A 60,948-nucleotide genomic window follows, 5' to 3' on the forward strand; every position below is an offset into this window, starting at 1 on the left:
GAAAGGAATGCAAGGAACTTGGGCTCCGGTCTGAAGACCTACAGTCTGTCTGGCATTCCATTGGAATAGGGGTGGCAGCCTGGGGTACTTTCTTTAGCATAGACTTAAACTGGGCAATGTTCTGGGGGTTGAGGTTTCTCAGGTCACTACAGTGAAATGGCCCTGAGACAAGTACTAGGGGAGTTCAGTAGGTCACCGCTGAGGCTTTGAAATACTGTAGCCCATCTAGCCCAGTATCCTGTCTTCTAACAGTGGCCAATGCCAGGTGCTTCAGACGGGATGAACAGAACAGGAAATCATCAAGGAGAAGCTGCTCACTGCTACCCCCAGAAATAGCTCTAAAAGCTAGACTTAGAAAAGACAAGAGGCAGGAGCATGGAGCCACTGCTCTGTTCCACTGGCTGGAGATAGAAAATCTGGAGAGGGACTGTTTGGAATGTGGACAAGTGGGATGTACCCTGCATGTGCATACACACACTCTCTCTCTGGGGGCAGCAATCCTCCTTTTGTTCTCTGTTTGTACAGCTCATTTGTTCAGCTGTGCAAAAGAAGCAAATGCAATTTTAGGTTACGTTACCAGAGTCATAGCATGCAAGTCATGGGAGGTGATAGTACTGCTCTTCTCGGTGCTGGTTAGGTCTCAGCTGCAGGACTGTGTCCAATTTTGGTCACCGCTGTATAAAAAGGATGTAGAGAAACTGGAAAGGATTCAGAGGCGAGCAACAAAGATGATCAAAGGGATGGAACGCAAACCACATGAGCAAAGGCTGAAGGAACTGGATATGTTCAGTTTGGAAAAGGGGAGATTAAAGAGGGGACACGATAGTCTTCAAATACTTGAAAGGCTGCCATAAAAAAGATGGAGAAAAGTTGGTCTCTCTTGCCACAGTGGGCAGGACAAGAGGCAATGGGTTCAAACTAGCAGATTTAGATTAAATCTCAGGAATAATTTGCTACCGGTAAGCACAGTAGGACAATGCAACAGATGCCTAGGGAGGTTGTGGAAGCTCCTTCACTGGAGGTTGTCAAAAGGAGGCTGGATAGCTATCTGTCATGGATGGGTTAGACACAACAAATCCTGCATCTTGGCAGGGGATTAGATTAGATGATTGATAGGCGACATGTTGGGAGGGCGGGGGGAAAATGTGCGGTCAAGTGCCCCCCCACAGATTTCTGCTTGGTTTGCGGTGGAAGGAGGGGAGCAGCAAAATTCGGCCACCCCAGCTGGGATCTCTCAGGCTGCTGCAGCGCTGCAGAGTCAGCGACCCGGAGCTGCCACCATCAGTTGGTGTGAGAAGCGGCTCCCTCCCACTCCCCGCCCGGGCCCAGCTGCTGGGAGAGTGGCCGAGTGTGCTGTGGGGGGCAGGGGAGGCGCAGCGGGAGAAGGACAGAGCCCCCTCCCCCCTGCAGGTAACTGGTGCAATAGGGAGAGCACAGTGGTCCCCGGGCTGGGCGTCGCTGGGGAAGGCGCCAGGGGCAGGATCCCTGGTCTCTGCTCAGCTGGAGATAGGGGCATTGCCCGTGCCCCGCACCTCCCCTGCTGAGGTGTCCGTGAGCTCTGGGGAGACACTGGTGTTGTGAGTTGCCTTGGGCTGGGAGTGGCCTCAGAGGCATGTGCTCCCCACTCCTGTGGGGCTGGGCCCAGCCCCACAGGAGCTGGTGGGATTGGTGCCCTGGCCCAGGGAGGTGGGGCTGGAAGTTCCTCCCAGAGGCGACAGGTGGGGGGGGTCACGTGTTCCCCCCTTTAAATTATGCCCCTCGGTATCAGGAGAAACCAGTCATCTATGGCCCTTGTGGTCCCTTCTAACTCTATGGTTCTATGAGCTCCTGGCACATCCCGTCGGCCACTCTCAGCTTCTGGAAATCAGAGGCTAGGGACACCCAGAGCATCGGTGTGCATCCCTGATAATCTTGGCTAACAGCCATTGATGGACTTACCCTCCATGAAATCAGATTATTCTTTTTTGTATTCTATTATAGTTTTGGCCTTCACAACATCTCCTGGCAATGAGTTCCACAGGTTAACTGTGCATTCTTGGAGGAAGTATTTAAGAATGGCCCTACTGGATCAGACCAAAGGTCCACTTAGCCCAGTATCCTGTCTTCCGACAGTGGCCAGTGCCAGGTGCCCCAAAGGGAATGAACAGAATAGGTAATCATCAAATGATCCATCCCCTGTCACTCATTCCCAGCTTCTGGCAAACAGAGGCTAGGGACACCATTCCTGCCTATCCTAGCTAATAGCCATTGATGGACCTATCCTCCACGAATTTATCTAGTTCTTTTTTGAACCCTGTTATGGTCTTGGCCTTTACAACATCCTCTGGCAAGGAGTTCCACAGGTTGACTGTGCGTTGTGTGAAGAAATACTTCCTTTTATTTATTTTAAACCCGCTGCCTTTTAATTTCACTTGATGACCCCTAGTTCTTGTATTATGTGAAGGAGTAAATAACCCCTAATCATTTTTGTTGCCCTTTTCTGAACCTTTTCCAATTCCAATATATCTTGTTTTATATTGGAATTGAAATCCCCCTCATCCAATACTTCCTTATATTTGTTTTAAACCTGCTGTCTATTAATTTCATCAGGTGACCCCTGGTTCATGTATTATGTGAAGGAGTAAATAACACTTCCTTATCCACTTTCTCCACACCAGTCATGACTTTTATAGACCTCTATCATATCCTCCCCATCATCTCTTTTCCAAGCTGAAAAGTCCCAGTCTTATTAATCTCTCCTCATACGGAAGCTGTTCCATATCCTTAATCATTGCCCTTCTCTGTACTTTTTCCAATTCTAATATACCTTTTTTGAGATGGGCTGATCAGAACTGCACAGTATTCAAGTTGTGGGTGTATCATGGCTTTACATAGTGGCATTATGATATTTTCTGACTTATCTATCCCTGTCCTAATGTTTCCTAACATTGTTAACTTTTTTGACTGCTGCTGCACCCTGAGCAGATGTTTTTAGAGCATTATCCACAATGACTTCAAGACCACTTTTTTGAGTGGTAACAGATAAATTTAGATCCCATCATATTGGATGGGTAATTGGGATTATATTTTCCAATGTGCATTACTTTGCATTTATCAACATTGAATTTCATCTGCCATTTCATTGCCCAGTCACCCAGTTTTGTGAGATCCTTTTGTAACTCTTCTCCAGTCTGCTTTGGACTTAATTATCTTAAGTAATTTTGTATCATCTGCAAATTGTGCCACCTCACTCTTTACCCCATTTCTAGATCATTTATGAACATGTTGAACAGCACAGGTCCTAGTACAGATCCCCTGGGGGACACTGCTGTTTACCTTTCACCATTGTGAAAAGTGACCATTTATTCCTACCATTTGTTTCCTGTCTTTTAACCCAGTTATAGATCCATGAGAGGACCTTCCCCTTTATCCCATGACAGCTTACTTTGCTTATGAGTCATTGGTGAGGGACCTTGTCAAAACGCTTTCTGAAAGTCCAAGTACCGTATATCCCCTGCATCACCCTTGTCCACAAGTTTGTTGACCCCCTCAAAGAATTCTAATAGATTAGTGAGGCATGATCTTCCTTTATAAAAGCCATGTTGACTCTTCCCCAACAAATCATATTCATCTAGTATCTGATAATTCTATTCTTTACTATAGTTTCAACCACTTTGCCTGGTACTGAAGTTAGGCTTACTGGCCTATAATTGCCACGTTCGCCTCTGGAGCCTGTTTTTAAAAATTGGTGTCACATTAGTCCTCTGGTAGAGAGGCTGATTTAAGCGATAGGTAACATACCACAGTTAGTAGTTCTGCAATTTCATATTAGAGTTCCTTCAGAACTCAGGTGAATACCAGCTGGTCCTGGTGATTTCTTACTGTGTAATTTATCAATTTGTTCTAAAATCTGCTCTATTGAGACCTCAGGCTGAGAGACAGTTCCTCAGATTTGTCACCTAAAACCAGTGGCTTACATCCTCACATGGCTCATGTGGGAATCTCCTTCACATCCTCTGCGGTGAAGACCGATGCAAAATATTCATGTAACTTCTCTGCAATGGTCTTGTTTCCCTTGAGTACTCCTTTAGCACCTCAGTCATCAGTGGTGCTACTGATCTGAAGCAGGAAGACTGGCTAACAACATACTTAAATTTTTTGCTGTTAGTTTCTGACGAGTTGCTCTTCAAATTCTTTTTTGACCTAATTGTACTTTTACACTCGACTTGCCAGAGATTATGCTCCTTTCTATTTTCCTCACTAGGATTTGACTGCCAATTTTAAAGGATGCCTTTTTTTTTTTTTGCCTCTAACCACTTCTTTTACTTTGTTGTTTAGCCACGGTGGCACCTTTATAATCTTCTTACTATGTTTCTTTTGATTTGGGGTATATATTTAATTTGAGCCTCTGTTTTGGTATCTTAAAGTTTCCAAGCAGCTTGCAGCCATTTCACCTTTGTGACTGTACCTTTTAATTTCTGTTTAACTAGCTTCCTCTTTTTTCTGTAGTTCCCCCTTTCTGAAGTTAAATGCTACTGTGGTGGGCTTCTTTGGGATTTTCCTCCCCAAAGGGTGTTAAATTGCATTACATTATAGTCGTTATTACAGAGTGCTCAGCTATATATTCATCTGTTGGACCAGATCCTGTGCTCCACTTAGGACTAAATTAAGAATTGCCTCTTCCTTTGTGGGTTCCAGGCCTAGCTGCTCCAAGAAGCAGTCATTGGTGGTGTCTATAAACTTTATCTCTGCATCCCATCCTTAGGTGACATGTACCGTGTCAATATGGGGATATTTGAATTCCCCCAATATTACTGAGTTTTCCATTTTTGTAGCCACTCCGATATCCCAGAGCATTTCACAATCACTGTCACCATCCTGGTCAGGTGGGTGGTAGTATATTCCTACTGCTCAACTCTTATTAGTGAAGGATGAAATTTCTGTCCATAGACATTCTATTGTACAGTTTGATTCATTTAAGATTTTTACTAATATTTGATTCTATGCTTTCTTTCACATATAGTGCACACCCCGCTCCCCCAGCACAACCTACACTGTCATTCCGATATATTTTGTACCTTGGTATTACCATGTCCCATTGATTATATCACTCCACCAGGTTTCTGTGATGCCTATTATATCAATATCCTCATTTAATTCTAGGCACTCAAGTTCACCCATCTTACAATTTAGACTTCTGGCATTTGTATACAAGCACCTATAAAATTTGTCACATTTTAGCTATCTGTTATGTGATGTAAGTGCATGGACTCTTTTGTTGGACTGTCTCTCCAGTCCCTACCTGTACTTTATCAATTTCTGCCTAGGGAGGTTGTGGAATCTTCGTCACTGGAGATTTTAAAGAGCAGGTTAGACAAACAGCTGTCAGGGAAGGTCTAGATAATACTTAGTCCTGTCATGAGTGCAAGGGACAGGATTAGAGGACCTCTCGAGGACCCCTCCAGTCCTACGATTCTATCCTCTCCTCTTTACTAAGATGTAGATCAGGGGTCAGCAACCTTTCAGAAGTGGTGTGCCGAGTCTTCATTTATTCACTCTAATTTAAGGTTTCGCGTGCCAGTCATACATTTTAACCTTTTTTGAAGGTCTCTAAGTCTATAATATATAACTAAACTATTGCTGTATCTAAAGTAAATAAGGGTTTTAAAATGTTCAAGAAGCTTCATTTAAAATTAAATTGAATGCAGAGCCCCCTGGACCGGTGGCCAGGACCCAGGCAGTGAGAGCGCCACTGAAAATCAGTTCTCGTGCCACAGATTGCCTACCCCGAGGTAGGTGTTCTCTTGGGGTTTCTCATGACATCATCTGGAAGGAGGATCCCAACTATAGGATTGTTTCCCTCTGCTCCAATTTTATGTTCTCCTTCCCTGAGACTTTCACCCTCCTCAGCAGCACCCCGGGTGTGGGACCAAAAAACCCCCCAAAACCTCTCATATCTATGTATCTCTGTCTCCATTATCTCCTCCAGTTCAGCCACTCTGGTCTCAAGAGCCCATGCTCTGTCTCTGAGGGCCATGAGCTGCTTGCACTGAATGCACACGGCACCTGCCCACAAGGTAGATAACACTGGTCTACAATTTTTGAGAAGTCGTCTGCTTCAGAGATAAAATGTGCTATTTATTATGTATTTTGATGTGCTGAATTCAAATATGACAATTAAAACAACTGATTGGCTACTGTTTCTAAGATATTTAAGTTTTTACATGTTATGTCTATGTATATTGTGTAGATAGAGTTTTAATTATAAATTGTAAACCTAGGTCTTTTCATGTGTTTATGGTTGCTTTACATGATAATATTTCACCTGTCCTGTTTATGTAACACTTTAAAAATCAGCAAAAGGGTTATAGAAATAAAATTTATTATGTACATAGTTTAGTCCTATTCAGTGTCTACTCGGCGCTTCTTGGCTTGTCTCTTGTATTCATTAAATGGAGCATCTCTTGTCACTGTCCAGCAATAGTCTGCAAGCATTGATGGGCTCCATTTGCCCTGATAGCGTTTCTCCATTGTTGCAATGTCCTGGTGAAATCGCTCGCCGTGCTCATCGCTCACTGCTCCGCAGTTCGGTGGAAAAAAATCTAGATGAGAGTGCAAAAAATGTATCTTTAGTGACATGTTGCAACCAAGGCTTTTGTATGCCTTGAGGAGGTTTTCCACCAACAACCTGTAGTTGTCTGCCTTGTTGTTTCCGAGAAAAATTTATTGCCACTAACTGGAAGGCTTTCCATGCCGTCTTTTCCTTGCCACGCAGTGCATGGTCAAATGCATCATCTCGAAGAAGTTCACCAATCTGAGGACCAACAAAGACACCTTCCTTTATCTTAGCTTCACTTAACCTTGGAAATTTTCCACAGAGGTACTTGAAAGCTGCTTGTGTTTTGTCAATGGCCTTGACAGAGTTCTTCATCAGACCCAGCTTGATGTGTAAGGGTGGTAACAAAATCTTCCTTGATTCAACAAGTGGTGGATGCTGAACACTTTTCCTCCCAGGCTCCAATGACTGTCGGAGTGGCCAATCTTTCTTGATGTAGTGGGAATCTCTTGCACGACTATCCCATTCGCAGAGAAAACAGCAGTACTTTGTGTATCCAGTCTGCAGACCAAGCAAGAGAGCAACAACCTTCAAATCGCCACAAAGCTGCCACTGATGTTGGTCATAGTTTATGCACCTCAAAAGTTGTTTCATGTTGTCATAGGTTTCCTTCATATGGACTGCATGACCAACTGGAATTGATGGCAAAACATTGCCATTATGCAGTAAAACAGCTTTAAGACTCGTCTTCGATGAATCAGTGAACAGTCTCCACTCATCTGGATCGTGAACGATGTTGAGGGCTGCCATCACACCATCGATGTTGTTGCAGGCTACAAGATCACCTTCCATGAAGAAGAATGGGACAAGATCCTTTTGACGGTCACGGAACATGGAAACCCTAACATCACCTGCCAGGAGATTCCACTGCTGTAGTCTGGAGCCCAACAGCTCTGCCTTACTCTTGGGTAGTTCCAAATCCCTGACAAGGTCATTCAGTTCACCTTGTGTTATGAGGTGTGGTTCAGAGGAGGAGGATGGGAGAAAATGTGGGTCCTGTGACATTGATGGTTCAGGACCAGAAGTTTCATCCTCTTCCTCTTCCTCGTCTGACTCAAGTGAGAATGATTCTGGTGCATCAGGAACCGGCAGTCCTTCTCCGTGGGGTACTGGGCGTATAGCTGATGGAATGTTTGGATAATGCACAGTCCACTTTTTCTTCTTTGACACACCTTTCCCAACTGGAGGCACCATGCAGAAGTAACAATTGCTGGTATGATCTGTTGGCTCTCTCCAAATCATTGGCACTGCAAAAGGCATAGATTTCCTTTTCCTGTTCAACCACTGGCGAAGATTTGTTGCACAAGTGTTGCAGCATATGTGTGGGGCCCACCTCTTGTCCTGATCTCCAATTTTGCAGCCAAAATAAAGGTGATAGGCTTTCTTAACCATAGTGGTTATACTGCGCTTTTGTGATGCAAAAGTCACTTCACCACAAACATAGCAGAAGTTATCTGCACTGTTCACACAAGTACGAGGCATCTCTGCTCACTTTGGCTAAACAGAAATGTGTCCCTTTGCAAAATCAAACACTGACAAATAAGAGAGCACGACACTGTATGATTTCTAGAGCTGATATAGGGCAATTTGTTCAGCAGAGTGATGTAAGCTTCGTTATGATTGCATCATCCATGACTTCTAGGAATAACATGATGCAATTCATATCACGTATGACGCAATACCAGCTTCAGATTGCATCATTCATTGTTTTACCTAAAAAGCAAGTACTGTCCAAACCCAGTCATAGATTTATTCATAGATCCAGTCAAAGATGTATTTTAGTCATTTCTGGTTTTAAATTGAGATCCCTTCCCTTTATAACTCACTTATCCTCCGCCATTCCCAAGTCAAGGGTCGTATATACTGACCCAATAGCATATCTTGAAAACTAGAGCCAATCAACAATTTTAAGCATCATTTTCGTTCTCAGTGACCCAGAATTAGTAAAGTTTGACTACATTTATTTCAGAAGCATTTTGGCTGTAGAGCAGTGTAATGGTACATGCTGCACTCAGTGCAATAAATTGGATAGCCCCCACTCTGCTTGCATGCTTTTTACTCCTGTAGCTTTTTTGTTGTTTTTTTTTTATTGCTTTTTTGGGGGGGGTGGAAGGGGGAGGAGATATTTCTTGGCCTAAGTTTAGAGCAGGTTAATCAGGTGCATTGGGCTCTCACACTAGCTCGCAAAACTCCCGTTAGTTGCTCCTGTTCGCTAGCTCCTCTGGTTGCTTAGGAGTGGGCTTTTTAACCCCTGGTTCTCCCTGAGTAGCCCCACCCCGTGGTGAAGGGCTAACAGGTGCTCAAGGGATTAGGGATCAAAGCCTCGTTAAGAAGCTCTCAGCCATGCCTAGCAGGCTGCTAGGCTCAGCACACGGCCCCCGACACAAATGGACCACACAGTAAACTTCAGTCAAGCAGCAAGCACACAAACAGGCGACAAACTCACCCCAGGTGTCAGGTAGTCGCTCCTCCTTCACCTGGAGAACTCCGTTGCACAACTTCCCTGTTAGATGCTCCTGTTTGCTAGAGGAAAGCACAGCGCCAATCTATCAGCCTTGGCGAGAGGTCACAATTCAGAATGCTTGTGAACATTGGAGATATAACATCTGGAAACTCCGGCTCAGCAGCTGTGATAACCATTAACTTTTAACGTCTGCCTAATGTTTAGTCATCAGGTTTATTATTGCTTTAATGAATTTTAATGACAATACTTCATTATTTGATTTCCACAAGATAAACCAGAACAACGTCAAGTGCAGTTCTGCTCTAAAAGTGACTCTGGCCAAAGGTCCTGGTGGGTATGTCAACGCTGCAGCGACGAGCAAGCTCAACCTGGGCAGACAGACTCCCTCTACCTGTGGTTCAAGCTAGCGTGCTAAAAACAGCAGTGTGGTCACTGTGGTTCAGGAAGCAGCTCAGACTCTCAAGCCCACCTGTGCCTGAAAATGTTAAATAGCATTTTAAACAAGAGGTTGTCCTGCTTGCACAAAGTGCAAAGGAGAGCATGAAACGTTCACTACACAGGAACACTTTTTCAAAATGCTTATTTTCCTAGTGCAGGCACGCTCTCAGGCCTAGTCTAGATTACAGTGTTAGATCATAGAATCATAAAATAGAATATCAGGATTAAAAGGGACCTCAGGAGGTCATCTAGTCCAACCCCCTGCTCAAAGCAGGACCAAGATCAATGGAAGGCAGCTTACATCGACCTCGGTCAGTGTCTACGCTAAAATGTAGCTCCCACCAATGTAACTCGCCCACTGCACTGACTTAACTCCACCTCCGCGAGAGGTGTAGTGCTTAGGTTGAGGTAGTTAGGTCGACGTAATGTCAGGGGTGAACACTGCATTGCTTACGTTGACTGGTGCTGCCTTTCAGAAGCCGTCGCACAATGCCCCATGCTCACAGTTTAAATCAGTGCAAGCTCTCTGGTGAGGGCACGCACCTCTGACACTAGGAGCGTAGTGTGGACATGCAAAAGCAATTTAATTACTGCAGTGGCTGTACGTCCGTATAACTTAGATTGACAATTTTGTAGTGTAGACTTGCCCTCAGTGAGAGCAGCATTACTGCAACATGCTCTAGAGGTCATCTTGGACCTCAGGGGAGGAGGTACAGAGATGCCTGCAAGGCTATCACCCGTTTATATACGCACAGATCCATTCAGACCTCCTACTGGAGACCAGGGTGAGCCAATCTTTACGCTATTAGAACTCAGTCCAGGATCACGTCTTTGTGCAGGTGCTTCTTCAGTAACGGAGTAACACAGCCGTTAGGATGCAGTCCCCGACATCAGAGGCCACTCCATTCAACAAGACTGTTGGCTTGATGAGCTATGCATATGTTGTCAACATCTAGAAGAGACAGACACCTCTGGTAGCTGGCAGAAGGGGGTATAAATAACTCAGGGGAGCAGGCAGTGGAGAGCTTTTGCCTTCTTAAGTAGGATGCAGATCCTTCATTTTGTCTACAGCACCTAGAAATTGAAGTGATCTGCTAGAATCTAATATAGCAAATATGGATTATGGTTTCAAAGAATGTGAGGGCCTTAGGTGTGCTTAGGACTCATATTCCAAACAGGGCCTCAGGAGTTTGGATGCTCTACAGGTCTGTCAGTTTCCTAGATCCTGTTACACCATCAGGATTAGCTGATCCAAGCTGGTGAGCTATGAAATCATTGCCTCTGCAGCGTTCCTTGTTCCTCTCCCATCACCCGGTGATGAGTTTGTTGTAGGAGGCTATTAATTTGTCAGTATAGGCCCTTCCGCAGCTGGGAAGTCCCCCACCTCCCTCTGTACAGGTTCCCTGCATACCTTCTAGCTGAGGACACCCTGCCTATAATGGAACTGTTCTGACAAGAACAGGAGCTGAAGTAGAGACACAGGGCATACATATATATGACCCTGGGCATCCAGGAGATTGCTCAAGATCCATGGGGTGAAGGGATCAGATCCCCTGCTCTTCCATGTGATGGTAGCAGCTGGGGGAGGTTAAGGGGTGGAGAGAGACATGCACATGTTGCCCCCTCATAGAAAATTTGGAAGCAACTCCAGGGGCTTCAGTTTTCTTCCGCTCTAGGAGGGAGCAACCATATGAAACAGAGCCTGTTCCATCAGAAGATTGTACCTTAGTCTTATTTGCAGTGCTGTGTAGCCATTTATTTTCCTGATAAGCTGATTTCAGTTTCATGCAGCCCGGCCGAACACAAACCCGCTAAGCGTCACTCAGCGGCAGCAATAATCACATTCATCCCTGCTGTCACTCATAAGCAGGGCTACAGGTAGTGTGCATTGTTTTGCCTGCAGCACCTCCTCTTGGCTACTAGAAGCAGCTCCTAGGGCTTCTGAGCAGGCAACCAATGCTTCCCCCCTTTACCTCTGCTCCCATTTCACTACTGCTGCTCCTGGGCCCTGAGCAGTAACACATTCCACATGCAGGAGGCAGCCACGGTGGGGAGACAGGAGCAGAGAGATTTAGGGAAAGGCTGTGGGAGGAGACTAGACTATTGCAGAGAGAGGCAGGGAGAAAGACAGGTGGGAGCAAAGACCATGCTTAAGAAGAAAAGATAGGAGAGAGCCTGGGACCAAGAGAGGGAACAAAACAATCCAGGAACTAACGGGGAAGGACAGCCTTGTGGCTAATATACAGGCCCAGGACGAAGGAGAGTTGGACTCTTTCCCCAGCTCTGTCCGTGACTCTCTGTGCCTTGGTTTAGTCATTTGTAGACAAGGGAGAATGATACTGACCTACATTTCAAGTAGCTGCAAGCATATTAAGATTCTGTACGTCAATCTGTGGAAGAGACAGGCCCCTCACAACAAGCTGCTCGCTACACCTGCTCCCCTCCTGCCAGGCGACACAGGAGAAGCTACTGAGTGCTTGGCAGCCATGTGAAGAGCTAATTGGGGATTAGCCAGTCCATCAATGGGGAATACGGTGAGGCCTCAAAGCAAAACTAGAAATTGATGCAGGTTTCATTACATCATATGAGAGAGAGAGTTACTTAACATGTCTTATGAGTGAGTATGATTAGCTAGCCAATGGAACAAGCAGGAAATTATAGACAGTAGAGTGTTGGTACGTGGAGGTATGGGAGGGAGCTAGAGGAGGACGACACAGACACAGAGACACAGTCCTTGTGCCTCTTCAAAGGAGCTGGTCAAATTCTTCTGGGGAGACCAGTCCCTGCTCCCTCCTAACCACCCAGAAGTAAAGGGGGGAGGAGGTGTGTGATGGCTTCTCCCCAGTGGCAGAGGGACCACTCCCCAGAGGGAATTCTGGCTCCCTCAAACAGAATTCCTCCTGGGAAGTCCACTTTGCACCACTCCTCGCCAGCATGCAGGACAGGAACTCTGACAGTGTCCACAGCACGTGGAATCCAAACTCACCCTATTGCTGGTTCTTTTTACACACCACAGAGAACAGCCCAGTTCAAATCGCCTCCCACCCAGCTTCTTCCCTCCTGACCAAGCCTGTGGCCTCTCTAAAGTGCCAGAGAACAAGGCAACTGCCCCAGTGAGAGTCAGCAGACACCCCCTAACCTTCCCTGGAAGTAGGGCATCTTCAAAGCAAATACTACCAGACTGCAACATATGCCTACAGGAAGAGGAGGGTTTCTGACCCTGCTTTATAAATGGACTAAATCCAAGGAGAGGATGCACCAGTGTCTCCTCTTGCCAACACACAGGGTTGAGTATAGGAATATTCTGCTACTTGATGGAGCCATTTGCAAACAGCGGAATGAGAATGCACAGTATACACGTGGATAGGCAGCCTGGGACCTCTTTATTGCCAGGATCTAATAAGAGAAAAACCTCAGTGCTCTGTACCTTGCAGAGAGGAGAATATGGGATTGACAACACAAGAGAACTGGGTGGTTTGTTTTAACAAACATCTCACCGCCTCCTTCTCTTTGGACTTCAACTGGAGAAGCCTTAAAGTTTTTCTCTCATGAGGCAAAAGCTGAAGATGTTGCAGATTTGTCTCTCTTTTCTGAGCAGTTCGTTTTATAAATGAAAAGCTGCAAAAAAGCCTTCTGGGCAGACACACTAACAGAACATGGATTGTTGAGATGGTGGAGCAGGGAGGGAGGGAAACCCAATCATAGCCAGGCTATCCCCCACTCCCCTCCCCGGTTTAGAGACTCGGACAACGTGAAAGCATGCACAACTACAGCCACAGAAGAATCCTGCACAGATGCTTTGAACTTGGAAGGGTTTATTCTGCAGTTGAATAGACAGAAATTTGGATTTATGCTTCAAACAAACAAAAATCCCTCATCAATGTTAACCATCCCATGGTATCCCTTTACATTAGATCCCTGCATTACTGATCAGTGGTAGCAGCAGGGCTAATTCTGGGCCTTTGGAGTACTCACCTTCCGTAGTGTATATGGATCACACATGATGAAAGGAGTCAGAGGTACAATTTAACCCTGAATGTGAATATTAGTCAAAACAAACCTAGTGTCTCTCTAGATAAGGGCTAACAAATGAAGAAGAGAGTGAATGCTCTGGGACAGAAAACTGCTCCGGGGAACAATCGTCTGCCCTGTGCCCGGGCCAGCTGTCTGCTGAACATTCGTAAAAGCTGATTCCAGGGCGACCTTTCATGGATTCTTCACAGAAGGTGCATGTACTGAAGCTAAGTTATGGATTGCAAGTCGTGTGGTTGAATTCCCATCCGAAAGGTCACATGATGAGATGACCGACTGCAACGCTCGAGCATAAGCTGAAAAATCAGAAAGTGTTAAGTGACTGTAGCCTGAGCCAGCTTTCCCGCAGAGCCCTGGGGCTTACTTCTGGAGTCATTTGCTAACTTGGGAATTAAACAAAAAATGCAGTTGTGCCTCTTGACAAAAATAGAGAGGGACATTTTCCCAAGGGCCTCATCTCTGAAGGGGGAAAATTCATAGGATCTACGGGTATTGAGCAATCATGTGCTCCTGTTGCTGCAAAACTGAGCAAGATAAGCTTCTGCATGGCTGTGGGGGCAGGCGTAGGTGCTTAGCAGATTACCACATGGGAAACTGAGACTCTGGGGGAACTGGAGACACAAAACGAGCAAAGGCAGGATTGGGCACCAAATGGGAGACTAGACATGAAAAATCCCAACTCTGTAAGAGAGCCTTGCATGTATTCTGCACACAAGCATTTAAAGGGTAAAGAGTTTGAACAGCAATTCCTCACTCACTCACCAGCCAGCTCAGATATTCAGGGCCCTTTCTGTAGGCCACAAGCAGCACTTGAAATAGGGTAGGGAAATGCTCCCAAAACCATTGCATGTGTCTGAGATGTATTAGTGGGTACAGGGCAAATAAAGAACCTTGAACCTAGGAGCCAGAAGGTAAGTGCTGGAGAAGCTGATTTTTAAGTAGCTGGCATTCTACAACATACACGTACATGGCTGGACTGGGGATGTAAATATTGGTTAAAAAAGTTAACTGGTTAAACTATTAGAACTACAACTGGTTAACCGAGGTAGTGCTGGGGCCCCGCCAGCCCGATGTGGCTGCTCTGGCCAGCACGGCTGGGGTCCCTCCTGCCAGTGCAGGGCAGTCAGGCTTACCGGTTAATGTTGGTTAACCGATAAGCCTAATGCTTACCGGTTAACCTTTTACATCCCTAGCCTGGGCGCTGTAAAATAGCGATAGCAGCACCCGCATGCGCCATTACTGACTTTAGGCTTGTGTATTTATTTATTTTTTCTACAAACTGTTGCATTTCCCATTTACGTCTCATGACATTGTATTTTTGAAAGCAATTTACGAGGATTGCCCCAAATGTCTGTACAACCAAATACCCTAATTGTTCTGCAGGATAATTTAAAGCACAAGACTGCTTTGTTACAGGTGATTGATAACCTCTCCCTCCCATCCACCTTCCAATAAAGACCTTGGCATCAAAGTGGAGCGCGGATTTTCCAAGAGCCAGGCATTTTCTGTTCCGTTTACATGTTTGCTTTGCAGTATTTTTCCCCATAACGTGTCCCCATCAGTTCTTTCAAATATAATTTCATTATTAATTCAAACAGAAACAGGCGCATCCCTGGAAAGTTGCCAGCCCAGCTCTTGGTGGGACAGTTGCAGTTTCTCCAAAGCAAGGGTTACAAAGGGTGTCGGGTGTCTGCAGAATGCCCAGGCTTTTCTAGTTCCTGGATTTGGACTCCCCCTTGGCTTTGCATTAGCGAGAGCAGCAGCTGGTGCTTAGCAAGCTCCCTTTAACATCTGTATAAAAGTTACAAAATATCTGTGCTACAAGAAAATCTAGTTCAACAGACCACTGAGGCTATCAAATGTGGGGATTGGTCCTGCTTTGAGCAGGGGGTTGGACTAGATGACCTCCTGAGGTCCCTTCCAACCCTGAGATTCTATGTTCTATTCTATGTTAATGAAATACTACCCAAGTGGTCTATAGTCCCCTGGGAGTGTGCATGGGGGATGTGTGCACACGTACATAAGTGCAGAGCCCACATTAGAGTAAGTTAATGGAAATGGCGCTATGAAACTATGGGGACTCCTAGCCAGGCTTTACATTTGCCTGTACGGCAGGACTCAGACATCTGATCTCAGTTACTGGGTCTACACGGATTCCTTACTAGGAAGCAAGAGCTCATACCTTTGTGGTTTTTGTAGAACACGCAGTTGTTGGCACAGGTGTCAGGATGAGAGTCCCAGAAATCAGACCCACAGCAGCACAGTGGAGGCAAGTCAATGTTATACAGTTTTATCTTCTCCCTCATTTGAGCTCTTAAAGCTTCCATGTATCTGCAAAAATAAAACAGTTTCCCTGTGACAGGATAATACCATTGCCTTCTCTAATCCCACTGGCAAAGCCAGGATTTTGAGAACAAGACGAAGGAGCCCTCAATCGTTCACCAGCTCACCTCATGTATTCCTTATTTCTCTGTTGCTTTTCCTTACTCTTCCTCACTCTTCTCTCCTCCAGTCTGAGTTGAGCCAGTATTTCACATGCTTTCTCCCCAGAACAGGCGTCTTGCTGGTAGGCCATCTCCTGGATCCTCTGCTCCTCTGCATGACGCTGGTGCTCCTTCTCACTCTTAATTCTGTGGACAGAAGTGCTGTTTAACTGGATCTTTCAGAGAGAAGGAAGATGGTCCCATGGTCAGAGGACAGGACTAAGTCAGGAGCACTAGGTTCTGTTTTCTACTGCCTGTGGGACCTAGGGTATGTCTTTCCCCCCACAACTGTAAGATACTGACAATACCCTCTTTCTAGAAGCATTGGATCTACAGCAAGGAGTTGGATTCTGGCCCCAACTAGTCACCTACCTGCAGCGTAAAACAATTCTGCGCTGTGTTTAAATGCAGCATCAGCTTTCTACGTGATAAACTTTAACATACCGTAACTGTTCCCTGTAATTTGTCAAAGCTAATTTTCCCTCCTGGCTTCCTCACTGGAGAGTTTTGTGCCTTGTGTGTGCCTTCTCCTTTCCTCCATCCCTTTGTAGCTTTTCCTGTCCTCCTCCCCCCCCCCATTGTCTTTTGTTCTGCCCCCCATGTTTTCAGTCTCACATTTATTCTCTCCAGAGAGCTCTGCCCCCTCCACCCACAGGCTTGCTTCTGGCTCGGAGGATTTGCACACAGTTCCAATAGTCAGTTTGTGAGGCCAGAAGGTACCATTGTGATCATCTAGTCTGAGCTTGTGTACAGCCCAGGCCAGAGAACTGCCCAGAAAGGATTCCTGTTTGAACAACAGCTGAAAAACATCCAACCTCGACTTAAAAATGGTCAGTGACAGATTCTATCACAACACTTGGTAAATTGTTCCAGTGGTTAATTATCTTCAGTATAAAAACGTACGCCTTATTTCCAGTCTGGATGGGTCTACCTTTAACTTCCACCCTTTGGATTTTGTTAGCTTTGTTTGCTGGACTTAAGAGCCAAATATTTGTTCCCCGTGTCAGTACATAAAAACGGATCAAGTTGCCCCTTTACCTTCTCTTTGTTAACCTGAAGGAACTCAAGCTATCACTACAAGGCAACTTTTCCACTCATTTAATCTCTCTCATGGGTCTTCTCTGAACCTCTTCAATTTATCAACATCCTTCCCCAGTTGTGGGCACCAGAACTGGATACCGTATTCCAGCAGCGGCCAAACCAGTTCCAAATGTAGAAGTAATATAACCTCTTTAGACCTACTTGAGATTCCCCTGTTTATGCATCCAAAGATCACACTAGCCCGGAGGGCCACAGGATGACACTCGGACCTCATGTTCAAATAATTATCCCCCATGTCCCTCAAGTCTTTGTCAGAGTCCCTGCTTCTCGGGATAGGAATCCTCCAACCTGCAAGTATGGCCTACATTCTTTGTCAGGAGGCTCCTGGGCTGCTCTGCTCTACAGCTCCTCTTCTCCACCTTAGAAAGTAGCAACAATGCCTCTGCCACTGCTGCTTCTTCCCTTCCATCCTCTTAAAGGAGCAGCAGCCCAAAGGGCAGGAACCAGCCATTCTGTTTCCTGGTCCCACTCAGCCCACTGCAGACTTCAAAGGGCCCTGGTAAGTGGGTTTCCGCCCCAAGCACTGGGGATGATCTTCATGCCTCTCACCACTCCAGGCTGAGGACAGGACTCCATCAGCCAAAGCAGAGGGCTGTAGCTCTAATCTGGGCTTCCCTTCCTCTCCCCGTTGCATTCTCAGAGCAGGGAGAGCGAAGGAAGCCTGAATCTAGGGAGAAATTCGGTGTAGACTCCATCCAAATGCTGATGGGGAAGGAATACAGAAAGGCTCACAGCTGCTTGCCTTCAGTGCAAGTGTTGGGCTGACCAGCTCTGGGGAATTAATCCTTGTTAGTGGACTTTAAAAAACAAACACACGTATGTGGTGTCTGGAGTTTGGGGCAGAGACTGGCAACAAGAGTGAGAGGGCTGAGGTGGGAGTCATGGGAGCCAAGTGTTAGAGCTTTGCATGGGAGTTGGCTGGGGAGCAACTTGCTCCAGCCAACACATGGGGCAGACTGCATCCATGCAATCACCATCCTAGGGGACATGCTGAGGACAAAGCTGGGGGAAGACTTTAGTACAAGTGCTATGGACATTCTGGGCTGTAACACAGGACACACTGCTCTAACGTATGCCAGAGGCCATTTCAGCCCTTAGAACAGCCCAGAATCCAGAGGGCACAAAGGTAATTTACAGCCACCTTTGCCCTCAACCCCAGGAGGGCCCTGACCTCTGGCTGAGGTATGCCATGCTGTGCTTAGTGCTTTAATGGACCAGAACATTCTTTATATTTACTTTTTGGTTTTATAATAAAGGTCTTCACATCTAGGTGGTGTTTAATACCTTGATGTAGAATCTGGGTTATTGTGTAAATAACTATATAAGCTTTTACTAAAAATGTTAAGGACATTTTCCCTGGAACAAGTTATTACCATAGGCAGAAATGGACTTTAAACAGAGACATGTACCATGTTATTCATAAGGAGGAGGGAGAAAACTTGTTCATCTTAGCCTCTAAGGATAGAACAAGAAGCAATGGGCTTAAACTGCAGCAAGGGAGGTTTAGGTTGGACATTAGGAAAAAGTTCCTAACTGTCAGGGTGGTTAAACACTGGAATAAACTGCCTAGGGAGGTTGTGGAATCTCCACCTCTGGAGATTTAAGAGTAGGTTAGATAAATGTCTATCAGGGATGGTCTAGACAGTATTTGGTCCTGCCATGAGGGCAGGGGACTGGACTCGATGACCTCTCGAGGTCCTTTCCAGCCCTAGAATCTATGAATTCTTTTCCATGAATACCAAATGCAACAACTAATCACTGTGAAAATTCAATCTGAAATCTAAACTGGGTTGAGCTGAGATTGGAAGAGTACCAGAAATTAAATAAAGGGTGTTTGCCCAACGGACCAGAAAAAACACACACCAAGGAGGAGAGTGCCTAAGCCAAAGCTTCTCTAGTCAAGTTATAACGCCCAAAGATGTCTTTACAATGAAGTGCTAATACAGATTTAAATACATCATAAGTGTGCTCCTATAAAACTCAGAACAAGGACAGCTTAGCTTTACATCAAGTAACCATAGGAACAACTCACTTCCATATATAGAAAGGCTGGGCAGCTAGTAAATCTAGCAAACTTATAAGACTGCATCAACCTGAAACAAGAAAATCCTTCAGATGGTCTCCACATACACAGCAGCCTCTTGGTGTTCATTCCCGGGGCAGAATCAGTTCTGTACTAAAGGCTCTTTCATTGCCACATTTTATTTAAGGAAATGTAACCAACAAAGAAATGTTTCTTTAAAAGGTGCAGTTCTACTCTGAAAAGCGACATTCTTTAACAGGTCTGCTCCCCGTGGGTATCCAGAGTCAGACATGCTGACTTTAAAGCCCAACGACTGTCACTACTTCAACTCCAGTTAGCTCTGCAGAATCAACCCAGCTGTGGTCAAGTGAACTGCATCCAGTTTCTTCTCTTTCAATGAAATTGACAGCCCAGATCCAATTGGAAGGCCAAATTCTGCCTGTCAACATACTTGTGAATCAATTAGTTACACCTCCACAAGCCCATTTCAGACACTAGAACTGGACAGGCGTACTGAGGGCAGTTTGGCTGGCATAAATTTAATCATTACATACAAATTATTTTAATTTTTATTTAATGATTATGTAACTCATCTCCCAAGGCTAGTTTGCAGGACAGGTACTTAGCAAAAACATTGTTCTCCTCGTAGAGTCAACACATTTGATCAGGAAGTTAGCAACTGAAACTAAAATGGAGCCCCACAATGCACATTTGCAGTCACTAATCAAACCTAGGGATGGAAGCCAAGAGATATGTACAGATACATAGGTTAAGACCAGAAGGGACCATTATGATAATCTAGTCTGGCCTCCTGCATAAAACACACCAGAGAACCTCACCCAATAATTTCTGAACATGGAAGCTTGTTCTCAACGCATGCCATGAAGATTTTGTTTATCATCTATAGTGCAACTGTCCAAATCATATCTACTGTCACCTCAAACCATCTCTCCGACCAAGTCTTCTTAGGAACCTAAAACTGTAGCAAGGAAAATCCATATTCTAGCAAATGAAACAACTGCCCAGTTTACACAGTGTGGGGCAATTAAATAGCAGATAAGTTAACCATATAAGTAGACTTAACAGTTTTGGTTGCCCGTGAAACTGTTTGAGACTCCCTTCAGTAGGTTCATGGCTTCTCTCCTCAACCCTACAAGAGGCGCTAACTCTCTTTTCTACCCTCCATGACTGTGCAGTTGGTCCCTCCTCCTTACAATTACTGCCAAACCCCATCTTTGAAGAACCCTTTAGCCCTGGCAGTCACTGTACTAGATTTGGAGATGTGCAAAAGGCAGGGTGAATAAAAATAGATTTAAAAAATAGCTTATTTAAATGGGGGGGAAAAAAGTTATTTTTAAAAAGAAACCTATTTAAAATTACTACAATTTACATGAAGGCTTAAATGCACTATAATTTATTAAAGTTATTTAAACTGAATTAAAGCAATATCAAGCAGTACTTGTTTGCTGCCAAAGTTTTAAAGAAAGTCAGATTATTGCAGAGTGGATAAAAAAAAAAATCAAAAATCCGATTTTTTAAATTTAAATTGGATTTTTTTGATAAAATGCTTTTTGAGGAAAAAACCCTATCTAAATAATTTCACCTTTAAAGTAGTACTGAGTGTCAGTGAATGCAATGAGTAATACTAAATGAGCAGTATGGTGGTAATAATTAAATGACTGCATTGACTTATTTTGTTTAGCAGAATCCATCCTCAACATACAGGATTCTGAAGACTATCCACCTTCAAGATCACCATAATTTTTTACAGTTTCAGAGTTATCTGCCAATGCTAGTGTTTCAGTCACATCATGTATGTCACATAGCCACAGTATATCACCTGTAGCAAAAAGAAAAGAAAATCTCCACCATCCAGAAACAACCATAGATAAATTTGTGAGAAGAACCAGCAGATTACAAGAAGAGGTAAACGATGAAAAAAATTGCCCAGTTTGTTTATGCAACAAACTCTCCTTTCCGTATAATTGAGAACCCACACTTCATTAACATGGTTCAGTCATTAAGACCAGGATACAGTCCACCCAACAGAGCAGATGTCGCAGGCAAATTGCTGGATAAAGTGTATGAAAGAGAAATTGAGCAGTGGGCAAAAGGTCTAGAAGGTAAAATTGTTAACCTGAGTCTTGATGGGTGGAGCAATGTCCACAATGATCCTGATGTATGTGCTTGTGTGACAACCGAAGAAGGGAATGTCTTCCTTACAGAAACAATTGATACATCAGGAAATGCACACACAGCAGAATACTTACAAGAAGTAGCAGTAAAAACTATAACAAACTGAAAAAAAAAATTGCAAATGTCTAGTAAGCAGCTTGGTCACAGACAATGCTGCAAATGTATCCAAGATGAGAAGAAATTTAGATCAGAGTGAAAAGAGTCCCAAGCTAAGAACATACAGTTGCAGTGCTTATTTGATGCACCTCCTAGCCGAAGACTTCAGTGTTCCAGGCTAATATTGTTGATATTGCAAAATACTTCCGTAACAACCACTTTGCAACAGCTGCTCTGAAAAAAGGGGGAGGAACCAAGCTAACTCTCCCACAAGACGCGAGATGGAACTCAGTAGTGGACTGTTTTGAGCACTATATCAAGAACTGGCCTAATCTGATGACAGTTTGAGAACAAAATCATGAAAAAAATAGATAGCACTGTGTAGTGAGCTGGTGTGGCACCCCTCCATCTCTGACAGGGCCGAGCTTCCTCCAACCCCAGCGTGGGCGGAGCCACCGGGTCCAAGGCCCGCCCCTCCGAGGTCACGGCCCCAACCCGGAAGTACAAAAGCCCGCCAGCAGAGCTCAGTGAGAGCCAGACCGCCAGAGAGAGCAGACGTCCCGGGCCGAGCTCCCGCTTGGGAGACAGCCGCAGGCCGCCTGCTAACGCCCAGCGCCGGTCAAGCCTCCCTCTCGCCAGCTGCCCCGAGGAGGACTGGCCCAGCTTGCCCCGTGCCAGCTGCCCCGAGGAGGACTGGCCCAGCTTGCCCCGTGCCAGCTGCCCCGAGGAGGACTGGCCCAGCTTGCCCCGTGCCAGCTGCCCCGAGGAGGAGTCAAGCCTGCCCCGTGCCAGCTACCCTGGGGGAGAGCTGCCGGACCGGCCCCCAAGCCCCGCACCCGAGGAACCGATGCTCCTGGACTGGCCCGAACCCAGCATCGCCGCCGAGGTAAGCCCCGAGGGGGAACAAGGAAGTAGCCCGGGGATAGCCGACCCCGGTCAGGCTGCAGAGGCCTGTGAGCCGATGTCAGTGTGTTTCGGTCAGGATACCCCACTGACCGGCAGCGACAGTAACCGCTGCTAGGGCCCCGGGCTGGAACGCAGTGGAGTGGGTGGGCCTGTGTTCCCCCCTGCCACCCCGCACGGGTGGCAGGCTTCCCCCTCACCCGACGCTCAGGTAGGAGCCTGGGCTTACCTTAACCGCTTGTCTGCTCAGCCCCTGCACCAGAGGGCCTGAGTTCCTTAACTGCTGGATTGCTCAACCCCTGCCCCAAAGGGCTTGAGCTGTGACTGTTTGTGCCCTGCCCTGACTCAGGGCCTGGGCCCCTTAACTGCAGGTTTGCTCAACCCCCGCCCCAAAGGGCTTGAGCTGTGACTGTTTGTGCCCCGCCCTGGCCCAGGGCCTGGGCCTGCTTAGACGGTTAGTTAGCGCTCAGCCCCTACCTAAGGGCCTGAGCTCCTGAACTGTGAGCCGCTCAGCCCTTGCGTAAAGGGACCTGAGGTTGGACTGTCTGCACTTTAGTGAGCCGGTGTGGCACCCCTCCATCTCGGAGGGTAGAGCCCCGGCTCAACCCTACTACACACTGTCACAGCCAAAGTTCTCAACATTGGGCTCAAGAGAAATGTTAAACACATGCTGAGTACCCTGAAGCCTATTTCTGTAGCCTTGAAAAAAAATGCAGGGAAATAGCTGTTTTATTGCTGACGCTGTTGAAATTTGGAAGGAAAGTGAGATCTTAAAAAGAGAAATATGCAATGACAGAGTTAACTTACAAGCATTAAAACAGCAAATGGGACAAGCACTATCTCCAGCTCATTTTCTTGCAAATATTCTCAATACTCGGTACCCGTGTCAAACCTTAACTGCTGAAGGAGAGGAGTTTGCTGGATGTCCATGTCATAGCCATCATCTCTCCATAATGCCAACTATAATAAACTTCAGAGCTAAGGGTGAACCATTCAAGAAACATATGTTTGCTGATGATGTTTTAAAGAAAGTCACACCAGTAAACTGGTGAAAGTCACACCAGTAAACTGGTGAAAGTCGCTTAAGCACTTGGATTCAGAGACTGTTGAAGTGATAATCTCACTTTTAACAGCAGTAGCTTCTTCTACCGGTGTAGAAAGAATATTTTCTTCCTTTGGACTAATTCATTCCAAACTGAGAAATCATTTGGGACCTGAAAAAGCAGGAAAGCTTGTTTTTCTTTTCCAGATTATGAACAAAACAGGAAAATGAAGGTGAAGACAATGGAGTTAGCTGCAGAAGCCAATATTTTAAATTTCTCATGTTGACCTGGCTGACATGGTCGATTAAATATTTAGAAAAACAAAAATTAAACTATTTTAGTTAAACAATTTTAACAAAAACAAACCTGATTTTTAAAAACTTGAATGTTTAACTAAATTCAAAGAGTCATATGCTTGTTTTGTTAAAATATTATAAGTTTGCTGTTGAAGAAAAAAATCCAGAATATATAATGTTGTTGTTTTAGTTAAAACAAACAATTTTAATGTCTGTCTGGTGATGTTCTCCTCCTAATACAGCCTGGCAAGAAAATCCTCCAAATATTAATGATTAACCTGCTGAATTGGAGATATTGATGAAGTCATTGGGAGGTGAACTATCTGCTTCAATTACCTTTGGTAAATGAAATAACCAATCATTCATTTTCTGATATAGCTGTAAAACTAATCTGAAAAGTTTCCAAAAATAAATCACTTTAAAAATGTATAGTGTGTACCTTCTAAAAATGAAACCTACATCTATCTCTGAGTTGTGAAGAATACATAGTAAGGCTATTACAACCAACAAGAATGCACTTTTATGTAAAAAGAACAGGAGTACATCCGAAGAAGTGGGTTGTAGCCCACGAAAGCTTATGCTCTAATAAATTTGTTAGTCTCTAAGGTGCCACAAGTACTCCTGTTCTTTTTGCGGATACAGACTAACACGGCTGCTACTCTGAAACCTGTCACTTTTATGTAGAAATCCATGATTAAATAGAGTCTTCCTGACTAGTGATTTAAATCAAATCCACCCTGGATTATTGAACTAGTGGAAGTCACTGACTAAGCACCTGGAACCAGAGTTTGCAGGAGTGCTAAACCAGCTTTTGACAGCAGTAACCTCAGATGCAGAGAGAATATTTTCATTTCAGTTTGAAATAATGACTAGTTCATTCCCATTTAAGAAGCCACCTGGGAGTTAAAGTTTGTTTTCCTCTTCCAATCTATAAATAAAAACAGGTGTGAGAGGATATAAGCTCTATTAGTTCTAAAATCTTCAAGGAGAGTGGTGACCAGAAGCAATCAATTAAATTCACTAACTACATATAATACTTAGTTTTAAATGCAAAACATCTGGATAAACATTAGAATTTTTTTCTTATGTATCCAGCATATCTGAGGTAGTTTTATTTAACTAGTAAAAAACAAATATTAAAATACCTTTTTTGGTATTTAACTGAATTTGAATTTCCAAATAGAGCATGACAAATCGCAAGTAAAAAAAATCATCTAGTAAGAAAATGGTGAACGATTCATTTCTAACATCATAAAAATGTAATAATTGAGAACCTGAAAAAGTGTAAGATAATTGCTTAAATAAATGTATTAATATAGCATAGCCTCCTGGTGAATAAAAAAGCACCACATTTAGAGTAAAGGCTATATTTAATTGCAAATCAACATTTTTTAATGGTTAGAATTCTCTCATTAAAGGGTGAAACAAACATGTGGACAAGGGGGATCCAGTGGATATAATGAACTTTCAGAAAGCCTTTGACAAGATCCATCACCAAAGGCTCTTAAGCAAACTAAGCAGTCATGGGATAATAGGGAAGGTCCTCCCATGGATCAGTAACTGGTTAAAAGACAGGAAACAAAAAGGGTAGGAATAAATGGTCAGTTTTCAGAATGGAGAGAGGTAAACAGAGGGGTCCCCCCCAGGGATCTGTACTGGGACCAATACCGTTCAATGTATTCATAAGTGATCTGGGAAAAGGGTGATTTAGATCACATTAAGTCAGTGATCTAAATCAATCCAGTGAGGTGGCAAAGTTTGCAGATAATACAAAGTTACTCAAGATCATTAAATCCAAAGCAGACTGCAAAGAGATCTCACAAAACAGGATGACTGAGCAACAGAATAGCAGATGAAATTCAATATTGATAAATGCACATTGGAAAACATAATCCCAGCTATACATATAAAATAATGGGGTCTAAATTAGCTGATACTACTCAAGAAAGGATCTTGGAGTCACTGGGGATAGTTCTCTGAAAACATTGACTCAACCTGCAGTGGCAGTCTAAAAAGTTAACAGAATAGTAGGAACTTTAGGTAAATATCATAAATGCCACTATATGAATCCATGGTATGCCCGCACCTTGAATATTGTGTGCAGTTCTGGTCACCCCATCTCAAAAAAGATATTATGGAACTCGTTGCCAGGGGATGTTGTGAAGGCCAAAACTATAACCAGGTTAAAAAAAGAATTAGATAAATTCATGGAGGACAGGTCCATCAGTGGCTATTCATAATGGTATGATTCTTCTCACGGAAGTCACAGATTCCGTGACTTTCTGGGACCTCCGTGACTTATTCCAGGGCTCCTGGACCAGCAGCTCCCAGGGCTGCCGGAGCAGTGCCCTGGGTTAGTTTATCCCCCCTGGGGCTGGAGCAGACACGGTCAGCCCCTTCTGCAAGAGCAGCAGCTGAGCTGGAGCAGCTGCTGGAGGTCAGCCACTGGCAGCACTCTGACTGTTAGCCCCCGCCTCCCCCAGAGTATTTTTAGTAAAAAACAGGGACAGATTGCAGGGTTCCATTAATTTTTGTTTATTGCCCATGACCTGTCCCTGACTTTTACTAAAAATACCTGTGACAATCTTAACCTTAGCTAATAGCCAAGATAGTCAGGGATGCAACCCCATGCTCTGGGTGTCCCTAAGCCTCTGACTGCCAGATGCTAGGGCTGGACAACAATAGATAATAATTTGATAATTGCCCTGCTCTGTTCATTCCCTCTGAAGCATCTGGAATTGACCACTGTCAGAAGACAGGATACTGGGGCAGATGGACCATTGGTTTGACCCAGTATGGCTATTCTTATGAACCAATGTGAATCATCCTTTCTTTAGGAAAATTGCTAAAAAGTACAAATGCAAGATATTAAAAACAAAACAAAACATGATTTAAATCAAGGTTTCCGGCTTATTGATTTAAATCTTGATTTAAATCAATGATTTAAGTCAGTGATCTAAATCAATCCATCCTGGGCAGGGGTCAGGGAACAGGAAAAGAAAAACAGTATGTCAGAGGGGTACAGAATCCTGAGGTTCATAGATTTTTCTAGTCCCCTCCCCTTCTGAAGAATGCAGAAAGGATTTTTATTCACTTTAAAATCAACTGTCCTTCATTTGCATGTTGCAGAAAAAAAGTTTTTATTAAGAACTTTCATGTGTACTATTTAACATGGTTCTCAATTCGTTCAACCCTTAGTCTTTAGATTAGCACCAGGTTAAACTGTATAAAAAAGTAAGTGCATTAATTCCTGGTTAAAATGGTCATTTGGAAGTAGCATTTCCTCTTTTAAAGCACAGAGATCATCCTTGCACATCTGTAGGCTCCAATCCTACAAATGCTTATGCATGAGTCATTCTCAGCATGTGAGTAGTGCCTCTGCAGTCAATGCGGCTACGCACCTGCATAATAGTCACATGCACATGTGTGCAGATCAGAGCCAGTGTGTATTATCTGAAAGTTAAATCATGCTGCAGTTTGTGTCACGTAGAGACACAAGAAGTCAGTTGACATTTCTTGATCTATTTGTGTCATGATACAGTGACATAATAACTGAACAAAAATTTTCTGCAGTTACTGAGTTGAAGAGAACTGAAAACAGAAGATTAAAATGCAATTTATGCAATGCAAAAATAAATCAAGATGCTAATATGAGCATGTTAAATGTTCATATGAATTTAGGAGCAAGGATTTAGACTGTAAGACACTTGGACAGGGCCCCTATCATTTGGGAGTGTCTGTTAAATGCCATGCACATGTATGGCATATTAGGAGCTGATTCCGTCCGACGAGGCACACAAAAAATGGAAGGGTTCAGCTGTAATAGGTGATGCAGTTACATTTACTATAGAGGCCCTTCCTACACATTTAATGGGTCAAAGTTAAGAAACGGATAAGACCTATTACCATTATCTAGTCCACCCCAATGGTCAGAGAGGGGAGTTCCCCACACAGCTCTCCAATTGTTTTGTCCAGTACAGTTTTAAGCGACTTGCTATCTCACTGGGACAGCTTTCCTCAATGAACAGATTATACGGTCAGGAAAGTTTTGCTGATTTTTACCCAACTCTTTCTTGGATCAGCTTCACCCCTTAGTGGTAGTCCCTTAAACTGTGCCACACCAACTCCTCCTCCCTGCCTTGGGTTTACATTCTTCAAATACTTCTATATGGTTCGTCTACTCTTAGGCTATGTCTACACTACAGCTTATGTCGGCATAACTCATGTCAGCTAGGGGTGTGATAAACCATCCTCCTGAGTGACATAAGTTCTGCCGACATAGTGCTGTGCCAACACCAACACAGCTACCGCCGCTCAAAGATGGTTTTATTATGCTGACAGGAGAATTCACCAGATGTGCTGCAGCAGTGCAGTGGCTGGGCTGTATATACAGACAAGCCCTTAGATCATTATACCATATATACAGGATATCTCCTATGTGTTTGATGACAAAGGCGCTGCAGTACATGGCAGCTCTTGAGTGAATTAAGCACATAAAGCTTCCCTCATACTACAGCAGTTCTCCTGTTAACCACACACCAATTTGGGGCAAAACAAAGGAACTGATGCAAGGGGAAAAAAAGAAATTCAATCAGAGGACTAAAAGGATAGTAATAGAATTCATACCAATCAATATGGTTTTATGGAAAATACATCTTCTAATCTAATAAAAAACACAAAAAGTGATAAGTTTGACAAGTTCGGTTGATAAGAGTAACTTGCATAGAAACACACTTAAAACTCCAGTACAGCATTTGTCTTAATACTGCATGACACCCTAAGATGCCAGTTCCTTTAAGCACAAAGTGAATGAGGAACATATTAAGTTATTAGAAACTGGCTAACAGATTTCAATAGATAATTGAGAATGGAAGATCCTCATAAATGGGGGCATTTCTAGAGGGATTGGTTCTCAGCCAGACAATTTTTTAATCAGTGCCCTAGAACAAAGTATTCCCGATAAAGTTAAGATCTGTGGACTAATAAATAATAATGGGGAAAAGGTCACTTACACAGAGCAACCTAGATTGCTTGGAAAAGCTGGGCACGATTAAACAAGGAGGTAAACACACCGATAAATGAAAGTCAAACTTAAGACCAAGAATGTAGGTCATACTCATAGGATGGGGGACTGTACCCTGAAAAACAGCAACTCTGAGAAGGACATCTAGCCAGCTGGTTGTTAACCATGACCCCGGAGTTCCCAGTGCAACGCTGTGACCAAAAAAAGCGAATACACCCAAAGATCATATGAACAGTCAGTAGGAGTACGGAGACTATGCATACAGCTCTTACAAGACCATCACTCGCATAGTGTGTCCAGTTCCTGTGTCCATGCCTCTAAAAGAACATTGAAAAAAACTGAAGAGGGTTCAGTTCCAAGACTAATTTGAGGTCTTGGAAAACATGTCTTTACATAAACGATTTAGTTTATCAAACAGAATTTTAAGAGTTGACATGGATCACAGTCTACGGGTCTATCTACATTGCAATCAAAGCTCTTGAGGACACAGCCAAGCTAGCTTTCATCTAGCTAGCTAGTAGTAGCAAAGCCCTGGCAGCTTGGGCTGCAGTAGCCCAACCAGGACACTGCTTATGTACTCTAGCAGCTACATGTGCTGCAGCCACACATCTGATTGCAGTGCAGACATACCCTGTAAGTATCCACACAGGAAGAAAATATCTAATATTAGAGAGCTCGTTAATGTAGCATACAAAAATCACCACAAGCTCCAGTGGCTTGAAATTGAAACTAGACAAAATTCAAACTGGAAATAAGAGTGCAAACTTTTAACAGCGAGAGTAAATAACCATTGGAACAACTTATCGAGGCAAGTAGAGGATTCGCTATAACTTGAAGTCTTTAAATCAAGATCAGATGTCTTTTAAAAAGCTTCCATGCTAGTAAACCACAAGTTATTGGCCTTGATGCAGAAGTTACTCTGAAATTCTATGGCCTGCATTATGGAGAAAGTCAGACTAGATTATCACAATTGCCCCTTCAGACCTTAAAATCTGTGAAATTTACGACAACCTTCTTTCGGTTGACTGTACATCAAGGGCAACATCTATAAAGAAATCCATGATTATTAGTAGGTACCTACTTTGCAATTTTCTTCTGCCGCTCTTTCTGCCTTTGCTGTTCCTTTACTTGTTCTCTCTCGATATCCATGAAGAGACGTCTGTATCTCAGGTACTGATTTTGACGCTGCAGGAAAGACGACATAGTCTTAAGAGGAAGGTGTCTTGGTGCAATATACAGCAGGACCTGGAAGTGGCACTGCAAGAACTCACACTGTGCACGTTATACTGAAAGAATTAAAGGAGGAAGGATTAAGTTTTGAGCCGAGAAGTCTCGCCAAATATCACACTGCATAAAAACCCAATAAGCAACACCCTGTGAAATCCACCACAGAGTTTACCTGTCTCCAGCTGCTGCAGACGGTCATTCTGATAATAGAAAACACATGTCTTGTCAGTCATCTTGTGCTCCCTGCATATGAGTTTCTGCTTTCTCCTCAAGGGAGAATTAAAATGTTTCATTGCACATGTTCCAGAACTGAATGAAAGGCAGGAAGAAAGCTGTTACCTTGCTCCTCTTCTCTCCAGCTTTCTTGCAGGACCATGATTTTGGTACCAACATCCTCTACTGCAAGGGTTCTTAAACTTTTCCACAGTGTGACATCTTATTAGCAATACCATCTCATGGACGCCAGCTATAGCAATTGCTTATGTTGGTACGGTATTTTTACTGGAGCTGGCCAAATTTTCTTTTTTTCCAATGGAAGAGTCCCCCCCACCCCACCCCAATCAGAAAAAGGTGTTTCATTGAAATCAAAGAGGTTTCACTGGAATGTGCCAACTGACCAAAAAGTTTAAAATCTATTTGAATGAAAATGGAGGATTTTGTTCCAATTTTCTTGTTTTGTTTCAACTTTAAAAAAAATTAAACATATTACATTTAAAAGTTTGTCAATGTTTGGACATTACTGAAAGGATGCGTTTCTATGAAGTATTTCAGAATTTTTGTTCCATGGTAAATTTTGACTTCTCATCCTGATTGGAAATGAAAGGAAATTTTTGAAGTGTCAGATTTTCCCACAGGACGGAAATTCCATTTTTCCCGATCATCTTTAAGTTTTGCCTTCTTTCAGTGTTATTTTGTAGTTGCAGCGAGGTGGAGGCAGCACCATGTGACCAGCCAGCTCATTGACAACCACCAGCAAGTGGGCCACAGTTTGAGAACCAATATGCTCCTGATGGACCCAGAGTGGATTTCCCAAGACAACACTCATCTACCCGACCACGTGCACTCATAGTTCTTCCTCCACCCCTAAGATTTCTGCTGTAGAAGCTCTCAAAGGAGGGACATTCAGCATAAAAGAAGGCCTGTAGTGAAAAGCCAAAACCAGGGGTGTGGAAGATTTACATTACCCAGCCAAGGAGAGAGGAGTGGCTGGGGACATATTTTCCCCTTCAATGCTTACACGTTTTCTATTCAAAATAAGAGACCACACAGTTTTAAGATTAGCCCTTTGTCTGATCAGCCACAGGGCATGTGAAAAAGCCATGCCATCAACTCCAGCAACAGCTGGAGCCTTATTAAGTATCAATGGTTCACAGGGGAGATAAGCCCCATGTGTGTTGCTATACAAGGGGAAGTCTTTGCTGTCAAGGCTTCAGCCCCACCCATAGAATTCAAAGGGAAGAAAAAAAAACCCATGGATGTACGAAGAGTGGAGAAAGCATCTAGCTAAACTCACATCCCACGCAGATTTGTAAGTTTTAAGGGCAAATGGGACCATTAAGATCATCTAGTCTGGTCTCTGGCATAACACAGGCCATAGAATTTCACCCAGTGATTCCTCCATCAAGCCCATAACTTCAGGTTGAACTAGTTCATCTTTCACATGGGAAAGAAACCCTATATGCAGACAGAGTCTAGAAATAGACTCAGGACAGAGGCCTGCTGAGCATACATCAAACACTGCACATGGCATAGAAACCCAAGTGAATCCTTCCTTGGTGGGGAACTGTTCTATGTATCTAAAAGAAGACCTGGTTTCTAAGTCACGTGCTGCATTTGATGCACTGTTATTTTCACAGTTTATATAGGGTTTTCCTCCCAGGTAGGCCCTCTGCTAAGAGTTGAGCTGACTGAACTTTTGGGTGATCATGAAGTTAGAAATAATGGCGTGCAAGATACTGGCAGGCTTGCAATGGAGGAATCAAGCTTTAGAGTGTGAAAGAGAAAAGAAATGGGAGGCTGAACAGGAGAGAGCAGTAAGCGGAGAGGAATGGGTGGAGGAACAAGTCAGAAGGGTTGATATTCAGAGGGGCGAGACCATTTGGAAGCGATGAAGGAAAGATTCTTTGGACCTCAGGGGGTTCAGTGGTTGTGAAGTAATTGGTAAGAAGTTGTTAAAATAATTTAAGAATAAAAGCAAATTGTTTATCATTTGAAGCTTATGTATAAAATACGGCAAGGCCCACAAGTGAAAGAGGGAAATGTTACATTAAAATAAGTGGACAGTGAAGGGGAATGGGGGGGGGGGGGGGAAAGAGAGAAGCACCTACTAAAATAATTCTCTTTTGGGTCTCCCAGAGGTTGTCGTCTTCTAGGCTGTAAGCGCAGCAAGGTATGGACTAGCATGATGTGTCTGGTGCAGTGTCAATCACATGGTCTGTACTTAATAGTCACTAAATATTAAGTGATAGCATGGCTCATCCTGTGTATTGTACAATACCAAGCACCCTGAGGGTGCTTCATTAAGACAGTGGTTATAGATTCATTGCACGGTACAGTTACAATTATTTTGTTATAATGGATGACCTCAGTAAAGGTCCAACAAAAGACAAGTATCAATGCCCCCCTCGCAACTAAAAAGGGAGCCTAGAAAGAAGACAAACGGCAAGAGAACAGAAATCCCCATGGGCTGAGCATGTACTCTGCTCCTCCTGGAATGCAGTGTTTCAGTGGTTTTGTACGTCTTTCGTGGCAGTGTACGTGGTAAGTTAAATGCTGGGATCCTGCAGGGATTATCTCACCAACCGAGACTACGTAGTTATGGTTCCAACTGCCCCAACGATTCCATGTATGAAGTCAACCAACAGCCCTAAGGGTGTTAATAAGTATTATACAGTATTGGCAGCTATGCCACCAGCTTGGATATATTATGCCAGTTTCTGGGGTTTCACAGTAAACAGCAGTGTCTCCTAATGTGCCCTGCTCTTGGTATAATTCAGACGCAGATGCCAAAAATATAAGTAAGACTTTATGCTATTTGACATACTTGTTTCTTGGTTTCTTCTTTGTCTATCCCAGGCCAAAGTACAAGGGGAGCTTGGAAATCAGTGCTTAATCCTGAAGACGGGCCAGCAGGGTCTGACGCCCTCATTAATCCATTATAAAGCTGAAAAAAAATATGGCAGTGGATCAAGACATGATTGGCCTCAGCACTTTCAATAAGCCAGAGTGTCAAAAGACTTCTGTTGAAGTTTATAGCAGTAACACTGGTCTTTAGACTAAGTACACAAGATCTGTACACCATTCATACAAAACACAAAATATGGGGCATTAACATTGCTGATAATTTTATGCATGGCACACAGGAAAGATCATTGGTGCCACTATTATTGTTGAGAAAACATCTGCATTTCTACAATCAGGCATTTATAAAACTGCCAGGTAAGTTTGTTTTGGACAGAAACATAAAATAAAAATCTCAGCTTGGAACAAACTGAAGTTTTATTCACGGCTATAATCATTTTTGGAAATTAAAGTTGCCCCAGTTTAGCCCAGAAATTGTGCAATACCCTTACAGGGCTTTGTGCACAATATATCTTAAAAAAAAAAAAAATCAGTCAACCTGTGGAACTCATTGCCAGAGGTTATTGAGAAGGCCAGAAGCATAACTGGATTCAAAAAGAATTAAATAAATTCATGGAGGACAGGTCCATCAATGGCTGTTAGCCAAGATGGTCAGGAACACAGCCCCATGCTCTGGTTCCTCCTAAACATGACTGCCATAAGCTGGGACTGGACAACTGTGGATGGATCACTCAACAAATTGCTCTGTTGTATTCATTTCCTCTGAAGCAACTGGCACTAGCAACTGTCAGAAGACAGGATACTGGGCTACATGGACCATAGGTCTGACCTGGTATGGACACTCTTATGTAATTAATGTGAAAATTAGTGGATGTTTTTGCACAGTACAGGATTCTTACATGTGTAAAAAAAAAAAAAAAAAAGTATATCTGACTTATTTTATTAGATATTCACAGACAGAAATGTGTTAAAGACGCAGTTAAGATTGAGATTCTATACTTATAATAAGGACAAAAATCATTACAAGAGCATTGCAGTTACCCAAAACTGAATGTCTTGGTGAAAAATATGAGAAATTCAAAACTTTTTAAAACATGGAGCTATACAGTTAAGGTCCCCAAAAACGCTACATCTGACCCTGCAGTGTCACTAGCACTAACTTCCCTTTTTTCCCCCCATTCACACCTAAGGGCTGGTCTACACTGGGGGGAAAGGGGGAGGGAAATCGATCCAAGATACGCAACTTCAGCTACGCGAATAGCGTAGCTGAAGTCGAAGTATCTTGGATCAAATTACCTGGGGTCCAAACGGCGCGGGATCGACGGCCGCGGCTGCCCCGTCGACTGCGCTACCGCCGCTCGCTCTGGTGGAGTTCCGGAGTCGACAGTGAGCACATTCGGGGAATCGACATATCACGTCTCGTTAAGACGCGATATATCGATCCCGGATAAATCGATTGCTACCTGCCGATACGGCGGGTAGTGAAGACGTACCCTTTGATCTGATCCTGCAAACTCATGCAGTTCACAGTTTGCAGGGTCATGCTTCCACATTGAAAGATGGGGATTTTTTGATCAAGGACTTTAAGAGGTTTGCAGACATCTTAATAGGTAAAGCCATTGCACTCGTACAGTGGCCAAATCACGACCATCCTCCCATCTTTCTTATGTTCTTTTCCCCATAAGGGCTCGGAGACATATCTGTGTGAAGCCAGTTGTAAGTGTGATGCTTTAGCCACAGGAGCCCTTTCAATACAAATTGAATAATTCCATGATCTAGGAATAAGTTTGTATATACAGATTCAATGTGTTCAGCTACACCTGTCTAATTGGTGGCACGCAGAATGCTAGTGAAGAAGAGACTCTTCAGCACGCTATCTGAAGAATCAGGTTTGGGAATGTGTATTTTTGTGGACTTCTGTATGTTAATGAAGGTGACTAAAGTTTGTACAAACACTGATTGACTAAGGGCAAAGCTCTTGTCTGTGTGCTCACCTATTATGGATGGATAAGTCTGTCTTGGAGTTTGTTTTTTTTCCCCTCAGAGCATTACTATAGGAATGCAGCTTTCTGTTTTACTTTGGGTTAACTCTTACATGAACTCTGAACTTGGGTCCTGCCAGAAATATTACTTTTCAGTTCATTCTTGCAAAGTTAAGGCCACTTATGCATCAATCTGTCTTGTAGAACCATTGTTTAAGAATCAAAAACGGAATTTAGTGGGATTGGAGACCTCTGGTAGCTGGTAATGGGACATAGCACAAAAGCTGTGCAAATACTGCAAAAAGCTACTTGCAAACTGTTCAATTACATGTGCATATTCTTAGCTATATTCACCACAATTTTTAAGTTTCACAAACATTTGTACCAGTGAATACTTGTTTACAAGAATATTTTCAGGATGTGGAAGTCTCACAAATACTTAGGCAAGTATTTGAAGCAGACAGAACTTGCTCAAGTCCTCTTGCTTCACTATTTATAAACTAATCATGGATCAAAAAAATAAGAACATCCCATGTCTAATATAACCATTCTTGGCACAAATAGTAAATGCTCCCATTTTTGAGTAAACAATTTATAAGCAACCCATTGGGTGAAATGTTTGCATAAAGTATCAAATTCAAACAAATGCTTATATAAATACATCAGCCTGTTTGCAAACAGAAAAAAAAAAATTCCAGTCATTAAATATGCTGTCACAAGTACCTGTCCCAGATTCACATGGAATATTCACCCGTAATCGAGGGTTCAATTCCAGCCTAAAATGGCAGTGATAAAAAAATTAAATAGCTACTTGCTGTTTAGTGACTCAAGTGAATAGACACCCATGTAAAAAAAGTCACTACCACAGAGAGGTCAAAGTAGAAGTCTGAACTCGTATCTGGAGCCTAGAGTTCAGGTTAGGAGGTCAACTGACAGGGCATCACCACTGCTCAGACAGTAGCTGTTCTGGGACAGCAGTCTTAAAGACCAGAAACCACCTTTACTTAGAACAAGAATTAGGGACGCCAGGACTGGCTGACCCAGCCTCAGTCACATCAGGTCTGGGATTTTAGATGTCTTACTTTTCCAAATTCTAGTTTGTAGTACAAGTTGTCATCACCCTGCTCAGCCTGATTTTTGGTTGTTGCCTGGTTTTGTAGTTCAGCGGGAAGGTCATGATGTCCTGCCAGAGGAAACTCCTCACACTCTTCTCCATGCACTGGAGTTGGCCTGTGAGACACTGGTTTCTGGGGGGGGGGGAAAAATGTGAGATTTAAACTTAACTGCATTATTTCAATGCAGGAGCAGCTCATGAATATAAGACCCCTGTAAGCTTTGGGTGTAAGAGCAACCTGAGGACACTTGTTCTCTGGGTCAGTGGAGACTAGGCACGTTGTAAAGAGGACATGCTCAAACTTCAGTAGAGGGGAATGAGCAAGAAATAGTGCCACTGCAGATTTTAAGTGGTGGACAACCTTGTCAAAGGTGCAAAAGTGACTAGCTGGTGGGAATAAAGGAAGTGGTCTTCTGTGCATGTCATTTTGCAGTTGCAGGAGATGTAAACATTAAAAAAAAAAAAGACAACACTTGCTAATTGCTGCTGCAGATTCTCTCTATACTTAGAACAGGGGATCAACAATGCTATGCACAGCAACACACTAACAACAACAGATTCTAGTTTAAGCTGAAAAAAACCTAGAACAAGAATTGGTGGGTAATTCTTTTATTGAACATGGAAGTGTTCAATACATTTAATCAGGCCATGGAAGATAGAGAGGTGGTGTTCACAGAGAAGCAGGCCGAATATTGATTTAGACTCTTGATATCAGAAGATACAGTAGATCTTAAAGGGCATCTGTGAAAATGAAGGTAGGTAAAATGCAGACCCAGGGTATCACGGACTCAGGATTTGTTCTACTTTGCTGTTTCTATGCTTGACGAAAAAAGACACTCTTGAAACCTTGCAACAGGCCAGACCAATAAAGAATGCACCATGGCAAGAGATGAGACAGAGTTTTATTGGCTTATGCATGTAATGACTGCGTTACTTATGAGCACTGAGGCCACTAGCATCCCAAAAAAGTGCCAATAAAACATTTGTACCGCTTCACCCGGTCATGCACCATGGCTTTCAGAGAAACATGTTCATAAACAGCTTGATTAGGATACGGCAGTAGTTAAGCTACTTTTGTAGCTCTTCCGCCATAAAGCCAAAGTCCTTGAGCACCACAAGCCCAATAGTGCACATGTCGAAAGAACTCCCTCAATGACCCAGAAGCATCTCTCTAAATCAATGGTTCTCAAACTGTGGGTTGGGACCCTGAAGTGGGTTATGAGCACATTTTAATGGGGTCGCCAGGGCTGGCTTAGACTTCCTGGGGCCCAGGGCCCAAGCCCCACTGCCCAGGGCCAAAGACAAAGCCCAAGGGCATCAGCTCAGGGTGGTGGGGCTCAAGTTACAGGTCCCCTGCCTGGAGCTGACGCCCTTGGGCTTCAGCTTTGGCCCTGGGGCAGTGAGGCTCGGGCTTCGGCTTTGGCCCCCCCGCCTGGGATGGTGGGGCTCGGTCCCCCCCTCCTGGGGTCATGTAGTAATTTTTGTTGTCAGAAGGAGGTCGTGGTGCAATGAAGTTTGAAAACCCCTGCTCTACATGAAAGTGTGTATTTTAAAAGCCTTCTAAAACAAATTGGGCCTTTTGGGAAGCTAGGAACTGACAACCTCCCCTTGCAATTTTCTAATGGTATAAAGCACTGTTTTGGTTTCTTTTGGGAGGGACGGGTTGTGGGGGGGGGGGGGGGGGGGGAAGAGGGTGTCTTGCTAGGTCACATAACATCAGACCTTCTACCCATCATTTGGGCAGGACTGAATGGGGCCAGCCCTGAGCCTTGGGCTAGTGTCATTTTGGGAAGCAAACTCCACATTTTAAAAGGAGGGGTCTAGAAGGAAATGTTGATCTGGAAGGCCGACAAACAAAACACCCCCCCCCCCCCCCCCCCCCCCCAGCTATAGGATGCTGTTTAAAATGCTAGCCCTGGAAGTGGATAAAGAAGAAGAAAGTGACCTGGAGTCTCTCTCAACTGTTGGCTCTGCAGGGCAAAAGGAGGTTGCTCATACAGAAGTGAAGAGCATTGGCATATCTGCCCCCTGTGTATTCAGGGCTGATGGGCAAGAAGGAGCCATCTTTACAGTCCTGCTCTGAATAATGATAGTACTTTAATGGTGGTTGTTTCAGTAAGTTTCTTTTCATGTGGTTTTCAGTGGAGCTTGCTTTACCTGAATGAATAGTAATAAGAGGGGAAGAAAAAAGTAACCAGACAGTCTAGGCACACTACTCAGTACTGTAAAGGCATCTCCTTGGGTCTCTCAACCCCAGTGAATTTAAACATATGGGATAATAATTATTAAGTGACAGCAATAACCCATTTTATTTTACCCTTTATTGAAAAGATCCCCTGCACTGTGCAGTTGGCTGATTGTACAGGGCTCAGGATCTTCACACAGTGCAACAAATAATTTATGATCACTCTACTAGTGGCTGAGCTGAGTCGAGTCAGCCCCTCACTTACATTTCTGCTTGTGCTGACACCCCAGACGCCTCCTGGAAGTTCGGGTGGGCCTGCTCCTTTGGGCACTGTTTTGCAAGATGCTAGCCGGCGACGGACCTGTTTCATAGTTTTGCTAAGCTGCCAGTAAGAAAGACAAATCAACAAAGTGCTAACAAGTAGCAGAGGGGTAGCCGTGTTAGTCTGGATCTGTAAAAAGCAACAGAGAGTCTTGTGGCACCTTTAAGACTAACAGATGTATTGGAGCATAAGCCTCCGTGGGCGAATACCCACTTCGTTGCGTCTGACGAAGCGGGTATTCACCCACGAAAGCTTATGTTCCAATACATCGGTTAGTCTTAAAGGTGCCACAAGACTCTAAAGTGCTAACAGATTGACAGTTTAGTGATAGCTTGCTGCTACAAATGAGGAGAAGGCCAAAAGGTTCATCACAAGGTAGAAGACATCACAGCTGAAAATAGTCGTCACTCAAAGTGGCCAACGTCATCTTGGCGCTCCATTGCGCCCTCAGGCAAAGTATCAGTTGCTTGACTGTTGGGGGTAATCCACTGACAGGTATGTGACCGGCAGCTGCAGTGCCTTGCAAGCATACCTCAAGTCTAATCCATAGGGCAGTTCTTGGTAAAAGAAAATTTCGTTTATGGCCAATTCACTCCTTGACCAGTCTGTTATGATTGCCAGGGATGTGGCCCATTAGTATGTGATCACCAACAGTTTGTTTCACTTGCCTCAAAGCTGTCACAGCCTGACTTTGGTTCCTACTGACCTGTTTTAGATTTGGACTTTGGGTCTAGACATGAGACATTCTAGATCCCATTCCTGCTACCCAATCACAGGTGCTGTGTGATTAGCTCAGAGAAAAACCTGTGCTTTAGTCAATTTAGCCTCAATTCTCTTACCACCAGTAACCTGTGCATGAGAGGGAGGAGGGATTTGCCCCCCCCAAAAAAAATATCTGTTAGAAGCCAGTACCAGAAGCTGGATGTCCACCTTGATCCAGCTGATCCAGTTCTGAATGTCCTATATACTGACACAGACACTGAGCAACATTAACCCAGAGTGGTGGTTTCTTTTTTTATTCTTGTTGTTTTAATATAAGCAGGTCTAAGGGCTTAGGATACAGAAAGATACCATAATTAGAGAGCGCACTGAACCAAAGCCCCAGATACCTCTAAACTTCACTGAATTTGGATTGGGAACTGAACTGTTAAACTCAAGCACAGACACATGGGATGATAGTGAGTAATTTTTTAAACTGCCAAGATAAATCACAAGCATTGTTATGAACTTTAAAAAGGCAGCTAGCCCCTACCTCACACATTCCACAAGGCTTTAGTTATCTCACACCTTTGTTCCTGGATAGTCAGACTGTCAGTGGGGAGAGGACTCCATCTAGTGCCTTCTACCCAATGACACACACCAATGGGGAAGAACCTTTATTTTATGGAGGTTTTACTTCACTTCTTTAGAGGTTTTTCACTAGCGGAGATGCAAGCATTCCCTTTAACTAATGATGGATCAAATTTAATTGCAGCATTCTTAATAGGGATATTTGTTGTTAGTTTTAATACTGAGATTATGGCTAAATGGAACCTCAACAATATCAAGAATCCAAAAAAAGTTCCCTATATAATAGCTTTGTACTTTACATTCAATGCTTTGTGATGGTAAACACACAATGACATCCAGTCCATAAAAGGAGAGACTGGAGTAAAAACACAAAACATACCATCATCTTCCACCTCAAGAACAGGTAAGTGTCACGAGTGAGATGTACAAAAGGTAAAAGTAGGGTAAGAGAAGTAAAGCATTGTAATGTTATAATGTAATGACCCAGTTATAACAATAAAACTCACACACATGCTTCCCTTGTAATTCTAAGTGTCAGAGTACTCTGCAAAGGCTTTACGTTCATGATATGCAAGCTCATTTCTAAAACAGAGTGCTTCTGTATCGCAGTTGGGGAAGTTTTAATGCTATTTGTTACAGAAAATATGTTTTCATTCTGGGCATACAACAAATGGAGGTTGTGAGATTGTTGGCCGTCAATAAACACTCACTGTGTTGGCTTGTTGATAGAACAACTGGCTTTGCTTCTCTCTTCCCTCTTCCTCCCAACTGGCACGAAGCTGCTGCACAGGGATCAAGTTGGTACCAGAACTGCAGATGGCAGATGCTGCATTACTTCGATACACACACGTATTCCTCTTAGGGGTCAAGTGCAGTGCAGAATCCGAACATCGCATCACAACAGAGCTTTCTTTTTCTGCCTGCAGTGATGGGGGGGAAAAAAACCCACACAAATCCAGAACAACCATCTTACCGAAGTCACTCATTGAGTAAATCCACGCACGTGTTGACAGTTTGCTGCCTGTGGAATTTTCATTCATGTGATGACAGAAAGGTAGCAGTAGCAGATGGATTTTTGAGGTTACACCCCCCCCTGTGGCTATGCACTCAAGGGTTGAGTGCACCTGAAGGTTAGTGCCCCCTCACAAAGGTGACCCCTCATGGAACTGAACATGTGCAACAAGTTTATTAAAGGGAATTGCTATGCTAACCTCCCTTCCTCATTCATCCCCTCCTGCCGGAGTTCAAAGATACAAGCAGGGCAAAAGTATGGCTCTTCAGAGGCAATACCTCTTTCTTCTTCTTCCTCTCTTCCTCTGCTGACAAGGCAGGAGAATAGGGAAGAGAGCAAGGAGCTAGCCCAGCCCAGCCCAGCGACATGTAGCTCAAGCAGATTGCTCCACTGCACACTGCAGTCAGAAGAAACTAGCTAGGAAGGTTCTAGAGGTACTGCAGGTTGGAACATGCACTTGAGGAGGCTCATGCTCAACTACCAGTACCTGAAAGACCCCAAATACAGAGCTAGGGAAACTCCCAGCCAGTCACAAACTAGTGCACAAGACGTAACATTAGGAATCCTGCAAGGGTCGTATCTGTAATAGACACCTCAGCAATGGTTTTCAGTTGTGAGTGGGGAGTTCCCTGGTGGTCTTCACTAGGACATAGATCTCTGGACAGACATTAAGTCTGTGCAATATGCCTAGAGTCAAAGCAGCTGTGGAAATAATTGCAAATTTCCTGACTTTCTTAAGAGACAAGCCTTAAGATTGTATAAATAGTGGTTGTATTTACACAGGAACGTTTGCTTTTGCAGTGTCACCATCTAAGCAAGGCTCCTTGTGTAAATCAGAGCAGATAGAGGCTAGTGTTGATACAGGTTTGCCCTACCGCTTCACAGGATTTCTGGAGCTGCTGCTTTCTCCTCATCTTGATTTGCTGATTCACCCTCTGCTTCACTTCCCCCTGGAAGCGTTTCAGATTTTCCTCTTTTTCCTTTTGCTGCTCCTTTAGCTCCTCTTCAACCTGAAACGCTGAAGCCTGGAACAGGTTAAAGGAGATGTTCAAATTAGCTTTTTCACCAAGCAGTGTCACAACAGCCTGGATTTCAGCTTCTCTCTCTCTGGGACCTGTACATAAACCTACAGACAAGCAGTATCTCTAGGGAAAGGGATGTGTGTCAATGTTCTGGTTTAAAGATAAACACAATTAGTTAAAATTGTGACAGTGTAACACAGATTGTTCTGTGAATCTAGTAACAACTGCACGGATGGATTGGGAAGATCATGTTACAAAGTGGAAATCTTTACTTTCCCCCTTTAAAATGCATAATATAAAAAAGGAAAGAAAAGGGGCAGGTTTAATAAAGCAACTCGTGGAGCAATCAGACATGAAGCTGCTTTCAGAAAGACTGACAGAAGCCATAAAACCCGAATCAGAAAACTGAGGGTTGACACCCCTTGTGGTCTCCATTAAGGCCCAGTGCAAGTCCCACATCGGTCTTTCAACAACGTTTTATGTACCCATCCCAGATCTGTTAGAACATGTCAGGGAACTAACTTACGGGGCCAAAATAAAGCAAGACCTGCTCTTCTCACAGTATTTTCACCATCTGATGGAAAACAAACACTCACATAAATCAGCAATTTAAAGTTTCTCACTTGCACCTATGAGGACCATTCATCCAACAACATTAGCTTCAAATATGACTTGTATAAATATCCTAAATTCAACATTAGCACCACACCAAGAGCAGGCATTCAACACCACAAACCCAAATTAGATAAATTGCAAGAAAACTCAGAAAGAAAAAAAAAACCTGGCATTTTCTTTTAGATTTACCTTTCTCCATGAAGCTTGATGTATAGTACAAAGATACATAAGTCACAGCACATAAAACCACAACAGAAGCACAACTTCTAAGACTGTCTCCAAAATACTCACTGTACACCCTCCTTCCATCAGGGCCAGAATGAATTCTTATTACTGATTGTTTGTATTAGAATAGCGTTTTGAGGCCCTAATGCTCCATTGTGCTAGGTACTGACCAAAGACAGAGCAAAAGATGTTTCTTGCTCCAAAGAGTTTACAACCTAAACAGACAAGACAGAAAGGATAGTGAAAGGGATAGAAAACACACACACACACACAACGAACAGGGATGACTTGTAAGTGACAGGCGAGTGCCTCCATTGATTGATTGGTTTAATAGTGTTTGACTAGATTTGTATTTATTTGAGTTTACATTTGTTTATACTAAGTGTATTCTATTACAGGGGGAAAGGAGGAAGAGGAGCACGCAGGACAGCTAGAGTGAGACTGAGCAAAAGAATTCCAATCCAAAGTATTAACACATTTCTACTCGTCATCACCAACAAAATGAGCTCAAGTAAACAGCTTCTGGTGAAAAGGATGAAATCAAGTTATTTGACAGACACTTTTTGAGACCATCCACAGGCTTCCTGCTTTTTAGAGACATATCAAACATTATGAAAAGCTTTCAATAAATTTTATAAAACTCAAGTTATGTGCTTAGAGAGAAAACTACAAAACAACTGAATATTAACAGCAGCAAGGCTGCACATCACCACATTACACTGCTGTTGCAATACAATACAAATTGCCTACATAACACACAATAAATGAGAGCTAGAACAGATCGCAGCTTCATTAAAGTGTGAAGAGGAATTTATGGTATATCAAGCCTTAGTCAATGACCCATCTGTAACACAGAAGATAAAAAGGCCCTCAAGTTAGAGCAACACTGTTCTGTACTTAGAACGATGCCAGTCTCTGACTTCCATAGGTAGTGTCATTATACAAGTATCCTAATTCTGCATCATGCTCTTATGATATATAAGAATTGTACATCAGTGCATATGACTGCACCAAATACTTGTGTTTAACAATGCTGCAACATATACCAGAATCTATGAACTTTTCATAGAATATCAGGGTTGGAAGGGACCTCAGGAGGTCATCTAGTTCAACCCCCTGCTCAAAGCAGGACCAATCCCCAGACAGATTTTTGCCCCAGATCCCTAAATGGCCCCCTCAAGGATTGAACTCACAACCCTAGGTTTAACAGGCCAATGCTCAAACCACTGAGCTATCCCTCCCCCTTTGCCCATACCTGAATGCAACACCTAACCTACCTGTGAATTTTGTGTGTATTTACATGGGCAGCGGGTATAAGAGGTCAGGGGAGGCTAAGCCTCCCCAAACAGGATGAGGCACACCTCCCTTTGGAGGCACGCCAACCCACCACCTTTGGAGCGCTGCTGCTGAAAGGGCGCCCGAGCCATGTCCCCGTCCACGCTCTGCCCCAAGGCCCCGCTCCCGCTTGTCCTCTTCTACCCGCGGTGCTCCTCTTCCTGCCCCTGCTCTGCCTTTTCCCAAGAGGCTCCACCCTCACTTCGCCTCTTCCCATCCCAGAGGCCCCTGCACCTCTCCACCCCCTCCCCCAGGGGCGAAGAGGCACAAGCAGCAGTGGAGCATGGACAGGGCCTCATGGGAGGAGGCCGAGCCAGGCCGGCTTCAGGATGGAACAAGGGGGCAGGGCCTCAGTTGAGGAACTGGTGTCATCCCCCCCCCACACACACACACTTCTGGGGAGCTTCTGGCACTCGCACCCAGCCTCCCCAAATGCAGGTGTCACAGGCCACCCCATGTGTATTTATTTGTAAATATGCTAGTAAAAAACAAAAGAAAAATCACAAGGCCATTGCTGATTGGTTTGCTATATGGGTTAGGTAAAAAGTCAAAATAAGGAACCTCAAAACACCAGCATATCAAAGCTACTATTCTCCTGTCTGTTTCCTACCAGAGGAGTACTGTAAAATGGGCTACTCATTTTCATTCAGATAGATAGTTGTGTGTGGCAGTCCTTGTGCCCTCTAGGGTAGGATTTTGTGCTGAGCCGAAAGAGCACATTTCAGTTTCTACCTGCTCATAACAAATGTGTCTTTCTAGCACAATCAAAGTAAACACACTGGGGACAGTGCTGCCTTCCACTTGGTTGAGGATGCTATACAAGAAGAAAACAAAACAGATCTCTGGGCACAAGCAATGAAAGAGAAATAGAAAAGTAAGGGCAAGGATGCATATACAAACCAAAGCCTGCTATAGCATACTTATAGACTTGAAGACCAGAAAGGACCATCATCGTCATAATTCTAGTCTGACCTCCTGCGCACTGCAGGCCAGAAATCCTCACCCACCCACTCCAGTAAGTCAGCCAGAGATTAGGGGTCCATTACAGAAGTCCTCAAATCATGATTTAAAGACTTAAAGTTACAGAGAAGCCACCATTTATACTAGTTTAAACCTGCAAGTGAGGAAGGCAAAAAACCCTCAGGACCTCTGCCAATCTGACCTGGGGAAAACTTCTTCCCAACCCCAAATATGGTAATCAGTTAGACCCTGAGCATATGGGCAAGACCCACCAACCAGACACCTGGAAAAGAATTCTCTGTAGTAACTCAGAGCCCTCCCCAACTGGTGTCCCATCACCAGCCATTGGAGATATTTGCTGCTCGCAGTCGCAGATCAGCTACATGCCATTGCAGGCAGTCTCATCATACCATCCCCTCCATAAACGTTTCATGCTCAGTCTTGAAGCGAGTTAGGTTTTTTGCCCCCACTGCTCCCCTTGGAAGGCTGTTCCAGAACTTCACTCCTCTGGTGTGAACAGAAATTAGAAACTCATCTAATTTCAAGCCTAAACTTGTTGATAGCCAATTTATATCCATTTGTTCTTGTGTCCCCACTGACACTTATTTAAATAACTCCTCTCCCTTAGCTGCACTTAAGTTCTTCTGGAAGGTCCCTAGACTCAGCAGTGCTTAGGTGAAAATTCTGTCGATGTTTCAGGTAAGTTTTAAGAATGGAGGTTTTATTGAGTTAAACGTGAAAATAAATAATCTCATCAGTATCACAGCTGCTGTGGGATTTATTTAAAAAAATAAGTTAGTTCCAAAAAAAAAAAAAAAATGAACTTGTTTGCACGTTTTCCAGAGTACTATAGATTGTCATCTTAAGGGTTTCTGCATTAACAACCCTTTAAGATGAAGGGAGCAGTTCAGGTCTCTCGCAGGTATCATTTCAGGCTGTCTGCAAACTCAGGAAAACAATGCTGTATTGGTTTACATTCAGGTCACCTTTTCTATCTTCACCACTATGAGTACTAGAAACAGAATTCAATAAAATAGATTCTGCAGCAAGGGAGGACTTTGGAGCTGTGGAATCGCAGAATACAAAGGGCCCTGCCCATGACTATCAGATTTCCGGGGAAGAGTAGAGGAACAAGGAGCACAAAATCAAGGAAGAATATTTAGAAGCTATAAACTGAACCCCAGCTGAGATTCCCACTCAGAGATGATCTAATCCTGGCCTGGGCTATCAAATCTGACAAGGGAACAATCTGGAGAAAGCAAACAGCATAACAGGCAAAGCATTCAGACAGGGCACTCACGAAAGCAATGCTCTCCTCCCATCTGCCACCAGCTTGGGCGCTCTCCACCCAAACCCCCACAGGGGCCACGCTCTGGTTCCTCTCAGCCAGTACCGCCTGATTCACTGCCATCCACAGACACCTCGCTTTGTCCCCTACAGGCTGTCCCACCGCCATGCTCCGGGCACAGGGCTGCTGCTTCGCAGGTGGCAGCATCCCAGTCACACGGGAAGCCAGCCCCTCATCCACAGCCCTATTCAAAGACAATGAAAACAACAGCTCAAGGGAGAGTTCTAGGCAAAAGCAGCCCAGTGCCCCCAACCCCAGCACACCCCCACAAAAGCAACCCAGGGCCTGCTGCCCTGCCACAGACATCCCTACGCCAGCCCCAAACTAGCCCATTGCCCCCACTCCCACCCCGGACACCCCCATCCCACCAACAAAAACAACCGAGCACCGCCGCCCCCACCAGACACCCCTAACCCACCCCCATAAACCAGCCCAGCACTCCTTGCCCACACCAGGCACCCCACCCCACCAGACCAAACTAACCTAGCGCCCCCACCAGACACCCCTAACCCACCCCCATAAACCTACCCAGCATCCCCCACACAGACCAACCTAACCCAGCACCTCCTGCCACAGACACCCCCATCCCACCCCAACAAAACCAACCCAGCACCGCCGCCCCTAACCCACCCCCATAAACCAGCCCAGCACCCCTTGCCCACACCAGGCATCCGTACCCCACCTCCACAGACCAAACTAACCCAGCGCCCCCGGCAGACACCCCATCCCATCTCACCCCAACAAAACCAACCCAGCACCGCCGCCCCTAACCCACCCCCATAAACCAGCCCAGCACCCCTTACCCACACCAGGCATCCGTACCCCACCTCCACAGACCAAACTAACCCAGCGCCCCCGCCAGACACCCCATCCCATCTCACCCCAACAAAACCAACCCAGCACCGCCGCCCCTAACCCACCCCCATAAACCAGCTCAGCACTCCTTGCCCACACCAGGCACCCCACCCCACCAGACCAAACTAACCTAGCGCCCCCACCAGACGCCCCTAACCCACCCCCATAAACCTACCCAGCATCCCCCACACAGACCAACCTAACCCAGCACCTCCTGCCACAGACACCCCCATCTAACTCCAACAAAACCAACCCAGCACCGCCGCCCCTAACCCACCCCCATAAATCAGCCCAGCGCCCCCCCAGACCAACCTACCCCAGCGCCTCCTGCCACAGACAATCCCATCCCACCCCAACAAAACCAACCCAGCACCGCTGCCCCTAACCCACCCCCATAAACCAGCCCACACCAGGAATCCATACCCCACCTCCACAGACCAAACTAACCCAGCGCCCCCGCCAGACACCCCATCCCATCTCACCCCAACAAAACCAACCCAGCACCATCGCCCCTAACCCACCCCCATAAACCAGCCCAGCACCCCTTGCCCACACCAGGAATCCATACCCCACCTCCACAGACCAAACTAACCCAGCGCCCCCGCCAGACACCCCATCCCATCTCACCCCAACAAAACCAGCCCAGCACCGCCGCCCCCACCAGACACCCCTAACCCACCCCCATAAACCTACCCAGCACCCACCCCACAAACCAACCTAACCCAGCGCCTCCTACCACAGACACCCCCATCCCACCCCAACAAAACCAGCCCTGCCCCGCTGCCCCTAACCTACCCCCATAAACAAGCCCAGCACCCCCCCCGACCAACCTAACCCAGCACCTCCTGCCACAGACACCCCCATCCCACCCCAACAAAACCAACCCAGCACCGCCGCCCCTAACCCACCCCCATAAACCAGCCCAGCACCCCTTGCCCACACCAGGCATCCGTACCCCACCTCCACAGACCAAACTAACCCAGCGCCCCCGCCAGACACCCCATCCCATCTCACCCCAACAAAACCAACCCAGCACCGCCGCCCCTAACCCACCCCCATAAACCAGCTCAGCACTCCTTGCCCACACCAGGCACCCCACCCCACCAGACCAAACTAACCTAGCGCCCCCACCAGACGCCCCTAACCCACCCCCATAAACCTACCCAGCATCCCCCACACAGACCAACCTAACCCAGCACCTCCTGCCACAGACACCCCATCTAACTCCAACAAAACCAACCCAGCACCGCCGCCCCTAACCCACCCCCATAAATCAGGCCAGCGCCCCCCCAGACCAACCTACCCCAGCGCCTCCTGCCACAGACAATCCCATCCCACCCCAACAAAACCAACCCAGCACCGCTGCCCCTAACCCACCCCCATAAACCAGCCCACACCAGGAATCCATACCCCACCTCCACAGACCAAACTAACCCAGCGCCCCCGCCAGACACCCCATCCCATCTCACCCCAACAAAACCAACCCAGCACCACCGCCCCTAACCCACCCCCATAAACCAGCCCAGCACCCCTTGCCCACACCAGGCATCCGTACCCCACCTCCACAGACCAAACTAACCCAGCGCCCCCGCCAGACACCCCATCCCATCTCACCCCAACAAAACCAGCCCAGCACCGCCACCCCCACCAGACACCCCTAACCCACCCCCATAAACCTACCCAGCACCCACCCCACAGACCAACCTAACCCAGTGCCTCCTACCACAGACACCCCCATCCCACCCCAACAAAACCAGCCCTGCCCCGCTGCCCCTAACCTACCCCCATAAACCAGCCCAGCACCCCCCCCCAGACCAACCTAACCCAGCACCTCCTGCCACAGACACCCCCATCCCACCCCAACAAAACCAACCCAGCACCGCCGCCCCTAACCCACCCCCATAAACCAGCCCAGCACCCTTTGCCCACACCAGGCATTCGTACCCCACCTCCACAGACCAAACTAACCCAGCGCCCCCGCCAGACACCCCATCCCACCCCAACAAAACCAACCCAGCACCACCGCCCCTAACCCACCCCCATAAACCAGCCCAGCACCCTTTGCCCACACCAGGCATTCGTACCCCACCTCCACAGACCAAACTAACCCAGCGCCCCCGCCAGACACCCCATCCCATCTCACCCCAACAAAACCAGCCCAGCACCGCCGCCCCTAACCCACCCCCATAAACCAGCCCAGCACCCCTTGCCCACACCAGGCATCCGTACCCCACCTCCACAGACCAAACTAACCCAGCGCCCCCGCCAGACACCCCATCCCATCTCACCCCAACAAAACCAACCCAGCACCGCCGCCCCTAACCCACCCCCATAAACCAGCTCAGCACTCCTTGCCCACACCAGGCACCCCACCCCACCAGACCAAACTAACCTAGCGCCCCCACCAGACGCCCCTAACCCACCCCCATAAACCTACCCAGCATCCCCCACACAGACCAACCTAACCCAGCACCTCCTGCCACAGACACCCCCATCTAACTCCAACAAAACCAACCCAGCACCGCCGCCCCTAACCCACCCCCATAAATCAGCCCAGCGCCCCCCCAGACCAACCTACCCCAGCGCCTCCTGCCACAGACAATCCCATCCCACCCCAACAAAACCAACCCAGCACCGCTGCCCCTAACCCACCCCCATAAACCAGCCCAGCACCCTTTGCCCACACCAGGCATTCGTACCCCACCTCCACAGACCAAACTAACCCAGCGCCCCCGCCAGACACCCCATCCCATCTCACCCCAACAAAACCAGCCCAGCACCGCCGCCCCTAACCCACCCCCATAAACCAGCCCAGCACCCCTTGCCCACACCAGGCATCCGTACCCCACCTCCACAGACCAAACTAACCCAGCGCCCCCGCCAGACACCCCATCCCATCTCACCCCAACAAAACCAACCCAGCACCGCCGCCCCAACCCACCCCCATAAACCAGCTCAGCACTCCTTGCCCACACCAGGCACCCCACCCCACCAGACCAAACTAACCTAGCGCCCCCACCAGACGCCCCTAACCCACCCCCATAAACCTACCCAGCATCCCCCACACAGACCAACCTAACCCAGCACCTCCTGCCACAGACACCCCCATCTAACTCCAACAAAACCAACCCAGCACCGCCGCCCCTAACCCACCCCCATAAATCAGCCCAGCGCCCCCCCAGACCAACCTACCCCAGCGCCTCCTGCCACAGACAATCCCATCCCACCCCAACAAAACCAACCCAGCACCGCTGCCCCTAACCCACCCCCATAAACCAGCCCACACCAGGAATCCATACCCCACCTCCACAGACCAAACTAACCCAGCGCCCCCGCCAGACACCCCATCCCATCTCACCCCAACAAAACCAGCCCAGCACCGCCGCCCCCACCAGACACCCCTAACCCACCCCCATAAACCTACCCAGCACCCACCCCACAGACCAACCTAACCCAGCGCCTCCTACCACAGACACCCCCATCCCACCCCAACAAAACCAGCCCTGCCCCGCTGCCCCTAACCTACCCCCATAAACCAGCCCAGCACCCCCCCCGACCAACCTAACCCAGCACCTCCTGCCACAGACACCCCCATCCCACCCCAACAAAACCAACCCAGCACCGCCGCCCCTAACCCACCCCCATAAACCAGCCCAGCACCCCTTGCCCACACCAGGCATCCGTACCCCACCTCCACAGACCAAACTAACCCAGCGCCCCCGCCAGACACCCCATCCCATCTCACCCCAACAAAACCAACCCAGCACCGCCGCCCCTAACCCACCCCCATAAACCAGCTCAGCACTCCTTGCCCACACCAGGCACCCCACCCCACCAGACCAAACTAACCTAGCGCCCCCACCAGACGCCCCTAACCCACCCCCATAAACCTACCCAGCATCCCCCACACAGACCAACCTAACCCAGCACCTCCTGCCACAGACACCCCATCTAACTCCAACAAAACCAACCCAGCACCGCCGCCCCTAACCCACCCCCATAAATCAGCCCAGCGCCCCCCCAGACCAACCTACCCCAGCGCCTCCTGCCACAGACAATCCCATCCCACCCCAACAAAACCAACCCAGCACCGCTGCCCCTAACCCACCCCCATAAACCAGCCCACACCAGGAATCCATACCCCACCTCCACAGACCAAACTAACCCAGCGCCCCCGCCAGACACCCCATCCCATCTCACCCCAACAAAACCAACCCAGCACCACCGCCCCTAACCCACCCCCATAAACCAGCCCAGCACCCCTTGCCCACACCAGGCATCCGTACCCCACCTCCACAGACCAAACTAACCCAGCGCCCCCGCCAGACACCCCATCCCATCTCACCCCAACAAAACCAGCCCAGCACCGCCACCCCCACCAGACACCCCTAACCCACCCCCATAAACCTACCCAGCACCCACCCCACAGACCAACCTAACCCAGCGCCTCCTACCACAGACACCCCCATCCCACCCCAACAAAACCAGCCCTGCCCCGCTGCCCCTAACCTACCCCCATAAACCAGCCCAGCACCCCCCCAGACCAACCTAACCCAGCACCTCCTGCCACAGACACCCCCATCCCACCCCAACAAAACCAACCCAGCACCGCCGCCCCTAACCCACCCCCATAAACCAGCCCAGCACCCTTTGCCCACACCAGGCATTCGTACCCCACCTCCACAGACCAAACTAACCCAGCGCCCCCGCCAGACACCCCATCCCATCTCACCCCAACAAAACCAACCCAGCACCACCGCCCCTAACCCACCCCCATAAACCAGCCCAGCACCCTTTGCCCACACCAGGCATTCGTACCCCACCTCCACAGACCAAACTAACCCAGCGCCCCCGCCAGACACCCCATCCCATCTCACCCCAACAAAACCAGCCCAGCACCGCCGCCCCTAACCCACCCCCATAAACCAGCCCAGCACGCCTTGCCCACACCAGGCATCCGTACCCCACCTCCACAGACCAAACTAACCCAGCGCCCCCGCCAGACACCCCATCCCATCTCACCCCAACAAAACCAACCCAGCACCGCCGCCCCTAACCCACCCCCATAAACCAGCTCAGCACTCCTTGCCCACACCAGGCACCCCACCCCACCAGACCAAACTAACCTAGCGCCCCCACCAGACGCCCCTAACCCACCCCCATAAACCTACCCAGCATCCCCCACACAGACCAACCTAACCCAGCACCTCCTGCCACAGACACCCCCATCTAACTCCAACAAAACCAACCCAGCACCGCCGCCCCTAACCCACCCCCATAAATCAGCCCAGCGCCCCCCCAGACCAACCTACCCCAGCGCCTCCTGCCACAGACAATCCCATCCCACCCCAACAAAACCAACCCAGCACCGCTGCCCCTAACCCATCCCCATAAACCAGCCCACACCAGGAATCCATACCCCACCTCCACAGACCAAACTAACCCAGCGCCCCCGCCAGACACCCCATCCCATCTCACCCCAACAAAACCAACCCAGCACCACCGCCCCTAACCCACCCCCATAAACCAGCCCAGCACCCCTTGCCCACACCAGGCATCCGTACCCCACCTCCACAGACCAAACTAACCCAGCGCCCCCGCCAGACACCCCATCCCATCTCACCCCAACAAAACCAGCCCAGCACCGCCGCCCCCACCAGACACCCCTAACCCACCCCCATAAACCTACCCAGCACCCACCCCACAGACCAACCTAACCCAGCGCCTCCTACCACAGACACCCCCATCCCACCCCAACAAAACCAGCCCTGCCCCGCTGCCCCTAACCTACCCCCATAAACCAGCCCAGCACCCCCCCCGACCAACCTAACCCAGCACCTCCTGCCACAGACACCCCCATCCCACCCCAACAAAACCAACCCAGCACCGCCGCCCCTAACCCACCCCCATAAACCAGCCCAGCACCCCTTGCCCACACCAGGCATCCGTACCCCACCTCCACAGACCAAACTAACCCAGCGCCCCCGCCAGACACCCCATCCCATCTCACCCCAACAAAACCAACCCAGCACCGCCGCCCCTAACCCACCCCCATAAACCAGCTCAGCACTCCTTGCCCACACCAGGCACCCCACCCCACCAGACCAAACTAACCTAGCGCCCCCACCAGACGCCCCTAACCCACCCCCATAAACCTACCCAGCATCCCCCACACAGACCAACCTAACCCAGCACCTCCTGCCACAGACACCCCATCTAACTCCAACAAAACCAACCCAGCACCGCCGCCCCTAACCCACCCCCATAAATCAGCCCAGCGCCCCCCCAGACCAACCTACCCCAGCGCCCCTGCCACAGACAATCCCATCCCACCCCAACAAAACCAACCCAGCACCGCTGCCCCTAACCCACCCCCATAAACCAGCCCACACCAGGAATCCATACCCCACCTCCACAGACCAAACTAACCCAGCGCCCCCGCCAGACACCCCATCCCATCTCACCCCAACAAAACCAACCCAGCACCACCGCCCCTAACCCACCCCCATAAACCAGCCCAGCACCCCTTGCCCACACCAGGCATCCGTACCCCACCTCCACAGACCAAACTAACCCAGCGCCCCCGCCAGACACCCCCTCCCATCTCACCCCAACAAAACCAGCCCAGCACCGCCGCCCCCACCAGACACCCCTAACCCACCCCCATAAACCTACCCAGCACCCACCCCACAGACCAACCTAACCCAGCGCCTCCTACCACAGACACCCCCATCCCACCCCAACAAAACCAGCCCTGCCCCGCTGCCCCTAACCTACCCCCATAAACCAGCCCAGCACCCCCCCCCAGACCAACCTAACCCAGCACCTCCTGCCACAGACACCCCCATCCCACCCCAACAAAACCAACCCAGCACCGCCGCCCCTAACCCACCCCCATAAACCAGCCCAGCACCCTTTGCCCACACCAGGCATTCGTACCCCACCTCCACAGACCAAACTAACCCAGCGCCCCCGCCAGACACCCCATCCCATCTCACCCCAACAAAACCAACCCAGCACCGCCGCCCCTAACCCACCCCCATAAATCAGCCCAGCGCCCCCCCAGACCAACCTACCCCAGCGCCTCCTGCCACAGACAATCCCATCCCACCCCAACAAAACCAACCCAGCACCGCTGCCCCTAACCCACCCCCATAAACCAGCCCACACCAGGAATCCATACCCCACCTCCACAGACCAAACTAACCCAGCGCCCCCGCCAGACACCCCATCCCATCTCACCCCAACAAAACCAACCCAGCACCACCGCCCCTAACCCACCCCCATAAACCAGCCCAGCACCCCTTGCCCACACCAGGCATCCGTACCCCACCTCCACAGACCAAACTAACCCAGCGCCCCCGCCAGACACCCCCTCCCATCTCACCCCAACAAAACCAGCCCAGCACCGCCGCCCCCACCAGACACCCCTAACCCACCCCCATAAACCTACCCAGCACCCACCCCACAGACCAACCTAACCCAGCGCCTCCTACCACAGACACCCCCATCCCACCCCAACAAAACCAGCCCTGCCCCGCTGCCCCTAACCTACCCCCATAAACCAGCCCAGCACCCCCCCCCAGACCAACCTAACCCAGCACCTCCTGCCACAGACACCCCCATCCCACCCCAACAAAACCAACCCAGCACCGCCGCCCCTAACCCACCCCCATAAACCAGCCCAGCACCCTTTGCCCACACCAGGCATTCGTACCCCACCTCCACAGACCAAACTAACCCAGCGCCCCCGCCAGACACCCCATCCCATCTCACCCCAACAAAACCAACCCAGCACCACCGCCCCTAACCCACCCCCATAAACCAGCCCAGCACCCCTTGCCCACACCAGGCATCCGTACCCCACCTCCACAGACCAAACTAACCCAGCGCCCCCGCCAGACACCCCCTCCCATCTCACCCCAACAAAACCAGCCCAGCACCGCCGCCCCCACCAGACACCCCTAACCCACCCCCATAAACCTACCCAGCACCCACCCCACAGACCAACCTAACCCAGCGCCTCCTACCACAGACACCCCCATCCCACCCCAACAAAACCAGCCCTGCCCCGCTGCCCCTAACCTACCCCCATAAACCAGCCCAGCACCCCCCCCCAGACCAACCTAACCCAGCACCTCCTGCCACAGACACCCCCATCCCACCCCAACAAAACCAACCCAGCACCGCCGCCCCTAACCCACCCCCATAAACCAGCCCAGCACCCTTTGCCCACACCAGGCATTCGTACCCCACCTCCACAGACCAAACTAACCCAGCGCCCCCGCCAGACACCCCATCCCATCTCACCCCAACAAAACCAGCCCAGCACCGCCGCCCCCACCAGACGCCCCTAACCCACCCCCATAAATCAGCCCAGCGCCCCCCCAGACCAACCTAACCCAGCGCCTCCTACCACAGACAATCCCATCCCACCCCAACAAAACCAACCCAGCACCGCCGCCCCTAACCCACCCCCATAAACCAGCCCAGCGCCCCCCCAGACCAACCTAACCCAGCGCCTCCTACCACAGACAATCCCATCCCACCCCAACAAAACCAACCCAGCACCGCCGCCCCTAACCCACCCCCATAAACCAGCCCCGCGCCGCCGAAACCCACCGCTACCCCGCAGCCAGGCGCCCCACTAACACCCATCGCCATGGCAACTCAGACACCCCACCCGCCCCGCTCTCACGCCAACACTGCCCGAACTCGGAAGCAACTTCCACCAACCGACACTTTGAATCCAGGCGCCGCTTCCGCCCAGCGCGCTCGCCCCACCCCAGGACACGCCCCTTCCGGGGTTTCTGCAGGGCGGGGCGGGGCTGTTGGCGGCCGCTGCGCAGGCGCCGTGTGAGCCGCAGGGCGGCCTCGGGCGGCGCAGTGGTGCGCGGGCGATAGGCGGGGCCAGGCCTGCGGGAGCCCGGCCGAGGGGTGGCCGGGGACATGAGGGACCCGCGGGGCTGGTGCTGCGGGCGGCCCGGGCGCTGCCACCCTGTACAGTGGGGGCGCTGGGAGCCGTGGAACCAAACTGTAACCCCGGATATGGTGGGAACCATGTCAAGGCAGAGGCTGCTGCAGCAGCCGGGCCTCAGGGGTGCCACCGGTCAGCCTACAAACCCAAACACCTTTGCCCCGCCCCGCCCCTTCCCCTGGGCCCTGCCTCGCTCACTCCATCCCCCCTCCCTCGCTTGCTCTCACTCACTGTGGGAGGGGGTGCAGGCTCTGGGCTGGAGGGTGGGGCCGAGGGGTTTGGAGTGGGGGGGGGCTCCAGGCTGAGCCTGGAGGTGGGGGACTGGGCAGGGAGTTGGGGTGCAGGAGGGGGTTTGCTGTATGGGCTCTGGGAGGGAGTTTGGGGCCCCAGGCTGAGCCTGGGGCAGGGAGTTGGGGTGGGGGAGAGGGTTTGGGGTGCTTGAGGGAGTTCAGGGCTGGGGCAGGGAGTTTGGATGCAGGAGGGGGCAAGGGGTTGGCGTGGGGGAGGGGGTTCAAGGTGCAGGCTTTGGCTAGGTGGCGCTTATCTCAGGCAGCTCGCAGAAGCGGCGGCATGTCTGGCAACGGCTCACAGGCGAGCAGGCTCTGCATGCTGCCCCTGCCTGCAAGCACCGCCCCCACAGTTCCCCATTCCTGGCCAATGGGAGCTGCAGAGTCGGGGTGGGGGCGGTGCACAGAGATGCCCTGGCCACACCTTCTCCTCAGCCCCGCTGCGCCGTCAGACTTTTAGCAGCCTAAGACCTCCCGGATTGGCTTCAGTAGTCTCCGGGAGATCAAGCCCAATTCCAGGAGACTCCCAGCCAAACTGGGAGGGTTGGCCACTCTAGTGGTCCACCTGTCGGAGCAGGAGCCAACCATGCTGGTGGTAAGCGCCATAGGGTTAGTTCCCCAGACCAGTGACAAGGGTGACCCAGGGGCAGTGAGACGGGCCTGCCAGGTGGCCCCAGACCAGGCCTCGGGGATGCTGCTCTGGCTCCGTGGGGTGGCTGGCTAGTGGTCACTTATACCAAATGCACAGCATATTGGGTCTGCACCCAGCTCCTTCCCCCAGATCAGTGGGCAACTTAGAGCTCACGCCAAAGACAGCTGGTAGCCAGTCCAAGAGTAAACTAGCTATGGATATATTAACTAGGAAAAAGCAACAGGAGTGTTATGGACAGGTTAAAGCAGCCAGCACATAAGCACCAATGAGTCACAGGCTGTGGTTCCAAAGAGTGACAGAGATGTAGTAATCTGTCTGTTGAATGCCTTTTAAGGCTAATCCCGGATGACCTGGGGATCTCTGCTTTTATTTCTTAGCCCTTGTGAGAGTCCAAACAGCAAAGAGATAATTTTCTTCTTGTGAGCATCTTTACCTGTCCTTCCCGCAGAGTTCAAACCCATGGGACAAGTGCTCCTGCACGTAGCTTCTTTGTGGGTGGATGGGGCAATCAACAAAGTTCTTGTCCTACAGTGCCCCATTAAGTTTTGATAGCCCTTCTTTGTGGGTGGGTGAACCACTCTTCTTGCCAAGGTACTCAGATTCGGAGCAGGCATTTTTACAATTATAAAGTAAAACTTCTATATTACCTTAGCATGGGATACAGACATTACAAGTAAGATTAATGCACACAGCAACTTATAAGCATTTTGGTGAATCTAAACACTAAACACATCTTCACAAGTCTAACCCCTATCCTGAGCAATATTAATATACAGGTGAGCTGGTCTGAAACCAGCTATGACACCTACAGCATTGGCAAGAGCTGGCACCTGGTTTACCAGCATCATGGGGGCAGCTGAAGGGGGAGGGGCAAGAAGCGGCAGCTGATCTTCGGGCAGCATTACCATGTGCAGGGGTACTGGGGAGGAGGAGTGCTTGCTGTGCCCAGCCACAATGGGAGCTGGTTTTGGGGCTCTCAGGCCCAACTCACAGAAACAGCCTGAGGCTGACGCCCAGCGTGGAAAATTTTAGCCTGAACATTTAAAGTTTAGCAAAGATAAACAACTAAAAACAGCATCTTCTAGCAGGAGGTGCTGGTGACATCACTAGTGGATGGTGCCACCAGCCCTGCCTGTAATGAGCCCTTTTACCTAGTACTGCTAGCTAGAAGCCTGTGCTGGCTCACGGATGTAATTTGTAAAGTGTGGTTTACCAAAAAAAAAAAAAAAAAAATTAAAATTTGGACAGTAGCAGCCCATGACTCCAAGTGACTGAAGCTGGCAATAGTCTCAACAAACAGAGCCCTGTTGGTAGCTGTTTCCAGCTGCATCAAACCATTTGGGGCTTCAGAGTGACAAGGTGGGTGAGGTAATATTTTTTATTGGACCAACTTCTCGAAAGCTTGTCTCATCAACAGAAGTTGGTCCAATAATATATTCCCCTCACCCATTTTGTCTCTCTAATATCTTGGGACCAACATGGCTACAACAACACTGCATACACAGAGTGACAGTCCTAGAATCTTATATAGCTAACTGGATCTATGTAGGGTTTTTATCTAGACAACATAGACAAGACCTAAGGTTCATGGTGAGCCATGGGAGGTCTCCTTGGAGGCCCACATGGCTCCCCACTGCAGTTCAGTGCACAGGCATGGGGACAATGCTGCTGTACCCCCAGTAGTACCACCCAATCTCTGTCTCCCAGATTCCCCCAAATCTGCTGGAGCAGGGATCCCTTCCTCAGGAGCTCCACATTTTGTAGAGGGTGTTCTATGGCTCCCATAAACTACATGAGGGGAGGCTCTCCTCCCACTTGAGCTGCTGGAAGGCGAGATCTTGATTGTTCAGCGACCAGTCGCACTCGTAGCTCTAGCTGTGTGCATGACAGAATACAAGTCTGGATCTGCAGGTGCCGTGACATCTGCAGGTGTCCAGCAAGAGATCCCTTCTGCAGTTACCAAATACAAACATGGCAATGTAGCATGTTCTCCTTCCTACCACTGAATTGTGGGGCTGTGCACTAGATCCCAGATCCCATATCTCAGCTATGGATTTCATTTCAATCCTGCAGTGGAGACCTTTCCTAGTGGTAAATAAGGAATTTGGAATTTATGGAAAAGCAGTGACACCCAGTGGTCATTTAAGTAACTATTTGAACACCACATGTTTCCTCATTGAGGAGGAGGAGCAGCAGCAGCATCTGGGGCTTTAAGAAAACCCCCAAATAATGTGAGACTCACAATACAATCAAGGAGCTGGCGACACTGTGAACTAGCTTCCCTAATGCAGAAACAGAGCAATGCAAATTAAGCAGAGCACACATTCTGTTTTTTAAGACAGACCTGTTTGCCAACTTCTGCTTCGGTAGGGCTGTGGTTTGGAACATGTTAATAACATCATAGAGGGAAATCTTATAATTTCACATACCATGTCGCCACACATATTTTACCAGGGCAAATATGACCCGAAAATTATGAGTTTGCAAATGATACTTTAAAAGGCATACTTAAGAAAATGTGGATGGCTATAATGGGTCAGACCAATGGTCCATGTAGCCCAGTATCCTGTCTTCCAACTGTGACCAGTGTGAGGTGCTTCAGAGGGAATGAACAGAACAGGCAATCATCAATGATCCATCCCCTGTCATCCCCTCCCAGCTTCTGGCAAACAGGCTAGGGACGCTCATAGCATGGGTTGCATCCCTGCCCATCCTGGCTAAGAGCCATTGAGGGACCTATCCTCCATGACATCTTCATACAAAGATTATTACAATTGTGCATAAGGTATCACGACAGGGATACATTCTGTCACAGGTACAAACCATATATCTATAACAGGGAATTAACGTAGACAAGCCTTCATTTCCTGACTATTAAGGCAGCATCAGGACACATCCACCTCTCAAGAAAGTTAAAGACAAAATCTCAAACATTCACTGCCATCTTCATGTTGCCTCCTGCACAGTCATTAACACACTGATGTGTTCCACAGGGGCCTACTTACCCCTCTAACAGGAACTGGAGGGCAGTGTGCACCCAGCATCATCCTAGGTCACAGCCTTACCCTCTATGAAAATTGTACTTTAGTGCAGAACCTCAACAGCATCACATAGAACAGCCTGGCACACATGCAGCACTGCAACGGCCAGATTTGAGAGAGCAAGAGGCGGGTCAGGACACCTGAACCCCGGGAACTCTGAGGACTCCAAGGACAGAGAGTGACCAACACGTCTTTCCTTTTCCTCTTAAAGGGATGTCACCCAGACCACGCTGGGCCTGATTCTGGTCTCACTTGCAGTCTTTTATGCCACCTTCACATCCTGGATGTGATGGAAACCACTTCAAGCCAGGGGGTGCTGCAGCACCCCTAGTTCCAGCACCTATGACTGTGTCTGTCTCTGCTCATGGCCAGGGGGTGATGCATTGGGCGCAGAGGGAGGGTTATTTGCACATTCTTGGAGTGCAATTCACCACTCAGCAGGTGGATCTAACAAATCTTCATTAAGGCAAAGCTCTCATAAGCAGTGGTCAGTTACTTACAAGTGGAAAGCACATCAGGATGGTCTCACCATGATCACATCCAGCACCAGACAATACACAGCTTCAGCTTCCCTTTATATAACTTTCTGCTATCTTATACATACGCATTAGTCTGTCGTTTCCATGTTAACTCTCCTTTACTGTCAATACAAGTTTGATGTTAGCACAAACCAGTTTCTTCTAGTTTTGAGATTATCTTTTGTTTTGCTCACAAACATGATTACT

At 47.5% G+C, this 60,948-nt stretch overlaps 1 protein-coding gene across 1 annotated transcript; it reads right to left on the minus strand.

The window, feature by feature from the left end:
• Nucleotides 1–13,572: 13,572 nt before the first annotated feature.
• CCDC15 (coiled-coil domain containing 15) lies at nt 13,573–56,046 on the minus strand. Its single transcript, XM_065417215.1, has 11 exons — nt 56,003–56,046; nt 46,364–46,595; nt 41,782–41,931; nt 40,605–40,814; nt 38,548–38,664; nt 36,066–36,230; nt 32,964–33,083; nt 29,775–29,878; nt 15,980–16,159; nt 15,712–15,860; nt 13,573–13,825 (listed from the first exon to the last, which is right to left on the minus strand). The coding sequence occupies exons 2-11, from the start codon at nt 46,556–46,558 to the stop codon at nt 13,704–13,706; spliced, it is 1,512 nt and encodes a 503-aa protein (XP_065273287.1). The 5' UTR covers nt 46,559–46,595; nt 56,003–56,046; the 3' UTR covers nt 13,573–13,703.
• Nucleotides 56,047–60,948: the final 4,902 nt, after the last annotated feature.

Source organism: Emys orbicularis, chromosome 15 (assembly GCF_028017835.1).
Source record: "Emys orbicularis isolate rEmyOrb1 chromosome 15, rEmyOrb1.hap1, whole genome shotgun sequence".
Classification (NCBI taxonomy): Eukaryota; Metazoa; Chordata; order Testudines; family Emydidae; genus Emys; species Emys orbicularis.

Coding starts and splice junctions, on each gene's coding strand:
- CCDC15 (XM_065417215.1), bottom strand. CDS start 46,558: ATGCTGCCACCTGCGAAGCAGCAGCCCTGTGCCCGGAGCATGGCGGTG. Junction 41,932..46,363: donor GGGAGGAGAGCATTGCTTTC/GTGAGTGCCCTG, acceptor AACCTGTTCCAG/GCTTCAGCGTTTCAGGTTGA. Junction 15,861..15,979: donor AGAAATAAGGAATACATGAG/GTGAGCTGGTGA, acceptor TTATTTTTGCAG/ATACATGGAAGCTTTAAGAG.